The 67,753-nt window shown below is 59.4% G+C and overlaps 3 protein-coding genes across 5 annotated transcripts; 1 reads left to right on the top strand and 2 right to left on the bottom strand.

Moving 5' to 3' along the window:
• Positions 1 to 5,409: 5,409 nt before the first annotated feature.
• Positions 5,410 to 17,619, bottom strand: ADAM8 (ADAM metallopeptidase domain 8). The gene is made up of 24 exons (XM_059899214.1): positions 17,474 to 17,619; positions 16,259 to 16,362; positions 15,241 to 15,317; positions 15,004 to 15,082; positions 14,833 to 14,909; positions 14,486 to 14,669; positions 14,108 to 14,170; positions 13,948 to 14,016; positions 13,473 to 13,642; positions 13,293 to 13,374; positions 12,837 to 12,985; positions 12,530 to 12,707; positions 12,185 to 12,274; positions 11,908 to 12,097; positions 11,731 to 11,812; positions 11,262 to 11,424; positions 10,747 to 10,824; positions 10,039 to 10,123; positions 9,197 to 9,311; positions 8,467 to 8,653; positions 7,957 to 8,022; positions 7,723 to 7,773; positions 6,333 to 6,410; positions 5,410 to 5,955 (listed from the first exon to the last, which is right to left on the bottom strand). The coding sequence occupies exons 1-24, from the start codon at positions 17,517 to 17,519 to the stop codon at positions 5,905 to 5,907; spliced, it is 2,514 nt and encodes an 837-aa protein (XP_059755197.1). The 5' UTR covers positions 17,520 to 17,619; the 3' UTR covers positions 5,410 to 5,904.
• Positions 17,620 to 19,809: 2,190 nt separating this feature from the next.
• TUBGCP2 (tubulin gamma complex component 2) lies at positions 19,810 to 39,041 on the bottom strand. Its single transcript, XM_059900156.1, has 18 exons — positions 38,715 to 39,041; positions 36,730 to 36,899; positions 35,694 to 35,822; positions 34,793 to 34,969; positions 33,769 to 33,928; positions 30,155 to 30,362; positions 29,773 to 29,972; positions 29,332 to 29,521; positions 28,607 to 28,752; positions 26,993 to 27,173; positions 26,419 to 26,599; positions 24,219 to 24,391; positions 23,941 to 24,069; positions 23,550 to 23,670; positions 22,895 to 23,038; positions 22,644 to 22,772; positions 21,778 to 21,941; positions 19,810 to 20,064 (listed from the first exon to the last, which is right to left on the bottom strand). The coding sequence occupies exons 2-18, from the start codon at positions 36,877 to 36,879 to the stop codon at positions 19,929 to 19,931; spliced, it is 2,718 nt and encodes a 905-aa protein (XP_059756139.1). The 5' UTR covers positions 36,880 to 36,899; positions 38,715 to 39,041; the 3' UTR covers positions 19,810 to 19,928.
• Positions 38,805 to 42,506, top strand: ZNF511 (zinc finger protein 511). 3 transcript variants are annotated; one of them, XM_059900160.1, is made up of 6 exons: positions 38,805 to 39,023; positions 39,259 to 39,332; positions 39,621 to 39,837; positions 39,955 to 40,079; positions 41,232 to 41,381; positions 42,201 to 42,506. In XM_059900160.1, exons 1-6 carry the CDS (start codon positions 38,871 to 38,873, stop codon positions 42,217 to 42,219), a joined length of 738 nt encoding a protein of 245 aa, XP_059756143.1. In that variant the 5' UTR covers positions 38,805 to 38,870; the 3' UTR covers positions 42,220 to 42,506. The 3 variants fall into 3 exon arrangements, with proteins under 3 accessions (XP_059756143.1, XP_059756141.1, XP_059756140.1); XM_059900158.1 differs by having other exon boundaries at positions 38,806 to 39,023; positions 39,636 to 39,837; positions 42,172 to 42,506; XM_059900157.1 differs by having other exon boundaries at positions 38,806 to 39,023; positions 42,172 to 42,506.
• Positions 42,507 to 67,753: the final 25,247 nt, after the last annotated feature.

The raw sequence follows: 67,753 nt of genomic DNA, 5'->3' as shown, positions 1-67,753 counted from the left end.
ACCGGGGCTGGTCTCTGTTGCATGAGCTCTCCAACCGCTGGTCCTCCAGCTTCACCAGGTGCTCCAGCCTGGCCGCCTTCATCTCCCCGAAATGAGCCTGAGGGACCCAGGGTGATGGAGGGCAGGACACGAGAGGGAGGGGCTGGCTTCCCTCCCCCATCCCTTCCAGCCTACTCCTGGGTCCTGCCAGCCGTGGGCTGAGACCTCCGGGAGCCTCCCGGCCTATCCCCTCTGCAGCCCCTGCCTGGCCCCGGGCAGGTCCTTGGAGCACGCCCGCTGAGGTATGGTGCAGCGCCATGTGCAGGGGTCACTTCTGAAGGGAAACAGCCAAGAAAACGCTCCCGTGAAGACTGACGGTTGGGAGGGACCTCCCGGCGCCCATGCTCCGCTGTCCTGCCTCGAGTGCAGCCGCTGGCCCTCCCGAGCCTCCTTCCACGGGCGGCCACGGCGCAAGCCTCCCCTTACTGGGAACACAGAGCCCGCCTCGCTCAAGCAGGTGAGACAGAGAATAGATTTGGAAAAGCTCATCTGCCCCCAGATGCCGTGTCCAAGGACAGATGGCTCCAGCTGGCCGAGGCAGGGGGTCGGCATGTCAGCAGACAGACCCCTCCGAAGCCCCTGGGCAGGGTGCACCAGCAGAGACAGTGTGCTACCCCCCATGCGACCTGGCCACACCTCTCCCCAGTGACAAGCTGCGAAGGGCAGGGGCGTCCCGAGGCGGCACACCAATTGAGCGTGTCCAGTTCTAATTTCAGTCGACGCAGCAGGCTCCGGCCCGGCACACCCAGGCCCCTGGGCTGCTGCTTCTCCACGGCCCTTCCCCCACCTGCTTTATCTTACATCAGTGACAGTCACGGGAAGGGCACTTAACTGTGTCACCATCTTTTTTTTTTTTTTTTAAACTCAGTTGCTTGCTTCTTTTTTTTTTTTTAAAGCATTATTCATTTTAATTAATTAATTTATTTATTTATTTTTGGCTGTGTTGGGTCTTCGTTTCTGTGCGAGGGCTTTCTCTAGTTGCGGAGAGCGGGGGCCACTCTTCATCGCGGTGCACGGGCCTCTCACTATCGCGGCCTCTCTTGTTGCGGAGCACAGGCTCCAGACGCGCAGGCTCAGTAGTTGTGGCTCACGGGCCCAGTTGCTCCGCGGCATGTGGAATCCTCCCAGACCAGGGCTCGAACCCGTGTCCCCTGCATTGGCAGGCAGATTCTCAACCACTGCGCCACCAGGGAAGCCCTGTGTCACCATCTTAAATGGCAGGTGAACTGTTTTCCCCTCTGGGTTTCATAAAATAAAACACAGTTGGCAGTTGAACAATGCGGCGAGGAGTGGCGGCGGGATGTTAGGGGTGCCAAACCCCGCCTCGCCCCGCACAATCAATAACCCGCCTACAACTTTACCTTCAGTCCCGCACCCTGGGTCTGCGGCACAGACAGCGCAGCGCCGTGGTGCATATCTACTGAAAAACACACGCGCCGTTCAAACTCATGTTATTCAAGGGCCCACGGAGGCCAGGGCTCCCTGTGTCAGCCCAGTGGCCAGAGCCACGGCCATGGGCGCGAGGGCTGCAAGGGGCCTTGCTGAGACAGCAGCTTCGTTCCTACCACGGCTTCCTCTCTGCTGTCCAACACACGCAAACCACACAATGACGCCACTTTCCTGCTTCCTCAAGAAAACTGAGTCAAGATCCGCGCAGCCCTCAGGAACCGCGCTGTCATCACAATTCCTCAAAACCCCTCGGACCCTGACGCCTGACATGCTCGGCCTGCACGCCCGCCCCGCCCCCCCTGTCTTGGGCCCAAAGATGCAGCCTGTGCTCCCAGGGGGCTGGGGGAGCACGCAGTGGTCGCTGTGTGGCAGTGAAGGGACCTGAGCACGTCCTGAACCCAGGAATGCTGGAGACCCTTGGTGAGAGAGAGGGGAAAAGGCTGCGCCCTCAGAACCGGGCTGCGCCCCCAGAACCGGGCTGCGCCCCCAGAACCAGGTGTGCACCTTAGGGATGTGCCTTCTCTCCCTGACCCGGCCCCACGGCCCCTGGGCTGCTGTCCAGCACATCCGGTGGCAACGCCTGTGAGTCTGTAGCCCCTGGCTCGTGGGCCCCAGGTTTGATGACTGGTGAAGCTGGGTGGTCAGTCTGTGGGGATGGGGGCTTCTAGGTATCTTCGGAACGTCCTGTATTTAAATAATCAAACTAAACATGGGTCCCCGGTCAGGGGCCCCGCCTGCCCCCCACCGCCTCCCCGCACACCGTCCGAGCTGCTGGGAGGGGCGCCCAGGCCTGTACCTTGACTGCCTCCTGCAGAACGCCTGTTTCTCCTCCAGCAGCGCTGCAGCCCAGGGTCCAGGCGCTGCCGGGGCTCGCCAGCTGGGCCCCGACTGAAAAGCAAACCCAGGGCCCTCGGCCCGCGGGCCAGCGGAGGTGGGGCTGGGGGCGCAGAGGGCTCGACATGGGGCCCACCCTCTGTGTGCCCAGCAGCCCGTCTCCTCTGGAGCCCTCTGACTCCCAAGGGTCTCCGCCCCAGAGGGCGCTGAGGGGCTCGGCAGGCCTGCAAGATGAGCGGACCGCCAGCTCAGGGCCTAAGGCTGGGAGAGGGGCACACAGGGGCGCGGTGGGATGGGGGGCTGAGCCCACACCGACAGCACCACGGGGGCACAGTCGGGCCTAACGTGGTGCCCAGGCGCAGCCCTCGGTGCCCCTGAACGGCTTCCCCGTTTGGAGAGGCGACCATTGAACGACGGCCTCCCCGCACGGCCTGTGGACAGGGCCCAGGGGCGCCCACTTGTGTGTGTGGGGGTGTTGGCCATTACCAGCGTGTGCAGAGGCGGTGAGCCCCACCCATGGTCTGTCAGTGTCGCCACTGGAGGCTCCTGGGTCCTGCAGAGGGTTCAAACGTTGTGCAGGGAGACCGGCGGGAGGGGCTGACTCTGCTGGGTCTCCCAGTCAAAGACGGGGAGTGGGGAGGGGCTGACTGGCGGGGGCTGGGCCTGAGCACTTCTGAAAAGGGAAGCAGCCGGGTCAGGCTGGAAGGGGCCCTGGCCTGGGCCTGCACTGGCGGCGCAGCCAAGACTTCACTGCAGGCTGGGCCCCAGGGCCGTGGGGACCTGGGGCTGCATCCCCACTTATTTCCTGGTTTTACTCTCTCTTTGGCAGATAACGAGCCGACGTCCAAACACAGCAGGTTCCAAGGCTGTACGACGGTACCCGCATGTCCAGCCCTGCCGGGCGGGTCCTCGCCGGCCTCCACCTTATCCCTCACTGCACACAAGACCGGCTCGATGGCCCCAGGCGTGCTGGCCTCCACCTTGCCGATCTCCTCCTCCGAGACACAGAAACCCAGCTTGTGGAGGACTTTCCTGCAGAGGAAGCAGGGTGCAGCCCTCAGAGCAGAGCGCCCCGCGGAGCCGGGCAGCGGGGCTGGCTCGCCTCCGCGCAGAGGGGCCGGGACAGGGGCACCTGCTTGCCCCACCCCGGTACCCACAGAGACCCGTGGCCATCTCGTTCCCGGCCGCCCCATCAGGGGTCACAGGACACATGGTGCCCTGTGCCTTCAGGCCAGGCGAGTCCCAGCCTGGGCCACCACCTCCCCGATAAGTGTCCCAGGGACTCTGCGGAGGACTCATCCTCTTTCCCGAGTCTCCTCTGTTCTGGGCGGAAGTCCTTCTGGCTCACCTCCAAAGTGCTCAGAGCCTGACCTCTCACCACATCTGCCTGCAGCTGCCATCCTCTCGCCTCTGGGGGCGGGGTCAGCCCACCCCTCCTCCCCCTTCCCCAAAGCCCCCTCTCTCCTCAGAATAAGTCCTCGACCCTGCCACGGCAGTGACCCCCCCCCCAGGCAGTGTCCTCCGAGGACCCTTGGTGACACCCCCTCCCCACTGCAGCCCCACTCCGTTCACTGTCACTGGCTTACAGGTTCTGCCTCGTTGTCCCTCATGTGACTTGTCACAGCTGACACTGGTCCCATCTCTTCATTTATCTGTCTTCCCCACAGACGGACACCCCACGAAGGCAGGGGCCCATTTACTGCTGTGTCTGCTGGGCCTGAGCAGAGCCTGTCAGCCAGAGTTGTTGGCGGGCGGGTGGGTGGGTGAGAGGTGTGGTTAGCATGAGCTGGTCACGAGGTCAGAGGGCAAGGCTGGCGCCCCGGTGAGCGGGTCTCGAGCTGACCGGTGCCATCCTCTTGGCGGGGCGCCCCAAGGAGCCCCAGGTTGGACTGGACGGTGTCAGGGAGACCCACAGCAGGGACGCAGCCTGAAAAGTTGTCCCAGGGGCTGGGAGGGGCTGGGGCCAGCCTTGGAGAGTGAGGAGTGGGGCCCCAGCAGAAAGGGCAGAAGGCCCGCCACGAAGCCCTGCCTGTTGGGAATGCTCCAGTTGCTGAGCTGCTGGAGCGTGTTGCAGGTGGGGATGTAGCTGTGCATGTCCTCAAGCCGGGGGCGGAAGAGCTTCACAGTCTCGGCCAGCATCACTGGGGCAGAGCGGGCAGGGGCGCGAGGTGAGCTAAGAGTCCTTGGATGCCTTAAATCATCAGTCATCCAGGGCCTCCGAGGCGGATGAGGACAGAGAGAAGTCCTGGGGAGCAGCCGCAGGGTGTGGGCGCCCCAGGGGAGAGGGCTGTGAGAGCCGGCGGGGTCAGAGGAGCTGCTAGGAGACCCCCAGTCTGCCCCATCCTCCCCCGGGGAACGCGGGGTCCGGGGGCAGGAGGAATTCCCGTGGCCAGGTTGAACGTATAACCGGCCCCTCTCTTTGCCGCATTCCTCCTCCTTCTGGGGCCATCGAGGCAGCGCCCCTCCCACGTCCTGCCCACTCTTTCCAGAGGCCCCTCACGCCCTGCCTCTGGGGTCTTCTGCATTTTGCAGGGAGCCCGGGGAGCGGGGACACTTCCGGGGCCGCGGCCCTTGCCTGGCCGTGCCGACTACCGGCACGTCTCGCTGGCCGGGAGGGATGACCGCTGGGCTCTTCCCCTGAGCAGAGAGCGCCAGGACCCGGCTGACAGGCGGCGGCCCTGCGGCCTGGACCCCCGGCGGTCACCCCGGCCCCCGGCCCCCGTCGTGGCCGCCGCCCCGCCCTCACCGCCGTCGCTGAAGTCCCGGGCCAGGTGGCGCTCGCGGCGGCTGAGCGGCAGTGCGTCCAGCCAGGCGTAGAGGCCACGGAGGGCGCCGGGCAGCAGCGGCGGCCGGGGCGGGGGGCTCGGCCTGGCGGCGCCCACCGTGGAGCCGGGAGGGTGGTCGGGCCGTTGCCGGGAGACGGCGGCGGAAGGGCGGGGCCGTTGCCGGGAGACCGGAGCGGGGTCGGAAGGGGAGGGGCGCTGCTTAGTTTAGGCAGAGAAGGGCTTACGATAAAGTCTAAGAAGAAAATAAGGGGAAAGTTTGACCTTACCCATTTACAGTAGACTTTTATTTTAACAAGCGTTGGACCCTTAAATCTTATAAATTCCACATTGTTTCGCATGCAACATTTTCCACCGATCTCCCGTCATTTAGAATTTGATCAATAATTTAATTGTAGAATACAAAAATTTCATTAAAGTTTTCAGCCCTACTGAATGTGCATCTGAGGTTTCCAGAGACCCAGACAAGACACCAGTGGCAGTCTGGAGGCACACGTGGGTGAGAAGGCACTGGCCTGGCCCCCGTTCCTGAGGTCAGGACAGCAGCCGAGGGCCCAACCGCGGAGTCCTGGGCGGAGAGGGCCTGGGCTGTGACCGTGGGGTGAAGAGTGACCTTGGCCATGAGGAGTTGGCTCTTCCGCTAGGACTTTTCACAGTGGACCCAGCCCTCAGGGAGGGGGACGGAGGGCCTGGGGCCAGGCAGCTGGTCTGTCAGTGCTGGTGGCGAGGTCACATGACCACAGGCAACGTCCAGACAGGCGCACAGATGCCCCCCAGGGTGCTTTGAGCTCAGGCCCCATCACCTCCTCTGGTCGGGGGGTTTCAGAGCAACCTTTGGGCCAACAACTCCCTTGGAAAAGGAAGAAAGAACTGACATTAAAAACCATCTGCTACAAAGAGCACAGCTGAATCTAATTTCCTTTTACTTTTCTTAAAATTTGGATCCTCAGTTCATCCAACGATATGACTGGGCTCAGAGCTCAGAGCTGAGTGGAGACAGCCCGGGTATTAACCTGATGCTTTATCAAGAATAGACTTCTGTGCTTACACTAGTGGAGAAAAAGACACAGTAACAGCTGGAAGAAGCGGCAAGCACCGAAAAGTCCTCTGACAGGGTAGAGGGCGGATGTTATACCCTCTCAGGGCTGTGCCCCAGGCAGCCAGATGGGGAAAGACAGCTCGCTCTGCCCGGCGAGGTGGGCACTGCCCTGTGTGTGAGGGCCTCACCTGAGTGGGTCCAGGCTGGGCCCCTCCGGCCCGGGGCTTGACAGGTGGCATCGGTGGAGTGCAGGTTGGCTTGACGACCTGGAAGGAGGTAGACACAGCTGATGGCCAGCTGGACCAGGGCGCCAGCTTCCGAGCACCTTCTAGAAAGTTCCCTGGGTGCTCTGCTCTGCTGCAGACCGGACTGCACGTTTCTCTTCGCTGAGCTCTCTACAGAGAAGTGCCCCCAACCCCCTCCCCACCCACAGCTGCCACTGCCCCGGAATGAAACCGAAATGTGGCAGGGCCCCCATTCCTGGGCCCATCGGCTTATCTCACTGCCCCACCCTCTTCCCTCAACTCCCCCACCCTCTTCCCTCAACTCCTCCCTCCACCCTACCCCAACATTACCCAGGAAAAGCTCTTAAATTGCCAGAATGTGTGTCTTTGGAAGCTCTAAAGCGAAGGATCCACTACTAGAATTTGCATTTGTTTGCATCTCAGCTTTCCCCGGGGCCAGGGCTGGGATGGAGAAGGAAGACCTCCAGCAGGGGCCCTGCTCAGCCCAGGCAGCTCATTCCAGCGCCAGGGGGACGGGGTGGGCCCAGCACACTGAGAAGGGCCCTGCTGAGCAGAGAGGGAGAAGTCGCCTGCACTTTCCTCCCCCAGCACAAGTCCCTGGCTGCCACCATTTCCTTGGCCAGAAATCTCTCTGCCCAACCCCCCTTCCCTGTTTGGCCTGTCAAAACCCCTCCTAAGACTTTTTTACGGACTATTTTTGTAACTTCACTGTAACTCTAAAATTAATTCAAAATAAAAAGCAAAAAATAGAGAATCTCCGTTAAGCAAACGCCACAGTAATGGTTGTTGTAGGCGAGATCCACCCACGGAGGCACCGCGGGTCAGTTTAGAAAGTAACCAGCCGGGCATCGCTCCAAGTATCTCCACGACATTAACCGCTAAGGGAAGACGGGCCCTACAGAGATTTAGAGCCCTGCAGACACCACTGCAACCAAGTGATGACTCCACACCGCCCGGCGGACAGGCTGCCGCGGGGCCCCCCAGGCTCCTGGTGGGCGGAGAGAGGAGCCTGGGTCTCCCTGCCTCACAATTTGCCAGAGCAGGTGACCTCCCCGCCTGCCGGGAGGTGAGTGTGCCTGTCCAGAGGTGCGCAGGACCCGCGGCAGTACCCATGGGGCTCCCAGCAAAGGAGGGGACCCGCCAGGGCCAGACCTCAGGACAGGCGGGAGGGCCTCCCGAGCGAGCCCAAAGGCAGGGGGCTTGCTGGGGCTCCAGTGACTCACATTTGGGAGAGACCCTTCCCAAACCCCTGAAGCCTCAAACCAAAGGGAGCACCACGATGGAGCCCACGGCCCCGCACACCCCTGTGCCCCTCCCCCGGTGGTCCTCTCACCTGCTTGGCCTTCAGCACCGGGAGGGGCTTGGTGGGAGGAGCAGGTCTGAGCTGGTGGGAAGGGAGGAGCGGTCAGGACCCCAGTTCCCCTGGGTTCAGTTCATGTCGGCCCCCTGAGGGTGCAGTGGCCACCACCCTAGGGTCCCTGGCCCACCAAATCCAGCCCCAGACCCTCCGCCTCCCAGGATCTGCTTTATGCCACCGCGACGGCCCCTCTGCCAGCCCCCCACTCACCTGGCCCGGGGCCTGCCGGGTATACACAGGAACTGGGGACGGTGGGCTGGACATAGTGGCTGGAGGCTGCAGGAAGGTGGCCGTGAGCCTGGGTCTCAGGGCGGCCACCTCCAGGGAGCCCTGGCTTCGGAGCTGCCCCCAACCCAGCTGAGGACCCAAGGTTCCGGCCCCTCCCAGAGTGGGAAGAACAAAGCCCCGTGTGTGCAGAGGGGGCACCATCCTGCCCCACCGCTGGGCAGGGCCCTGAGTTACGCTCCCTTCCCACAGCCCTGGGGACGCACACAGGCGCCGCACGGCAGCGAGGGCGTCTGGGCCTCAAAACCGCCCCGAGGTGGACCTCGCAGAGGCCTCGAGCCTCAGCTTCAATTCTGTCACCAGCTCCACTCGTCCTAAAGCCTCGTTTTGCCTCTAAGTGGCGGTCGTGGTGGCCACTCTAAGCCCCAGGGGACCGCATCCTGGCCTGAGCTTTGGGGTGGCCTGGGGAGCCCGTCGGGGATGCCTGGTGCTTACAGCAGGGCGTGGCCACTTAGGGGTCACCGTGGAAGCCGTGGGTTTGGGGGGCTGGCTGGAGTGGGAGGAAAGGCCAGGCTCTGGGGGCCCCCTGGTGGGAGCCGGGTCCCTGCCCTTCACGGGTGTCCTGTGCCCCTCGTGGAACAGGGGGTTGGAGAGCCCCATGGCCGTCTTGGCTGCCACATTCCTGGGGAGAAATAAGATGGGTCAGTGCTTCCTGGCCTCAGGATTCAGCCCAGGGACTTGGGGCTCCTGGGCATGGGAACCCTGGCCTGGCCAGAGGCCCACTCAGCTGCAGCTGCCCCTCGGGATGTGCCAGTGACAGCCATGCGCAGAGGGAGAGGCGGCCTCACGTGTCCTGGCCCCATTGGCTCTGGGGTCCAGGTGGGCCCGCAGGAGGTACTTGGAGGCCACTGGGCAAGTGTGTCCTGCTGCGGCCAGCGTGGGGGTCGAGGTCCCCCCAGAGTGGGCACCGGGGACACCCAGAGCCCAGGGCAGGCTCAGAGCGCAGTGCCCACCGAGGGCGGTGGGCCGGCGCCCACTGGGGTGCGAGGGGGAGACGGGGTCCTCTCTGCGTTTCCACGTCACCAACCTGTCACCACAACCCGCACCTGCTCCCGTGTCAGTGAAGGCAGGGGGCCCAGAGCACATTCTCCCCCTCCAGCGGTGCAAGCAGGCGACTCACTCTGCACACACACGCTGACGCTCTGCAAGCCCAGAGCTCACGCACCTCCTTCGGACGGGGGTCTGGGCTTTGCGGTAGATGACCACGCCTGCCAGGGTCAGCGCCAGAGGCACCAGGAGCGCCACAGGCACCAGCACGCCCACCAGGAGGCTCCCGGAAGCTGTGGGGACACAAGAGGCCAGGTGCCACCAGGGCCGGACGTGCCTCGAGGCAGCAGGGGCTGGGAGGGTCCGCTGGCAGCTCAGCGCCCGTCCAGGCCAGCCTGGGGCCAAGGAGGGGCCTGAGGAAGGTGCCCCCTCCTTGGCCACGCCAACAACCCAGAGCCCTGGGCCCCCTGCGAAGGCCAGGGCCATCTGAGGACCCTTGGCCCTGAGAACCGGTACATGACGCCAGCGCTCTGGGCTCTCAGGGGACCGGTTGGAGGGCTTGGCAGTGGGTAGCCCCAGGCCCTCAGTGACGTGGGTGCAGCCAGGCCAGGCCCTGTAGGCCTGACCACTGGGGAGGAAGACACCTGTGGGGGTGGGAGGCCCCGAGGCTCCCGGGCCCAGGATGGGGCGGATCACCCGGCAAGGAGCTGGCGCTGTCCCACGTTGCTCCTGCAGCCCTCCCTCTGGGACGGGCCCCCCTCCTCCCATAGGGCCGAGGTGGGGACTCGGGATCCTGGTCCCCGCTCCAGACCTGTGGGGTCCGGATGCCGGGGGCTGCAAGGCCACATCTTCAACATGCCCCTCACGGTTTAGGGGCACACGGCCTCCTTCTCGGCCCCTCCCAGGTGGCCTGAGAAAAGGCAGGACACCCGCAGCCAGACCCCACTGGGCTTGTGAAGGTGTGTGAAGGTGCAGGGCGGGGCGCAGGGCGGGGCACAGGGCGGGGCGGGCCCTGCCTACCTGTGCGCACGTTAGGCAGCAGCTCTGCGCAGTAGGGCGGGGCCCAGCCCGGGTGGCAGTGGCACTGGTCCTTGTGGTTGCACACCTGGGGGACGACCAGGCGTCAGGGCCTCCAGACCCCAACCTGCCGCACTGCCCAGTGCCCACTGAGGCGCCGGCTGCTCTGCTGGGGCCCCTACTGACAGAGGACAAGCTAGGGGTCCAGGACCGCCACCACCCAGGTTTCGTCAGATGTGCTGATGGCAGCGGCCCCTCCCCAGGTGAGGGAGGAGGGCTCTGACGGGACGCTGCGGGCTTTCTGAGCAAAGCAGGCATCGCCGCAGGACGGGCAGGGTGACTTCGGGGCAGGCTGTCCTCCTGAGACGGGGGCACAGGAGGGCACTGCCCCAGGCCCCCCGGTTTCTGGCCCTCAGAGCTCTGACCTCCCCAACGTCATAGCACAGGTTACTAAGAGCTCAGAATAGGACACTTAACATCAGACCGGCCTGGCCCACGTGTCCACCGGCACCGTGACTACCCCGGGCTTCCGTGTCTACACGGGACGCCCAGATCTCTGTCAGTTCCAGCCTCGGGAAGCCCCAGCGGGCTCCTGGCACAGTCCCAGGGCACCAGCCTCTGCCCTCTGTTTGTCTGGGCTATCCTAAGCACGGCCTGCGCATCTTTCAAGCCCAAAGGGCTGGTGGCAGGCCATCCCCTGGGCCCACGTACCCCATGGTTGCTACACCGGGCAGAGCAGTTTCTGGATCTGTAGACACGGAGGTCCTGGCAGAAGCCTTTCCAGCAAACCTGGAGGGCAGTGGGGGTCTCCGTAGGCAGCCAGTCTAGACTCCTGCTTGAAGCACCCCCGCTCTCCACCATCAACCAGAGTGGACCCAAAACCTGCGTCTGGGCTTCGGAGGGGCAGGCCACAGCCTTCACACCCCCGGTGGCCTCGCCCGCAGCCCATCTGCTGGCCGGCCTTGGCCACGGGGAGAGGCACTGCCCGGCCAGCCCTCTGCTGCCACCGGGGCCACAGAGGACTGGCCCCGCCCATCCCCAGAGGGCTTGCAGGACAAATAGTCTTTAAACCCATTAACTGAGAAGGGTCTTCTCCCGCACCCCCCGTGCGCCTTCCGAGTTTCTACCCAGAACAGAGCCCTTCTCCAGCCGCCACCGCCCTGCTCTGGGCCCCGCCAGCTCGCCCTGGGGTCCAGCAGCCCGACCGAGAGGCACGTCCGGCCCACCTGCTCCTTGCCACACTTGGTGCCTTCTGGCACTGGCTCGTACGCGCTGCTGCTGTCCTGGACAAGAGCCTGGCAATCACCCGAGGAGGAGGTGAGGGTGCAGGAACTCCGCTCCGGGGGCTTCTGCCCCCACGCACAGAACAGAGTGCCACACCTGTTGACCCTGAGGACAGAGGGACGTGCGTGGAGCCAGCTCCACGGGGACTCCTGCTCGGTGCTCACAGCCGTGCTCAGCGCACCAGGAGCTGTGGGTGAGGCCCTGGGTCCACTCGCAGGGGTCCACAGCCCAGCCGCAGTGACCCACTCTCCCAAAGGGCAGCATGCTCTGGCCCGGGGGTCCTGCAGGGCCAGGTAGGCCCCCAGAGAGGCCCCTGACTCAGCTCCCGGACTCCTCTGTGCAGAGGACTCTCCTGGTGGAAACATTCCGTGCCCTGGACCCAGGGGAGTCGGGCCACGGGTGGACGCTCACCTGCCAAAGTCCAGGGGGATCCCGCTCCTGCAGCCTGCAGAGATGCTGTAGCTGTAGCACGTCTCCGTGGCAACCCGAGCGCCTGCGGGGCAGAAGCAGGTCAGCCCTCCGGCTCAGGACCGGCAGCCATCCTGGCAGGCCTGAGGGTCCCATGACCGGGGCCCAAGCCCGCCTCACCTGGCCCCCACAAGTCCCGGCACCTCTGGGCCAGCGTGGGGCAGGCCCCGTTGTAGCAGTAGCCCCCCGGGCAGGGCGTGCCGTTCTCCCAGAAGGCGTCCTCGGGACACACAGGCTGCCGGCCGTCGCAGTACTCTCTGAGGTCACACTGGTCCTTTGCAGGGCGGCACGGCTCTCCGGCCGGCTTCACCTGGTTCAGCAGAGCCAAGCTCACCGCGGGAACGGGAGGCCCCCAAACACCCACGCCTGCTGCTGTGCCCCAGAACCCCAGGCTCACCCTGCACTCGTGGCAGCAGGTGCCGTGGGCACACTCGGCCCCCTTGGCCAGCAGGCAGGTGCTGGCATTGCAGCAGCGGTTCTGACACTCCTGGGGGGCGGGGGCAACGGCGAAGGTCTGAGTGGGCTGCACGCTGGGCCGGCCCCAGGCCCTCCCCTCGGGTGGTCTGGTCACTCCCACCCATGAGCCCTGCCAGTCGTTTCGGTGCCAGAGGACAGGAGGTGTCGCTGTGCGAGCGCAGGGCGCCCGGGGGTCAGGAACGGTCGCCCCAGCCTGTGGATGGGGGCCGGCCCCCCACGTGGGCGGGCGGAACGCCGAGGGCGGCGGCGGGGCCCGGCCCTGCACCTGGGGGGCGCCGCAGTCGCACTGCTCCCCACGCTCCACGAACTGGTTCCCACACACGGGGCCGCCCACCAGCCGGGCGGGGTCCGGCACGTCCACCAGGCAAGCCGTCCAGGCCTTCTCCACGAATGTCTCCAGGTCAGCCCGGCTGCAGTGGCTGAACTTTCTGGGGAAGTTGGAGCTGTGGGGAAGGGAGTCCCTGTCATCAGAAGGGTGGGTGGGTGGGTGGGTGGGGGCCGGCCGCCCGCGCCCTGGGACACCCCTGCTCGGCGGGGGGCCGTCGGGCGGGCTGGCTGGGGCCGAGCCTCACCTGATGCTGGCTGCCATCACGCAGCCGCCGCCGGCCCGCGGCACCGGGCAGTAGCAGTCCTGGATGTTCTCGTCGTGGTCCATGCCCAGGTTGTGGCCCATCTCGTGGGCCATGGTGCTCGCCACGCCCATGGGGTTCGGGCTGTGGTCCTACAGGAGGGGCCATGTTGGCTGGGGCCACTCTGGTGGCCAGTCCCCCGCCCGCCCCCAGCAGGCTGAGGGGCTCGGCGGTGCCTCCTGCCAACATCACTTCTTCAAACCTAAAGCGTCAGTGCATCCTTCGGAAGAGGCAGCTGCTCAGGTGTCCGGGGGACAGCGTAGGGACCAGCAGGTGGACCTGAGTCCTGAGGTCCCCCCTCACAGGCCCCAGCTCAAGCTCCGATCCCCACTCCCTGCCCCCCACCCCCGGTGGCCAGCTCCAGCCTCTGTCCAGCAAACCCAGCTGGATCCTCCGCACCTGGTTCACAGCCCCCGAGTCCTGGGAGCACATGGCGGACACCTTGGCCAGTCCCACGGTGGTCCCTGCGAAGTTGACCCCGCTGGGAAGGAGAGCAGTGTCTGCACGTGGACACCTCGGAACCCGCCTCCCCTGGGGGCCCCCTCGTCCCGGCGACAGCGTGGCCCTCCGCCCACTCACGTGATGAACTGCGCGTTGTCGTGCAGGTGCCGCCCCGCCAGGTCTTGCACCCGCCAGGACAGGAAGTTGCTCAGTGTGGTGTCGGCCTGGGTGCTGACGTGAATCTTGTCCCCACCGTTCCACATCTCCAGGCCCACAAGCACCACGCGGAAATTGAGCTCCTGATAAAGCTGCCAGAGGATAGGGAGCCCCGAGGGTCAGGTTCCAAGGGTGAGGCCAGCGAAGGGCCAGAGGTCCCCCCAGCGTCCGCTGAGGTGGGACAGGTCACGAGGGCTGGCGCAGAGTCCTAGCCCCCCCATCACCTGGCGGATGGTTCTACCGGCAGCTGGGCGCCCCCCATGGCCAGCCCTCGCCTCCTCTCCCGGTGCCCCAACAGGCCTCTACAGCCAGGGTTTCTGTTGGGCTGGGTGTGTGCTGCCGCGGGGTCCCGGCAGCCCCTGCTGAGAGGAAGCCCCCAGGGCGAAGCGGCCCCCACCTTGTCCACGTGGTTGACCACCTCCAGCACCCGCCGGCGCACAGCCTCTCTGCTCCCCAACCGCTGGAACTGGAGGACAGCAGACCCTCAGCTGCGGCCTGTCGGCCCACCTGCACCGCCCCCGCCCCGCCCCCGCCCCGCCCCACCCCGCCCCAGGTACCTCTGTGCTGTCCGTGACCACGAACAGCTCCACGTAGCGGGTCTCTCGGGGCACTGGCCAGTTCTGAGGGGTGGGGACAAGAAGCCGGTCAGCCACCCAGCCACAGCCCGCCTGTCCTCAGCCCGTCTCTGCACACTGAGCAGCTCCGGGCCCCGGAGCTGGCCCCGCAGTGCTGGGGGAGCCTTGGTGGGAGCGGGGGGGGGGAGGGGCGCTCTGGCGCAGACTAAGGAGCTGGCTCTGCAGCCAGCGTGCAGCCAGGCCCAGGCCCACCCCAGCCACGGGGGTGGCAGGCAGCGCCCCCGCTTCGCTGGGCACCCAGGAGTCTGGGGATGCACGGGCCAAGCGGACGGGGAAGCAGCGGGCAGGGCCACCCCTCACCCGGGGCCTGAGGGCCGCCGAGACCCGCGGCCCCAGGACGGCCTCCAGGCTGCTGTCGTTGACCCCGCAGGTGCCGGCCTTCTGCTGCAGGTGCTGCGCCTGGTACAGCGCGTGTTGCCCCTCTTCCCCGCCCCCATCCAGGGGCTCGATCAGGTGGACGGTGGAGCCGGCCTGGAAGAAGCCCCTGAGGCAGAGCGAAGCCCATGGCTCTGAGTTAGTGAGGGACCCAGGGCAGCAGCTGCCCCCAGCCCACCCCTCTCTTCTTGGCCTCAGTTCACTTCGCTGGAGAGTGAGACAGCGCTGGGCCCTGACGTCCTGACGCACCCCGCCTGGTCGGCAGCACCCACCTGAGGCCGGCGCAGGTGCTGAGGCTGGCAGCGGAGCCCTGGTGCCCCTCCACGTTGCCCTGGTAGAAGCAGTGGTCCTGCGGGAGGAGGGCATGAGGGCTCCGCTCCCGGTGCCCGCACTCCCCGCACCGCCACCACTGGCCTTGGGGAGGGTCACTCGGGGGGCCATACCTGCCTCGGCAGCTGCTCTGTCACCTGGGCGCCATCGGCGGCCGTGTAGGTCTCCACATAGCCCGAGCCCACCAGGTCCCTGGAAGAGAGCCCCCGTGATGCTCTGGGCCCCGCCTGCCTGTCCCAGAAGCCACCTCTGGTGTGGAGGAGAGGCTGGGCCAGGGAGCTGGACGCCCAGGACACAGGTGTGCTGGGGGCAGGGGTGGGAGCAGGCTGCAGGCTTAGGCCCCTGCTCACCTGTTCTTCCGAAGGTGCAGGGTGAAGGTGTGCCCTCGGGCCCCCAGGACGTAGCTCACACTCTCCGGATACAGGCCCTGAGCCGGGAGAAAAGGGAGGGGTCCAGAGAGAGGGGCCCTGCCCCGGCCACGCCCACCTCAAACCTGGGGGTGGGTAGCACCTGGCCAGTAGGAGGAGGTGTGGCCTCAGGCCGTACCGGAGGCAGTGGGCAGGTGGGGAGCTCCACCCGGAACCACCGCCTCGGGTGCCTCAGGCCTCGGTTTCCTCACAAGTCCACACAGGGAAAAGGAGAATGCCCCTTACCAGGAAGCAAGGGGAGGGGGGACACAGCCCCTGACAGGCAGCCTTAGAACCCAGGCGGCAGAGGTGACCCGCCCCTGCGAGGCCCCACCCCTTCCAGCCCTGGGCCCGACTAGAGGGGTGCCCCCAGCCCGCAGCTGACCCCTAGGACACTGTGCCCTGTGCCCGCACCCCGAGGTCAGGACGGGGCTGTCCTCGACACGCACTTGGGCACGTCCATCCGCACACCCGCCCAGACGCAGGCGCACACGTTGCAGGTCTCAGAATGCCCCCAGGCGCCCCGGGGAATCCCAGCCCCAAACTCCCGAGGGGCGTAAGCTACGCCCCTGCTGGGCCATCCCCTCCGGTCTCAGAAGAGTCTGACTCATCGCTGGAGTGAAACTGGGGAGTGGCCGCGGCTGGCGGAGCTCCTGCCCAGCCGGCACCCCCCACCCCCTGAGGCGGGGCGGCTGTGGCCCTGCCCAAGGGTAGGCGGGACGGAAGAAGAAGGTGAGCCCTGGGGGGAGGAGGAAGGCGGCCCAGGCAGAGACGGCCCAGGTGGGTTGTGAGCTCCCCAGGGGTCTGCCCGAAAGCCCAGAAGCCCGCCTGGCCCTCAGCCCCAAAGGCGGCCCCTCACGACTCGCTGGGCACACGGGGAGCTATCACCCTGCTCACAGACAGACACGGGCTCTGAAGGGCCGGGGAGGGACCCCCAGGCCAGCCTCCTGCCCAGGCTTACCGAGTGGGAGGGCAGGGCTCGGCGGGTGCGGGGTGCTGGCAGGCGCCGGGGCCTCACCACCTCGTACTGCTCCACGTGGGGCAGGCTGGCCCTGGGGGCGGCCTCTGCAGGAGAGGGGGGTCAGCAGGCGCACAGGGCACCCTCCCGCCCTGGGGGTCCCTCCCCAGCCTGCTGTGCGCCGGCACCTCCCCTTGGGGAGTCACCCGGCAGCGTGGGGACCGCAGACGCCGAGGCCGGGCTCCCCAGCCCAAGCCGGGTTCCGCGTGGAAAAGGCCACAGGAGCCCCGCCGTGGGTGGCGTCGGGCAGACTTGTGCCTGCCCTTCCCGGAGCCCACCAGGCTGCCTCCCAGACCCTGGGGAGGCCCGGACGGCCCCTCCTCCTCTCAGGACGAGGACACACACCGGCCCTGGGCGGCGGGGGGGGGGGGGGGGGGGGCGGTGCGGGGCGACAGGTCTGCCCGTCCAGCGCTTAGAGCTGACATTTTTCATCCCAACTAATCACATGACTGCATCTAACGGGGAACTGGCAGCCCTCTTCCTCAGGGTTCACCCAGCCCAGATCTAGAAGCTGCCCCGTATCCAACAACAGACAGCAGAGACCCAGCCCAGGCCGAGTTGGAAACCTACTCCCCAGGTGACTCTTTTCTCCCTCTTTCAAGGTGTTAATGGTTGTGTCTCTGTAACCGCTATCTGGCAAACCTCCCGGAGTGAAGGCCGTGGGGAGGGCCTGCCCCGTAAGCGCCCTCTCCCCCGAACCCCAGGAGGCTCTCAGGAGCTAGGGTGGGGGCCAAGGCCAGCAGCACAGTCAGTCCCCCCAGAGGAGAGGCAGGTCCCCATGTGGCAAAACAACCCCCTGGGGTGCCCCCAACCCCTCGGCTCCAGGCCACTGCTCCTCGGTCCTCCCTTCCCTGCCAGGCTGGGGGGTCCCCGTGGAGGTGGGCAATCCCCCCGAGGCCCCGGAATGGAGCCGAAGCAGCCAGGCCCTCCACCCCGTTCTGTCCCAGCCGGTCCCCACCTCCAGCGCAGGAAACGCCCAGGTGGCCGTTTCCCCACGCACTTCCCTTTTGAAGTTTCCGTGTGTGCACCGCCCAGGGCCTCCCCGCCGACTGGCCACCTGTATGCCGCCGAACCCCCGAGACCAGCCCAGAGCCCCGCGCAGGGAGCGGGGGTCAGGCGCCCGGACCAGCCAGAGCCAGACGCCCAGCGCTCACTCACCCTGTAGCCACAGCGCAGCAAGCAGCAGGAGCCCGAGGCCGTGCATGGCGGGGGGTGCGGGCGGGGTGCGGATCCGAACCCACGGTTCCGGGGGGCCGGGGAGAAGGAGCTCCGTGCTCAGGCTGGCTCTGGTCCCGCCCTCGCCTCTGAGGCTCGTGCCCTCGCGCCCCGCCCTGCCCCAGCGACCAGCCCCCTGCCCGCAGCCAATCAGCCCCTCAGGGCTGGGAGGGGCCGGACCTGGGTACCTGAGGGTGCATCCCGCCCCCACCCCGCCTCCCCGGTCTCCTGGTCCCCTGGGGCTCCTGGACAGTGTCCCGTGTCCAGTGCTCAGCACACAGAAGTTCTGTCAACGTGGACTGAATTAAGCAGGGCAGGTGGACAGACTACCCTGGGCCACTCCTGCCACCGCATCCCCCAGGCAGGTGAAGAAACAGGCTGGGGCTGCCGGGGCCCCGCGGGGGTGGGGCTGGGAGTGGAGGCCCTGCTGCGTGTGAGGGTGTGAGGCGTGCGAAAGCTCCAGCAGCCCGTGGCCAGCCCTGCTCCCAGGCTCCTGAGGCCTCACTGGGGAGACTGGGCAAGGGGAGCACACAGCGGGGGCTGCTGGCCAGGTGCCGGGCAGCCGCCTGGCTCAGGGAGCAGACCCTGCTCTGTGGAGAGGGCGGATGTGGACGCCCAGTGGACAGCCCTGGGATGCGGTTGCTATGGGCCAAAGTCCGCAGCTGCCTGCCTGCTGCTGCCCCCGGCCCCCAGTTTCTACCCGCCCTGACCTGCCCTGCAGGCTGGGGCCGCCCCACTCTGGCCTGGTACCTGGGGACCCAGGCTTCTTGCAGCTGAGCCAGCCGGTGGCACCCCAGCCTCATTCTGGACGTGCCCCTGGGAAGGCAGGACATCAGAGCATGTCAAGGCCTCAGGTGAAAGGGTGTGGTGTCCACAGTGGGTCCAGACCAGAGGTCAAAGTTCAACGGACCATCATTTCCCCCAAAGTGAACAGCAGAAAAAGGAAAACAAAGCAGGAGGGGTTTGCACACTCTTTGGGGTATCTCGGGCGTGGGTGACAGAAGCCCCCAGGGCCACAGTGAGCAAGGGGCACAGGCAGCTTGTGTCCCTGAGCCCACACATGACCGTGTTTCACACAACGATGCGTGTGAACCACCCCAAATCCTCCTGGCCATCGTACTTCTCTTTTTTGGTATTGCGTGTTATCTGATAGCAGAAGTTCAAAGGCTACGTGTCCCTATTTGGGCAAAAACCCCAGCTGCTGGGACTACATTCTCTGCTGCCCAGACCTCAACAGGGAACTCGGCAACAGGGGCTCAGCCCTGGCACCCCCACCCCACCTACAGGACCAACGTGGGCCCACAGAGCCCCCCTACCACAGAGAACCCCTCCCCAAGCCCACTGGGTGCTCCCCTCTCGCCATCAACACCTGTAACCCGGAGGTGTCTCCTTCAGGAAAGCCCAATGCCCAGAGCCCAGGACAGGGATGCAGGGCTTCTGGGCCTCGGGCCAGGTGGGAGGGCCAGTGGGCGCCTCTGCCCAGAGCCTGTGTTGCAGAAGCCCGGACTGTGGCATTTTGGGGGCATCTGCACGCACTGCAGCTTAGAAGAGGAAGCAGTCTGTGGCTTGAGTCCAGGCCCCCAGCTCAGGGTGCCCCCTCCGCAGGGCAACAGCAGGGCTGGGAGCTGCCCGACCCCTGCCCCTAGGGGAACCCTGTCGTTCCTTATCTGCGGAGGTCGGCGGGGGGGGGGGGGACCTGGAGCAGGCGGTCAGAACTGAATTTTGAAAACGACACACGTGGAATTCTGCAGGAAGGGGTAGCGTGGCTGGGAGGGGAGCAGAGCAGCACAAAGGTATTCACCGCAGGCCACACCTTGGGGCTGGCCGTGCCACCCACTGCCCGTCGGGAGGGGCCGGACAAGGCTGGGCCTAACAGGACAGAGGTCACAGCGTCAGCCGCCAGTCCCAGGCAGCTCTTCCATCCTCAGTGGGCGTGTCGCTGACTCACCCCCCAAGCTGCTCCAGCTTCGGGACAAGGGGCTGTGCTGCCCCCTGCTGCCTGGACCAATCCCCTGCCTGCGGTGTGAGGGGTTCCTGCCGACCCCAGGGAGCCCAGCCCCACTTCACAGGGACGGGTGTGGACATCAGGCCCAGACCTCGCCCCCGCCTGGCACCTTGGTGACTGTCCTGATGTTGTTCAAAGGCCATGTGTTCTCACTTTGTCTGACTTGAAACCAAAAAACTCTTTAACGTGACTCTGCTCGCTTCAGGAAAGCGCGCAGACAAGCAGACCCTCTCTGGTCTGAGTGCACGAGCCCCGAGAAACGAGAGGAGCTGAGTGCAGACAATTCAACTTTATGTTTAAACAGGACACACAGCACAAGCGTTCTGGAAACATCTGGTGAGAAACCTCTGAACTCATCCACCTGAGGCTTCAGCTGTGGCAGGAGCGCTGGCCTCACTGCGCAGTGACGGCGACCCTGGGCGCTGGAGTTGGGGGCCCCCGCGGGCTGGGCACTGGGGGGGCCGCCTTCTGGCTCCTCTCTGCAGACAGGCGCTCCAGCCGCTCTGTGTAGAAGCCGTTGAAGTCGAGCCTGCAGGGGAAGTGGGCAGGGTCCCTGCAGACGCCTCCATGGCCACACCGGCGACCCCCTTACCACCCCACAGTGAAGAGCATGGGAGGCACTCAAGTCGCCAGCACACGCGCACGTGGACACACACATGGGCCCCAGGCTCCACCTGCCCCAGCAATACTGAGAATAAAGCTTAAAGACACAGGTGAGGGCTTCCCTGGTGGCGCAGTGGTTGAGAATCTGCCTGCTAATGCAGGGGACACGGGTTCGCGCCCTGGTCTGGGAGGATCCCACATGCCGCGGAGCAACTGGGCCCGTGAGCCACAATTACTGAGCCTGCGCGTCTGGAGCCTGTGCTCCGCAACAAGAGAGGCCACGATAGTGAGAGGCCAGCGCACCGCGATGAAGAGTGGCCCCCGCTTGCCGCAACTAGAGAAAGCCCTCGCACAGAAACGAAGACCCAACATAGCAATCAATCAATCAATCAATAAAAAAAAATAAATCTTTAAAAAAAAAAAAAAAAAAAGAATCCGCCTGCCAACGCAGGGGACACGGGTTCGAGCCCTGGCCTGGGAAGATCCCACATGCCGGGAAGCAACTAAGCCCGTGCGCCACAACTACTGAGCTTGCGCTCTAGAGCCCGCGAGCCACAACTACTGAAGCCTGTGCTCTGCAACAAGAGAAGCCACCGCAATGAGAAACCCGCGCACTGCAACGAAGAGTAGCCCCTGCTCGCCGCAACTAGAGAAAGCCTGCACACGGCAACGAGGACCCAACACAGCCACACAAAAAAAAGACACAGGTGAAGTGAGACAAATGTCTCCAGCCCCTGGATGTTGGGGCTCTCCGAACCCCGGAGCCCGGGACATTGGAACACCTGTGGGCAGAACAGGGCAGCCCAACGTTTGGCCGAGCCTGAGGCTACCCAACAGGAGGCTTCCCAGGGCAAGGATAGCCCCCTCCTCACCTGAACCCGCCCCCAAAGTGAGCAGGCCCGCCACGTCCCCTCTGAGGAGCAGGCAACCGCCAGCCCCAGGTCCACAGACCCCACCGACCGGCCCTCGGGCCCCGCGCACCCGTCCTCACCGTTTCTGCACAGTCCTCCCCACGGCCCCCCAGACTCCGCGGACTCCTGCTTGCGTCAGACCTGCACGCTCGCCACTCCCGGTGTCTCGGGAGGTGGACCCCAGGGGGGCACCAACGTGGCCCTCGAGGCGCGGCCGGCCCCACATGCCAACACGGCAGGCCAGGCGAGCGCTGCCTTGACCTTCCGTGCGTTCCCCGAGGTCTTCTGACCTGCCGCCAGTGGGAAGGCAGCGCCTCCTCACTGCTCACCTGGAGACAGTGCGACGGCCCGTAGCTGGGGGCCAAAGGGCCCTTCCAGCGTCCTGGGTCCTGGCTTGGGGCACAGCGGCCAGTGCAGCTGACCCAGGCCTGGCCCTCGGAACACAGACAAACGGGGAGGGGGCTGATGGGGCGGCCTGACGTGTGCTGGTCAACACGTGCACGCACGTGAGCACGCATGTGAGCACGCACGACGCACGTGCGAACACACACACGCACACCCTCACACGTGTGAAAGCCCAGATGCCATTCCTCCAGCAGGTGACCAGCAGCAGCACGAGGAGGCCAAGGGCGGCGCCTCGGCTGAGCAGCCGCGGCCTCGGTCACACCTGCTCCGAGCGGCGGGAGGGCGCGGCGGGGCAGGGAGCCGGCGGGGGGCGGGGCGCCCACCTGGAGATGACGCTGGCCATGCCATGCTCGCAGTCGCTGGTGCTGTAGATGCTCAGCCGGGCCAGGAGGTCGAGCAGGTGGGCTGAGAAGTTCTTATCGAACTTACTGATGGTGGCCTCGAAGCTGGAGGCCAGCTGCGGGGCGTCCACGTGCTCGGCCAGGCACTGCAAGACACGGCTGTAGTGACTCGGCCGCCCGCCAGCAGCTCAGCCCCCCTTCTTCTTTTTTTAAATAGAAAAATGTGTCTCGGGAATTCTTCACGTGATGAAAGGTAAAACGTTAGGCACTGTGAAAACCCCTGAGACGGCAGGACCTAGAGACGCTCCAGGTAGCCGGCCCTGCGGCCCCACCACACGGAACCAGGAAGGACGCGAACCTCAGGGTTTCCGTGTGTGGCTCAGATTTTCCAGCTCACACTGTTCTCTCTCGAGCGCCGCTCAGCAAGCGGGGAACCTGGGAGCGCCTGCCTGGGCTCACCCTGCCCCGCCGCACCCCACCCTACAGGACGCACACCTGCACCCGCCGAGATGCCTGGCCCTTCTAGTCACGGACAGACTTCAATCACAGCGACCGCAGGGCCCCAGCCCCACGCCCGCTGAGCCGCAGGCCCCTGCGGGGCGTCCCCACGGCTCAGCCTTACCACACGCCCCCTGAACGACGCAGCCTCGCTGTGGGAAGTCGGGAAGGGAGATTCTCCGTGGCTTGTATTTGGAACATAAACTTAAGAGTCTTTTTATCAATCAAAGGGAAGACAGGAATGGCAGGCTGTCGCAGGTGTGCTTTCTAAGCGCTGTGACCCTAACGCTGTGTCAAATCCCAGCGGGAGAAAGGAGGGTCTCGGGGACGCCCGCTCGGCCACCACCCACCTTGCGGGCAAGCTCCTTGCGGGCACGCTCCTCGGCCCGCTCGGCCTCCGTGGGCGGCCCCCGCATCGTGCCGTGCTCCAGGGTCAGGTGGCCCAGCTCGCTATCCAGTTTCATGCTCTGCGTGAATCTCTTGGGGGTCGGGAGGAAACGCTCATCAGCCACGACCAGCCCACTCGAGGAAACGCGGCCCCCACGTGGCTGGGGCGGCCTGCAGGACGGGCCCCCCGCCACCCAGAGCCCCGGCGGCGAACCTGCATGCAGTTGGTGAACATGACGCACACGGACATGAGCCTGGAGAAGACGCGCAGCAGCTCGGGGTTGGTCAGCATGCAGTCCTTCAGGCAGCTGTCCAGGAAGCTGGTGTGGTGGCCCAGCACGTCATCGATGTTGGAGGCCTGGGCGGGAGACACTGTGAGAGCCGCTCTGCTGAGACGACCGCGCCGAGGCCCTGCCTGGGCTGCTTTGTATGCTCTGTGTCGTTTCCATGTTTTAAACAATCCTGCGGTCTTTTGGGGGAAAACTTCAAAATATCGCTAAAAGAACACACTGAATGTGCCCTAAAAGGTCCAAGGTTTTCGTTTTGAAAGACAGAAAACAAGGAGGAAACACTGCCCCCTTGCACTTTCCGCTCCTGGAATTTGGTGACATGAACTTTTTGGCTGACGGCCCCCAGGGGCCCTGGGGTGGGCCTGGATGGGGCACTGACCCAGCGCCGAGGCCCCGAGGGAGCCGCACGCTCTTCCGGCAGCCTGAGCCTGGGCCACGCGGTGCTGCGTGCCCTGCCCTCCACTGCTAACGCGGCTCTGGCGGCATCGGGGGGGCCATCGGGGGAGCTGTAGGGTCTGTGCCCCACCTCCGCCTCCCTGACCTCTGACCAGGCGGCGTGACCAGCTGGGCTAAACTCACAGATCTCAGGCTCTTCTCCAGGACGTGCCAGGTCGGCTCCAGCACCTCGAACATCATGTAGTACTGGATGTTCTGGACGAAGTTGAGCATCCGCTGCCGCAGGGTGAAAGCGCCCGCGAACCTGCGCCAGGCGAAGGCGTCAGATACACAGGGCGCCCGCGGGCCCCCAGCACTGGCGATGTGCCGAGCACCCCTGGGCCTGCAGGCGCTCCCAGCCCTGGAGGAGCCGGGGCTCCACGAAGGGCTCTGGCCCAGACATGCCCCGCCATCCCACAGTCTGACGGCAGCATGGAACGTCAGAGGCACGGAGGCCGCCCACGGCAGCTCCTGGGTCCCCGTTTCCGGGGCGTGGAGGGGGCCGCGTGCGCCACGGGAGCCCCGGGGGACGTACCGCTTGGCCGAGTGCAGGGGGTACTGCTTGGCAGCCTTGTTGCTGACCCAAACGTTGCAGAGCTGCCGTTCCACGTGCTTGCAGTAGAACATGTGTCTGAAGAGCATCTGATAGCGGGTCAGGGCTTTCCTGCGAAGAAGGAACAAGGCGGATTCCGACGGACGCCTGGGGCTTGTTGCCGGCACCAGACGTCAAACGCGAGGCTCACGGGGTGGAGCGTGACCTGAGCAGCCAGTAACCCCCAGGGGCCTAAGCAGGCGCGAGAGCCTCATGCTTACCTGTTAATGATCAGAGACAGGGGCCACTTCACCACGTAGTCAAAGGAGAAGGCCTCCAGGCCGCTCAGCGTGAGTTCGGTGGGGTCAGCGTGGACCATCGCCTTCTCCTGCTTGGTCTCGATGGCGAGGACACGCAGAAGCTGGGTGATGAGGTCGTGAGGCATCAGGTCGATCTGGGGAAAGAGAAACAAAAAAGCATCAGGTCCCAACCCCGCCCCGCCCCTGCATCACGAAATGGAAAAGTGAGTCCAGGGCCGAGGAATCTCCTCCAGACACGGATTCTAAGTCTGGGAGGCTGGCTTAAAACACCAAACATCTACTGATAAACCTTAATTAAAAAACAAAACTGCTTTCAGTCGAAACAGAAAAAGAAGAGTACAGAGAAATTACTTTAAAAACATCCCTGATGGTATCAAGGAGAAACAAGGGCAAGTGGGAAACCCTGAATCCCGCGAGACTTAGCCCTTCTCCACCACCTGCACAGGCCAGGCGGAGGGAGCACGTGGTGAGGACAGCACAGTGGTTCTGGGCAGGGAATGCGGTCCACGCACTGCCTCATTCACACCCTTACAAGGTGCCACCTACGTGCCAGAGACGTGGGACAATTCCTGTCAACTGATGAGAAACTGAGAGGATAGAGAATGAATGACAGAACAAGGAAGGACAATGAAAGACAAACAAGGAAGGATGAAGAAATAAGCAGGAATCCACAGATGAGAACTCACATCACCTGCTGCAGAAGTGGACCCTGAATGGCTGTGCTCCCTCCCACCAGGGCCGTGGCCCGACTCAGCGGGCAGCCCGGGGCCCGGGGACTGAGCATCAGTGATGTCAGCCCAGTGGAGCACTGGCCATGTGCTTTGACCCAAGAATCTGACTTCCAGGATCTTATCCTATAAGAACGCTCCTGCACCTCACAAGAGACCCCAAAACATATGAAGTGCGAGCTGACAGAACTGAGAAGGGTCTACGGTGACAGTGGGAGGCCTGACACCCTGCTGTCAACAACAGAGACAACCGGGCAGGTCAGAGACAGGACGTTGAGCACAGAGAGCTGACTGACCCCCACGGGACACGGCCCCAGACAGCCAGTGCACACAGAACGCTCCCCAGGACAGACCATATGTGAGGCCACAAAGCAAGACTTATTAATAAGGTTAACAAAACTGACATCGTAACATGCCCTCTGATTACAACAGGATGAAGTTAGAAATCAGTAGTAGGATAAAATGAGAAAATTCACAAATAGCGAAAATTAAATATGCTCTTAAAAACAAATGGGTCAAGGAAGAATCACAAGAGAAATTCAAAAACATCTTGAGACGAAGGGAAATGAAAACACTAAAACCAAAACTGATGGGATGCAGTAAAAGCAGAGCTCAGAGAGAAACTCAGCAGCAAATGCCCGCGTTAAAAAAGAACAATCTCAAGTCAACAACCTAACTTTACAACTTAAGAAACTAGAAAAACAGCAAACTAAACCCGAAGTCAGCACAAAGAAGAAGATAATAAAGATTAGAGAAGAAATAAACAAAACACAGAACAGAGAAACAACAGAGAAAACTGATGAAACCAAGTTAGCTCTCTGAAAGATCAGCAAAATTGATAAGCTTTTAGTTATGTTTGACTAAAAAAAGAGAGAAGACTCATATTACTAAAATCAGAAATGGAAGTGGGGACATTACAGTCAACCTTACAGAAATAAACAGGATAATGAGAACTAATTCCTACACAAATTCCTGAGCACACACAAACTACCAAAACTGACTCAAGAAGAAACAGAAAATTGGAACAGACCTGTAACTGGAGAGGAGACGGAAGAAACGACCAAACCTTCACAACAAAGAAAGCTTCGCTGGTGAATTCTACCAAACACTCCAGGAAGAGCTGACACCAACCCTCTTGAAACTCTTCCAGAAATCCGGAGGAGGGAACCCTTCCAGATCAGTCTACGAGGCCAGAGATGCCACAGAAGACTAAAGCCAACATCCCTGCCAGACACGGATGCAGAGTCCCCCAGAGACCCCGACCCCCGGGTACAGCAGCCCATGGAGAGGCTCACACACCACGACCCTGAGATACGTCCCTAACAGAGCCAAGGAAAACCCTGTGAGCATTTCAACCGAGGCAGGAAAAGCACTCGTCAAGGGCTGGCTTCTGCTGTTTCTCTCTCCAAGGTCGCTGGGGGGCGCCTGCTCACCTTGAGGTCATCTTTGAAGGGGTCGGTGTTGGCGGTGCTCATGCGCAGGGCCAGCTCCAGCAGCGCCTCCAGGCGGGTGGGCGTGATGTCGTCCACCGGCTTCTTCAGCTCCTCCTCCGTGAGGTCCATGAAGTGCACAAAGAAGTCGCCCTGGTCCATCAGGAAGTAGCGCTTGATGGACCTGCGGGCAGGAGAGGCGAGAGGCCGTGGACACGAGGACAGCCCAGACCCGCAGAGTGCTCCCCACGAGGGGTGCTGGGGTGATGGGGGGAGCTGGGCGGAGACCGGGAGGAGGTTCCCATGCCCACGGGTGCCCCGAGTCCACGGGTGCCCACGCCAAGAAACACATTTACGGGGGGACCAGGGGTCGGCTCCAAATGTGCTGAAATGAACAGCGGGGTCACAGCACCGTGCAGGACATGCTGCCAGCAAGGCACTGGGGACTGCAGACAGGTCCCTGGGAGGGCAGGGGGCCAAGGAGGGGGCTGGCAGCCGCAAGGAGGGAGCTGTGCCACCACAGACGAGGGGACGCGGGCAAACACGGCCCCCTGTCGGCCTCTGGGGGCGGGCGCACCTCAGGCGGGCCACGAGCTCCTTCTCCTCCATGAGGAAGTCCAGCAGCACCTTGCTGGCGTAGTTGAAGGCCTTCTCGATCTGCTCCACGTACGCGCGCTCCTTCAGCGTGTAGATGACCTCTTTGGCCACAGGGCAGGTGACGTCATGGCCACACTCTCTGACCACATTCAGATACTTTCCTGGAAAGGGATGGAAAAAGTCAGATTACCACGCTTGCTGTATACGTGATAACTCACAGGCCTGAGCCGCAGACGTCGCAGCCCCAGTGCTGGCCAGAGGCTGGCAAGAGGGCCAACCAGCTGAGCACATCCCGGAACCCCCTCGCCCAGAGCAGAACAGCACAGCTGTCGCCACAAAGGGCCGCAACCTCCTGTGACTTTATACCTGCACTTGCCTCATCAAGGGCACAGGAATAACCTCAGAGAGCCTCACGAGAACCAGATCCTACACCACCTCCCGGCCCCTTCCCTCAGCCCAGAACTCAGAACCAAAGTGTGAGGCCCTGGCTGGAGCGTGTCTCCAGGTAACTCATCCCACATGTGTCTCTAAATCACGTTCCTGACCACAAGGAGATGACTAAAAACCCTGCCAGCCCAGTGGGGCACGTGTCCTTTACTGCTTTTCCTGTGCTAGCCTGTGATACTGAGAAATAAGACACAAACCTCTGGTCTTTGTTCTTGGCTCCTGGCACTGAGCTCCTAAAACCCCTGGGATTTTGTGGTTCACAAGCCCCTTTCACCCACACCTGAGTTTACACTCAAGAAGTGACTCCTGGCCATCCCTACAGAGCTTCAGGATGGGGGCTGGCGGCCAGAGGAACCAACCACGTGATGGGAGAGTGAAACCCTCAGCCCCGTCCCGATATCTGGGGAGGGGAGGGGCTGGAGGCTGAGTTAATTACCAACGGCCCGCGAGCCCATCAGCCGTGCCCTGTCCCGGAACCTGCATGAAAACCCTGGGGGTAGAGGTTTGGAGAGCTTCTGGGCTGGTGAACGTGTCCACCTGCCAGGAGGGTGGTGCCCGACACACCCCAGCTCCACGGGGACAGACTCTCCTGTGCTCGGGACCCTTCCACACCTGCCCCGTGGGCCTCCTCATCGGGCTGTTCATCTGCATCCTTTACAACGTCCTCTGTAACAGACCAGCGGTCTAGTTAAGTCAAGTGTTTTCCTGAGTCTGGGAGCTGTCATGGCAAACATCGAACCTGAGGAGGGGGTCGTGGGAACCCGATTCATGGCCACACTGGACGGAGTGCAGTGGCCTGAGGACCCGACACTTGTGACCGGCGCCTGGTGGGGGCGGCCTCGAGGGATGGAGCCCTGACCCTGTGGGGCGTGCACTGACCCTGGCACGTAATGCCAGAACTGAGTTAAATGGGGGGGGGGGGGGTGTCACCCAGCTGGTGTCCACAGGGAGCGGAGAACTGACTGCTGTGCGGAAACCCACACACCTGCGGTCAGAAGCGCTGGGAGCGGAAAACAGTCTTCCTTTAAGTGGCCGCAGAGCTTTAAGAATCACGAAAGGACGGTGAGTCAAGCTCAGGGGCGGGGACGGAGTGAGTCCACCCTGCGGGCGCCCGCCCCGCCCGGCCCCGCCCCTCCCCCTCAGTCACCTGTGCTGAGCGCCTTGCCCGCCATCTTCTGCAGGAAGGACGGGATCTGCCGCGGCACCACCGTGTAGCGCTGGTCCCAGTACTTGTCGTTGTAGTCCTCCTGGATCTTCTCCTTGCGCAGCTCGTGCTCCTCCACCATGAACTCGCTGAAAGGCACGGGCGCCGGTGACGGGCAGAGCTCGCCGCACAGGCCGCCCCCAACAACATGAGGCCACGGGGGCCACGGACGGCCTCGCCGCCCTTAATTCTCAGCCGCGAGCAGAGACGCACCCGCCGACCCCCTCTGGGGCGAAGTGCTCATTCCCCGGGCACAGAGGGGACTGAGGTCTGCAGAGCTGGACGGGACGCTGACTCCACTCTACTCCACCCGCCCCCCTACGGGAACCTCGCGTGTTCTTCCATCTCGAACGCGGGCAACAAGACGACGCTCCCGTCGGGGCCCATGTTCCTGTCACCGGCAGAGCCAGACACCCTGACGCCACCTACGCTTACTGTGGAAGGGCTTCCTCGCCAGGCCCTCATGCTAGATTTTGTCATCTGGGTCGTTAGTAAATTACGTCTAGACAACAGCTTCATTTTTTTTAAGGTTCCGACGTGTACAACAGATACACGTCAGCATAGAATTCTCCGCGAGCTGACGCGCTTCACGCTGTGCGCCGAACGTGGCGTCAGCTGAGAAGGGCCCGCAGGCCCCCACCCCACCCCGCTGCCTCCGCGGCCCCTACCTGTACGGGTCGTCGATGATGCCCCTGTAGATCCACTTCTCCAGGATCTCGAAGTAGGGCACGCTGGCGGCCGTGGTGAGGTACAGACACAGCTCCTGTGCCTGGCTGTCGCCCGTGTAGCTGAAGCTCCGGTCGTGCAGGAGGCTCAGGGTCGACCCCCCGACACACTCGCCTTTGTCCACTGAGGTGGCTGCCAGGGGAGAGGACGGCGCTCAGTGCCGAGGCGGCCACCGGGCCACGACGGGCTAGAGCCCCTCCTCAGGGGACAGGCCTTCCTTTTGGGATAAACTCCAACTATAAAGCTGTGGTTTTTGGAAGCTCCCGGAGTCTTCCTCCCGCAAACTAAGAAAACACAACGCTGCGCGGCTTTCGCCTCACAAAAGTCAGACTCGGAGGAGGAGTGCCCGGGCCCAGGGTGCCCCTCCCGCCAGGCCCGCGCACCCAGGGAAGCCAGGATGTCCGCGGTGCGCATGGCCGGCTGGAGGTGGAACCAGAGCTTCTGCAGGGACAGGAGGCCCTGCCTCTGCAGCTGCTCTAGCTGCGTAACCAGGATCAGGTACTCTTTCACCAGTGTTCTCATGGCGGCCGCCAAGGCGTGGTTCACCTGCCCGTACTCGAAGGAGGACTTTTCCTCGACAAACCTGCGAGGAAAGGCAGCCCTGAGCACCGGGCGGGTGAGAGCTGCGCCTCAGAAGGGATGGTCGGAGCCTCTTCCCCAACCCCAGAGGGCACCGTGGGCAACGCCTCCCTCCCTCTTCCAGGCCCAGGAGTGAGGCGGCGACTGTCCCCGCAAGGGGCTGAGTGCGCCCCTCTGGGCGCCTACCTGGTCACGGTGGAGTAGCTGGAGGCTGCCGGGAGGACCCTGCTCACCAGCTCCCGGATGGACAGGTCCAGGCTGGGGTCCACGAGGAAGGTGCGGCTCTGCCTCCCCGTGAGGGGCTGGGCGGTGACGTACCTGCCGTCCACACCCACCAGCACGTACAGCAGGTCCTCCACGACGGCCGCCTCCTGGGCGGCCAGGGGCAGTGTGCCTGTGGGCGCAGACGCCAGCTGGTCTCGCCTCCCCCAGACCCCCCGCCGCCGCCCCTGGCTGACTCCCTCCATTGCTGGCGGACACGAAAGCCAAGGCGATCCCTCGGCTTAACTGATCCCGTCGGGGCGCCAAAGGTGGAGATTACACAGCCTGGACCGGCCTATCGGAGCCTTAAAGCAAGTAAAACCCTCCACACAGAAATAACCCGCTTGCACTTAAAAGGACAAAGGCGGGAACGACAGAGCACTTCCGATACGTGTTGTGCTCGTAACACTCACTACAACCTGGTAAGCCTGCGTCACTCAGGGAGAGAAAGGTTTCCTCTGAACGCTCTAAAACGCTGATGATTTCTCTCTCACGGTGCGAGGTGGTTCCCTTCGACCCCGATGGACTCAGGACAGTCACAGGCCACGGACCAGGGCGGCCCCGCAAACGCTTCGCAGCCCCAGCAGCTCCCCACCGCTTGGTTCTCCGCCCAGGTGGCCCTGGGCGCCCTCCCGACACTGCTGGGCCAAAGGCAGAACTGGGAGGGAGGCGTCCAAGGGACCGCTGGCACCCTGTGGGCGCCCGTGTCAGCCCCAGGGCACCCAGAACCGGGGCCTGGCAGCTGGGGATGGGGCGCACCACACGCCCACGCTTACAGAAGCCCTGCTGGCCTTGCACGTCCGCGGGCGCACACCTGCCGGTGGAAGCAGGACGGGTCTGAGTCAGTGGCCCCCTGTCCAGGCACGGGTCACTCCGGACTCAGAGCCGCCCCTGAACTTCAGGTGGTTTTCCTCTATGGCTCTGGCAGGTCCGACTCCGACCTCAGGACCCCTGAGGGAGGCAGGTCCGGCTGCCTGACCCCCGAGTGCAGGGCTGCTAACCTCTGCACTGCTTACCGCCAGCCTTGGCGTCTCCCTGGCCACGGTCCGGCTGAGGCTCTCAGGGTGCAGGCCCCGGGTGGGCACCTTGGGACTTGGGGCAGACGCCACCCGGGCCCCAACCCCTCTCCCGCCAGCGTGGACAGCAGATTGTTGCGGGCTGCGTTACTGTGAGGCGGGCCGAGAGACTGCGTACAGGACCTTCGGGAGGCACGGCCAGCCTGAGGCCTAGCCCTGAGGGACACAGTGCAGGGGCTGGGCTGGGAGCCCGCGTGAGCCGCCGGGGTCTCCGCAACTCACCGGGGTGCAGGGCACAGGCCGGACATGCAAACCCGGCTCTGGGACGACGGAGACGAGCACTGGGGGCCGGGCAGGACAGGGCTCAGGTCTGTACCCTCGTGTAGGGCCACCGGCCACCAAGGTCAAGTTAAAGAAAACCAAAAATCCAATTCTCAGCCATGCCAGCCATTCAATGCCCACCAGCTGCGTGTGGCCGGTGCATGCACTGGACGAGACAGAAAGTTCTGTGGTCCGTGCTGAGACCCCAGCTGTTGGGAGTGGACAATTGCCCTCAGGCTGAAAGGACAGGTGGAGGTGGGGCTGGGGCCAGGCTGGCACAGCGGGAGGGACGCAAACCCCACGCGGCGAGGAGGAGACGCCGGGGAAGGTCGGAGCCCGTTGTGGACACGCTCAGCACACAGATCCTCCCGGAGTTCAGGAGAGCGGCGCCAGGGACAGAGCTGGGGTCACACCGGGGACGCTGGATTCCTTCAAACTGATGTGGTCACCCGGGAAGGGGACCTTTGACGAGAACCAGGAGCACGGGCCGAGGATGCGAGACGAGGTGGGGCGAGGGGTCCCCCGGGGGGCCGGGGGTGTGTGGCGCAGGACGGTGCCTGTGCTGCCCAAACGTCCAGAAAAGCGACCGCGTCTGCGAGACCTGCGCCCGAGGCTCGGGGCCCATCAGAGGCTGCTGCGCGGGAGCGCACACGCGGTTACAAGACACCTGCGCTCGTGACCTTGGGGACAAGGCCCCGGGTCAGGGCAGGCCTCGTGAGGGCGGGAGTCGCCACGCCGTCTGGCCGTGGACGGGCTGGCCCCGGTGAGCACACGGAGCTGGAGGCCGGCGCGAGGAGGGTCAGCCCGGCTGTGGGTGGGAGGCGGGCAAGTGGGTTGGGGGGGACCTGCCCCAACAGGGACTCAGACGGCAAGATGACTAGGGACGGCTGGTGGGGTGACACCGCGTGGCTGGTGGGGGTGTCCCGCAGGGCCGCTGCATGTCACCTACGGAGGCAGGTCCCTCCCGGGTGAGGCTCTCCCAGGGGGAGGCCAAGGCAGGGCCGAGGACGACCACGCTGACCACAGGCACCTGAACACAGATGGGGCCAGAGGGCCGTGGAGGCTGTGTCAGGGCCTGAGGCCCTGGGCCAGGGGGTGACAGAGGGCAGTAGGGTGACAAGAGGACTGCGGGATGGGCGTCAATCCGGCCTCCGGAGCGCATGAGGTGTGGCTGCAGAAGGGACACGGGCCAGGCTGCCCACCCGGACAGAGTCCTCCCCGGGAACGGCGCCACGCAAGGCAGCCTTGGAGCCGCCCCCATGCGAGGCCCGCCCGCTGCGGCCGGTGTGTGCGCGCCGCCACACAGGAAACCTGCACGCAAAACCCTGCACGTCGAACACCGTAAGCGCGTCCTGCCCTGGAGAGCCAGCGCCTGGTCGCGCCTCCCCCGAAGGCGCCTCCTGCGGGCCTGGAGCCTCCGTGGCTTCTAACTGGCCCAAGCCTGCAAACGCAACACGGAGACGCCACGACCGCGGGGAAGAGGCTCCCTCAGCGGTTCTGCTGCCAGAGTCCTCCAGGTTCTGCCGCACGTGCAGCGGAGCCCGAGGCGTCCCATCTGCCTGCCCAGCCAGCCCCTGGGAACGCCAGGCCCCAGGCCTGCAGCACCGGGGCCCCCGCCTGCCCTGCTTCTCACCCTTGGACGTGGCCCCGGGGCCCAGGCTCCTCTGATGGCCACAGAGCGGGCGTGGCCACGCTCCCCTCCCCAGGCGGGCTCTGTGAGCGCCTCTCTGTGAGCACCGAGTGTTCCCTGCTGCCCCTGCTTCCCATGTGCCCCGGGAGCCAGAGGGCAAGACGGTAGTCAAACCCACATCCCCAGATGCCCCATAGTCCATCTGAATGCGACACACAAAGGCCTGTGCGGCCAAGGCCATGTCACCCGTGCAGCAGAATCTGCAGCAGCATGACTCACTGTTGGGAAGGCCGACCCGGTGATCCCGCTGTCCCAGGGCTGCCCAAGCCCCGGGACGCAGGCGCTCCTGAAAGCCAGGCAAGAGCCAGCCCAGACACTGGCACATCACCACCCACTGCTGACCGGGGATGGGAACATGAAGGACGGTGTCCGGCGGGCACTGCTCCTTGCCACGTGGCCAAGGGCAGCAGAGGGCCCGGGTGATGGCACAACACCGGCCCGCCGTCTCCGCAGGGCTCAGCCCTCCCTGCCGCGGCGAGGCCCCGGCGGTCAGAAGTCAGCGCGTCACCTACCGATGGGCACAGCCACGTCCATGCTCGCGCCTGAGCCTGTCAGGAAGTCCCCGAGCAGCATGGGCCTCTCGTACACCCACGCTGGGAAGACAGGGAGGCGCTGGCCCAAGTTTTTTTTGTTCTGCTTGTCTCGAAGCATCTTTCTCGTGAGTTCTAGAGACTGGTGGGGGGGGGTTTTTAAAAACAAAAAAGAAAGATACGCTTTCAGTACAAACACTTAAAACTGACACATCCGCAGTATGAAAAACCAGATCACTGAGCACACGTGTGGAACTGAAACACACGTGTCTGAGCCCATCGCAGTGCAAGGGGCCGGGGACAAGGCAGACGGAGCCCAGCCCCTCATCAGGGTCTGGTCTGCACGGGGCCCACGGGTAAAGCAGGCCCACTCTCCAGACCTCTGGGCACAGCTCACCGCTTTTCCCGGTGGCACGAGGTCTAGACCCGAGCTGCCAGGTGAAAGGAAGGCCCAGTGAGAGCTGGCCGGAGAAGGGGCGCCCCTACCCGAGCCCCTCGGGGCTGAAGGACAGAGGGGGATGGCCACTCTGGCTCGGGCAGGGAGCCGTGGTCCCCACGGGCGCCCAGCTTTCAGAAGCACTGGCAGGGGGGCGAGGGGCCGTCGAGGAGAGGGGCAGTGGCGGGAGGACCACATGAGGTGGGGACACAGGACGTGCCCAACCCACACTGGCCTGCAGCTCAGACCTCAGGATGCAGCTCTGAGGGGCTCGAGAGCCAGAGGCAAGACTGTGGGAGGACAGAAGGACGGCAGGAGACCAGGGCTGGACACAAAGTCAAAGGCAAGAAAAGCGGCAGATGAGGGAGATGTAGTATCACCTCAAACCAATTGCCCAGCGTCCATGAGGGGAGCCGGGACTTGCACTGGCCAAGCCTACAGAATGGGCGGGCAGCAGGCGCTGACCCCCAGGTGAGTCAGAACCCCCCGCCCGGGGCCCGGAGCTCCTGTCCCAGAGCCAGGTCCCCACCGGGCCAGAATCCACACTCAGACGCCTCTGCCACATGGTACCTGCTGCCACGTGGGGCCCGTGGCCACGCTGCCTAGCTGCTTCCTCAGCTCCTCCAGCTCCTGCATGGAGATCTTGGAGGCTGCGGCGGGGGCGCCGAAGCTGGCAGTGCTGCTGGCTGCGGCGCCGGCCGCGAGCTCTGCTCTCTCCTTGGCATTCTGCTGTAAATACTGCAGGGTCTGGAAGCACACGGCCCCGGTGTCACGCGGGCCTCACGCTCGTGCCCTCCCCCGGGCCCCGCCGACCCGCCCCACTGCCCCCAGCTGCAGCCTCCACGCGGAGGCCGAGAGCAGGGGCCCCGCTCGCCCTGGAGCTGCAGCCTTTTCTCCCGACGCTGCCCGCCACGAGGTGCCACGCCCCCAGATCACGGGAGGTCGGGATCCCAAACCCTGCTCCCAGTGGCTCGGCCTTTTCTCCACACGAGACCGGCCTCCCTTGCTGCTCGAGACCACGTCCCTTTATCTGTCCCGGCGAGGTGGCCACCATGCGCCCGGCCACACGCTTCCCCGCTGAACGGACCCTGGGCCTCGTGATGCGAGAGGAAGCGCCGACCAGCCCTGGATGCCCTGGGCCACGGCTCCTCAGGCAGCACGCACTTCCCTCAGTATCACAAGTAACACACGCTCAGTTTAAAACAGACAAGAACACGGCCTGGACAACGAAGGACAAAGGCCCTCAGCCCCAGAGGTCACTGTTAACGCTCCTCGTGTTGATCACCACCGCGCGTTACTTCCGTTCAGGCACGCGTACCTCAGTGCTACAGGTGTGAGGCCGGGGGGGTTAACGAGGGGCCGCCCAGGCGAGGACAGATCTCGGGGGCCAGGCGGGACACCCGTCCGTCCATCCCCCCAGACGCAGAGAGGCTCTCTTCCTCACATAGCCACCCCCGAGCCCGGCACCCACCTCCCTGTCCTCCGTGAGCTTCGACAGCAGGTACACCAGGGGGTCAAGGTTCCTCATGTTCTTAGATTTCAGTTCATCATATTTCTTCAGAAAGTCTTCAGGAGTACGAGAAAATTCTGCTATTTTAACCTCAAAAGCACAGACAGAATGATTTAGAGACGATAACTAGGAACTTTAAAAAGCCTTGCAAAAACTAAACCCAAAAAAACAGAGTGAAATTAGGTAGATGGAATAGTCATGTGTCTCTGAACTAAAATGAAAAAAACTCATCAAAATGCTTTGTTAAACTTACCCATATTCTCTAATGTGGTTTCTCCCATGTTAGGCTTCCTAAGCCTTAGGTCAGAGAATAACCACTTACGTTTTTCCTAGTAGTTTATGCATTCATTCCATACACTTAACTCTTCTCCCTCTGGAATTCATTATTACACACACGTTCAGGGGCTATGTTTTCTCACTGATTAAAATGCTCCCCTTAAAATAAATTAGACATAACTACGTGTCCTAAACTCTCTATTCTGCTCAGTAAGTTTTCTGAATTATCCTTGTGCCATCATTAGGCTGTTAAAATAAATGAAGCCTCATAATGTGTTTTTAAAATAGATTTCAAAATTGTCTTTTACTGAAAACTTCTAATTTTGAATTTTACATTATTTGAATTTAAAAAAATCCACTTTGAAGGGATTTCAATGTGGCTAAGGCCAGGAGCTTCCTCTTTCACCCAGAGGAGAATCTGTCACGATGTGAACAGAAATCAGGACCATCTGGGCCTCCCTCCTCATGGGGCGCAGGGAGGGCGTGGCTAAGAGTCTGGGTTCCCAGGTCAGGCTGCCAGTCCAACACTCTCCCCGAGCCTTCATTTACTCATCTGTGCAACGGGTGATGGGGAGGAGCCAACGGAAGCAGACTTGAGCAGAAAACATGGTCCATGAAAAGCACCTGACAAGTGCTGTCTGCCAGCGTACTGGCACCGCTGTGGCTGCTCGGCAGGGAGGTGAACTCTGTGCCCAGTGCAGCACCGGGGACAGGCACTCACTTTGGCACTGTGTGCTGACACAGTGGTTGTGACATACGGGGTCCTGTTCCTCTGCAGCAGGTCGATGTAGACCTCGGCCCCGTCCCCTCCGTGCACTCGCAGAAGGCTGAGCAGCTCATTGACGTCGTGGTGAATCCGAAATTCACTCATGACTTTGGCTCTGTGTTCTCCTAAAGGTAAAAGGAGAGCCATTTATAAAACAAGAGGCTATAAATTAAAAAGTTTTAAAGCAATTGAATTGGCCAATGTCAGGTCTTTGAGAAGCCAAATTGTCACAGGGCCCATCCTGGCCTGAAGGTTCCCCGTGAAGACACCACCACAGCCTGCTCCGACCAGCACGTGGGGCCCCTTCCTGGGGAGACTCCTCCTCGCCCTCCTCGCCCGCCGCTGGGGTCTGTCATTCTCCCTGGGCGCTGTCTCAGTAGGCAGCTCCCATGGGAATCAGTGCTGAGCCCCATCAGCTCCAGCCAGGTTCCAGGCTCACTCCTCAGCTCGGGGGGGCTGGCACGTGCACACAGACTGGACGTAGCCCTAAGGCCCAGGCCCCCCTTCCTCCTGGGTGACCTCAACCACACGTGGCCCTGGGCCAGCAGGGAGCTGCTCCCCTCAGGTGGCAGACAGCACTTTCTAGTCCCAGCTGTGCAGATACAGTGGTCCCAGCCCTTCAGGGACCCTGATCTATACAGGGAGCTCTGCACAGGCCTAAGCCACCGCCCCTCGCGGCCTCACCTGTGAGGCCTACACCTGCAGCTCCAGTTGCCTCCAGCTGTGTGTTCTCTGTGCACCCTGGTAACCAGGACACTGCCTTTTCTCGCCCAGGCTGGGCTTTGCTAAGACTGCTACACATCTCCTATGTACTTGAGCTGGGTGGGCTTCCCCTTCAGCTCAATCTGCCCTGTCGATCAGATGTCCTAGGGTCTCCCCACTGGATCTCATTTTTGGTCAAAACCATAAATGAGATCCCACCAAGAAGACAGTGGTAGCCTGCAAGAGGACTTCTATGCAGACGTCCCCAAAGGGACAGTAGTGGCCTGCAGGAGGACTTCTGTTCTCCCACTGATGATTGGTCCAATTAGCCATTATTATTAAGAGTAAGACAGACAAACACGGCCAATTAGTCATAGATTCAACAAATAAACATGAGCAAACTTTACATGCTTCACATAAGCGTTTCAACGTGCCTACGCAGGGTTCATAATTTGGGATCACGAACTACCAAAGACTGCTGGAAATTACAGGCAAAGTCATTTCTGTCTGTGATTTTTCTGAGGAAAGGGTCCTTCAACAGATTCTCAAAGGCTGCGACTCTAAAAAGGTTAGAACGGCTGTGTCAACAGCTCCAGTGAAGACAAGCCATGAGTTAACAGCAGGTGGGGAAGGCTCGGCACACACGCCCACAACGTGGATATTAATTTGTACCTCTACATCCAGAGACTCTAATCCTGAGTGATGGAAAACAAGTTCCCCACATACAAATATCACAGTCACCTACATAAACGTCAAATACCGGCCAGAGGCAGGGTGTCTCCAAACACGAAAGCGGAACAGTAAGTGTGAGCTGGTGTGGAACTCGCCAGCATGCATACATTCTACACCAGGAGGGCTCACAGTGATCACAGTCATGGGCACGGGGCCTGGGTTGCAGGGTCCCAGGCAGCCTGAACCCTGACTTGGTGCTTCCAGGCTGTAGGGCCCTGGACAAGGAGCCTGTCCTCTGTAAGCTTCCTCTGAAAAGGGGTGAGTACTAAATCCTGCCCACGAAGCTGTTGTGGAGATTAACTACAGCACCTAAGGGCCTGCACTGTTGTTATCAGAAAAGTAGAAACAAACGGGACGGGAGGGAGGAGGGAGGGAGGAAGCCTCTACAGCCGGGAGCCTGCGCTGCTCGGGGTCGGGAAAGGGACCCGAACCATCGGCGGGACGCGCGAGGCCAGCTCCGCATAGAAGCCGCCCCCAGGCTCAGGCCCCTCCGCCCCGGGACTCACCGCAGGAGAGCGCCCGGCCCGAGCCCGCCGAGCCCGCCAAGCCCGCAGGGCAGCCCCGCCGGCGGCGGAAGTGGCGCTCTACGTCACGTCCGGCCCCGCCCCGGCCGGCTCGCGGACGGTGGCCGACAGGCCGTGGCGCCGCTGGCGCTCAGGGCGATGCAGCTGCCACCCGCGCTGCACGCACGCCTGGCGGGGGCACCCGGGTCGGCCGAGCCTCTACCCGTGGAGCGGGACCCCGCGGCCGGGACCACGCCCTTCAGCTTCGCGCCGCGCCTGGTGCGCTTCCCACGGGAGCACGACTTCTTCGAGGTGCGTGAGCGGAGGAAGGAGAGAGTGGTTGTGGGTGGGGGTGGAGCCGGCGCCCTGGGGGCAGGGCTTGGATGGGGCGGGGGAAGTGCTCGGGGCGGGGCCTGGGTGGGCCGGGCCTGGGTGGGGCGGGGGCAGACTCCCGGTGGGCGGGGCTGAGGCTCTGGGTGGGGCCGGGGTCCTAGGGGCGGGGCCCGGGGTGGAGCCGGGTCTGAACCCACGACGCTGTCTCCCGCAGGACGGGGACGTGCAGCGGCACCTCTACCTCCAGGATGTGCTCACGCAGGTGGGCGGGGCGCCCGAGAGGCCCAGGTGAGTGCTGTGGCCCAGCAAGGGGCGCTTCTTGCCCTCTCCTGGTCCCTCCCTGTGCCCGCCCCGCCCCTGGTGCCCGCCCCGCCCCTTTGCTTGTAGCACCACCGAAGCCTGCGAAGCCTGCGTGTCTGGCCTCAGCACCGCCTAGCTTGTCTGTAAAAATGTAATTGTTACGAAAGTAGGATTTGGGCTTGCAAGAGAAAATCCGAAGCTTTATCAGTCCACTTAAAGGGGAGTGGTGACAGGGAGCCTGACGTTCTGTCCGCCGCGGAATGGCGTCCCCACCAGGCGTCCTTCCGCCAGGGTGCCCGAGTTCACCTGTCAGGTGGCCGGCTGCTGCCAGGTGTTCGACGCCCTGGAGGACTACGAGCACCACTACCACGCTCTGCACAGAAACGTCTGCTCTTTCTGCAAGCGGGCCTTCCCTTCCGGCCACCTGCTGGACACCCACATCCTCGAGTGGCATGACTCCCTCTTCCAGATTCTGGCCGAGCGGCAAGACATGGTGGGTGACGGCTCGCCCGCTCCCAAGGGCAGTCATCACGGGGGCTCGTCCCTGAGCCGTGTGCCTCGTGGTGCCAGAGCCTGGGGTCAGGGTGGGGTGATGCTGTTTCCGTTTCAGTATCAGTGCCTGGTGGAGGGCTGCACAGAGAAGTTCAGAACCAGCAGAGACCGGAAGGAGCACCTGGTGATGCGTCATCTCTACCCTGCGGACTTCCGCTTCGATAAACCGAGGAGGAGCAGAGGGTGCGTGGCGGTGCGCCGCGAAGCCACCTCCCGAGCCTAGAAAGCCTTTGCGCACGTAGACTTTGAGGGTGCAGATGCCCTCGTTCAGCATCCCTGCCGTAGACTTTGAGGGTGCAGATGCCCTCGTTCAGCATCCGTTACATTTAGGTGCAGGTTACAGAAGCCCCGAGAAGTCGGGAGTCGTTAACCGAGAGGGGTTAAGCAGATGGGGTGGTTCTGTGTGTGGCCCCCCCGGCTGCAGGGAGGACAGGAAGGGGAGAACCTGTCTTCCCGGGTCTGTGCTGGGAGTGGCGGGGGTACCATCTCGGGGTCTGCCGGGCGTGCAGGAACACCACCGCGTCCCTCTGCATTCACGCTTCACCTCAACCCCGCTCATCACCTCCCTTCCAGCCTCATGTGGGCCTTGGGGAATTTGTCCCAGGCCGTGAGTCCCTCACCTCACGTGGGGCCGTCTGGTTTTTCCCTTGTCCCGTCAGTATATGTTTACTAACTTGACGACACAGCCCCGTGTTACATGGTACTGTTCAGAACACACTGTGGGAAGTACCTCTGGGAGTAGCCCGTAAGTGCGTGTTACGTTACTTTGCCTTTTCATTAACTGATTTCTTCAGGTGAAGCTTCATCACCATCTAAAAGTTGCATTGACTGAAGTCGTTTCAGACTAAATTGTTGTCCCCAGACAGGACTTTGCTGTTGACAGTAGAATAATCTGGAGAACCGACTTCAGTATGGGAGATTTTTATAAGGCCTTGAGTATAAGGTAACTCCTTCCTTTCCGAGGAATCATTTGAAGGAGAAGAAACCTACGATGCTGGATTGAGACACTGGCGTTAAGGAAACGCTCAGTATCGTACGGTTGCTTTTAGTAAACTTCTCGGTAACTGTGATGGAGAGACGTTTGGTACCGTTGGTAGTCATTTACCACGTGACACCATAAAAATACTATTTTTAAAAGACGGAGTGTGATTATCATACCTAAATTCATAGAATGTGGCTTACGTCACATGAACATTCACTTCTCCACGTTCCGGTAGCCTGAAAATTACTCTCTGATAAAACAGTCATAAGATAGCTTTGCGAATTCAGTCCTGGGGGAAGCTGGGGCTGCAGGCACTGACACCTGGGAGTGCCCTCACCACCTGTCTTCCCCAGCCCAGCCGTGCCCGGTGCCGCTGAGCAGGTGTTGGCAGAAGCCCTGGGGGATGACCGGGCACCGTCGGAAGGCGACGCCATGGAAGTCTGCTCTGAACACGTGGAGCCCTCGCCAGAACCCGCGGGAGAGAGGCGGGCCTACAGCCACAGGTCAGTACCTGGGCACCTTTCTGAAGCAGGTTCTGAATCTGTGTTTCTCCTGGAGAATTCCGGGTTTGACCCTGGGCCGGCCCAGTTCTCGCTGAGAGAAACCGCCGCTGGGTTGGAGCGCTGGCTTCAGCGGGAGGTGAAAGCCAGCCATCCTGCTGCCCTCGGACGATCTGGAGCCCCCGCAGCACGGGGCCGCAAAGCACTGCCCCCCTCGACCGTGGCCTAAGCTGGGATGGAGAGACCCAGGGTGTGATTGCTCGAGTTACAACCTACGAGTCTGTCTTTCTAGTATTAACTGTGCTTTCGTCGGGGATAAAGTTGATTTCAAATCTAATTTGGGGGTAAATGTTGGAGAAATGGAAAAAATCGCCAGTAAATTCAAACCGACAGGGAGATGAACTCGTGTCCTTCAGCTGCCCTCGCGCAGTTGCCCAGAATTTGGCCTGAGAGTGAGTCCCAGGTGCCACCTGGAGGGCGGGTCACGGGGAGCCTGAGCTGGAGCCCGGACACATTCTCCTGGGTGGGTGGTTGGCGGCAGGTGGTCGGCGGCAGGTGGTCAGTGGCGGGGAGCGTCTCCCACCGGAAGCAGGTTTGGAGCAGCTGGCCTGCTGCAGCCGGGGAGGGGAGAGTCCGGGCGAGAGCGAGCGGACACCCTGCACGGTCCGTGGGGGAAGAGGGAGTGTCCAGAGCAAGAATCAGACCCCCGCAAGCCCACGAGACTGCCAGCATGAATTGGGTTGTTTGTGAGCAAAAGCGTAGCAGTTTAGCGTGAAGGTGTCTTTCATTTCAGGATACCATCTACCATCTGTTTTGGTCAAGGTGCCTCACGAGGATTTAAAAGCGCCAAGAAGAGAAATAAGCACCAGTAACGGCGGTTCCTCTGCGGCCCTGCGGCGGTGTTGCCGGGCTTTTCCTCTCGCCCCGCGGGGGCCCCAGGACCCTGGCCCGTGCCGCCCTCCGTGTCGCGTGCCCGTGACCGACTGAACGAGGCCGGTGGCTATGTGGGAAGCCGTGGGGGAGCCGCGGATTCCGGGAAGGGCCCCCTCGTGCGGTGACTGGGGTGTGGGGAGCGGCCCCCGCCCCCCAACGTCCTTGTGAAACATGTGGAGTAAATGGTTATCATTAGCGGTCTCTGGTCGGAGTTCTGTGTTGGGGGGAGGGAGGTCAGCAGCAATTACTGGCGAGGACTTTGTTCTCAGCGGCCACGTCTCAGAGGGGGTGACTGGCTTGCGCAGCTCATCGGGGCTGCAAGGGAGATGCCCGTGGTCCTCGCACCCGCGCTCGGCAAGGTGAGCAGAAGCCTCGGGTGGGGCTGGGGAGCCGGGAGGGACCCGGGCCGGGGCGGGCGGAGCACAGACATAGGCGGGCGGCTGGCTTGCCTCCGATTTGATGGCAGCAGGGCCCCCGGGCTGGACCTGGGGAGTGGGGACCCACCAGCCAGCTGTCCCCCTGCGTGCCCGGTGCGGCCGTGCCCGCCCGAGGCCCCGCTCGGCCCATCTCGCCCGGCCTGCTCCCACTCTGGGCTCCGGTCTGGTGGGGGCAGCGGGTGCTGGCCTGCGACCGCCCCGCCAAGCCCTGTGCACCGCTCTGCAGACACAGGTCGGGGCTGGTGGTTGTCAGTTTGAAGTTGTTCTTTGGAAGATTACTTGTCTCCTCTTTGTCTGTTGTGGTTCCACTAAGATGTCAGGGGAAGGTACTCATCGCCCTACCTGCTCATTGTTGAATGTTTTGAATCTGGGTTTTATCTCTTCAAATATTGTCTTTACCCCAATCTCTGTTCCTTCTCCTTCTAAAACCCCAACCAAATGTACGGCAGACACCCTCCCTCTGTCTTCTAACAGCCCTTCCGTATTTCCCATTCCTTATCTGCCTTTGCTACATTCTGGATAATTTCTTAAGATCCACTTTTCAGTTCACTAATTTTCTGATCAGCTGTATCATATGGGCTGTTGAACTCATTCAGTGTTTAATTTCCATAGTTACGATTTTCAATTCTTTAAGTTCTATGTTGTTCTAATTTGCTGGACTTTATAGCTTTTGTTTATCACGTTTTCAACTCATTCTTCTCTTTTTTAACATGTTAAACTTATTGTACATTCTCTGGTTGATAATATCAATGTTTGAAGACTCTGTGGGTCTGATTCTTCTGTCCATTTTTTCTGTTGACTCACTCATGGTGCCTTGTTTCCTGGTGAATTCTGTGATTTTTGGCTGTGAGTTTGTATTTCTTGGAACTTTACCTCTGGAGTTTCTCTGACATGTCTGGGTTCTTAATGAAAAAATTAGTATTTGCTTCTGCCACGTGACTGGGGAGCTATGATCTAGGACCACTTTAACTTTAAAATAAATTATTAGAAAAAAAAGAGGGACTTCCCTGGTGGTCCAGTGGTAAAGAATCCGCCTTCCAATGCAGGGGATTTGGGTTCAATCCCTGGTCGGGGAACTAAAATCCCACATGCTGTGGGGCAACTAAGCCCACATGCCACAACTGCTGAGCTTGAGCACCACAAACCACGGAGCCCACACGCCCTGGAGCCCATGCGCCTTAACTAGAGAGGAAAAAAAAAAAAAAAAACCCACACCACAACTAGAGAAAAGCCTGCGCATCACAACGAAGAGCCTGCACCTCTACGAAAAGATCCTGCATGCCTCAATGAAGATCCCGCATGCCGCAACTAAGACCCGAAACAGCCAAAAAAATAAAGAAAATCAAATTTAAAATAAAAAAAAAGGGCTTCCCTGGTGGCACAGTGGTTAAGAATCCGCCTGCCAATGCAGGGGACACGGGTTTGAGCCCTGGCCTGGGAAGATCCCACATGCCACGGTGCAACTAACCCTGTGCGCTGCAACTACTGAGCCTGCGCTCTAGAGCCCGGGAGTCACAGCTACTGAGCCCGCGTGCCACAACTACTGAAGCCTGTGCGCCTAGAGCCCATGCTCCTCAACAAGAGAAGCCACCGCAATGAGAAGCCCACGCACCACAACACACAGTAGCCCTCGCTCACTGCAACTAGAGAAAGCCTGCACGCAGCAATGAAGACCCAACGCAGCCAAAAATAAGTAAATAAAATAAATTTATAAAATAATAAATAAATAAAAAATCATTAGGTATGAGTTTTCACCCCCAATTCACTTTTCCGCAAATGCCTTTTCTGTGTTGTCCTTCCACAACCTTAGCCAAAGCAGAGCATCTGAGTGACAGAAACACACCCCCTTATTTCACTCATAGCAAGAGAAAGAGAAATAAAAACACACAGACCCTTTCTTACACATCCAGTTGACAAAACCCAAAGGTTTGATGGCACACCCTGTTGCAGGGGGTGGGGGGACACGCATCTCATACTCTCACACGTTGTCAGTGGGGTGCTGAATGCTGCAGCCACCTACGAAGTGGAGTTTACCAATGCCTAACAAAATCACTTCTGCACTTACTTACCCTTTGACCTAGCAGTCCTACTTCTGGGGATATATCCTGAACTCACATTAGCAAAAATTCAAAATATCTACCCTAAAGGTATTTCACTATTCAGTGAAATTTTTAATAGCCAATTACTGAGAACAACTCAAATGTCCCAAGTACCAAATGATCTGAGTAGTGTTGAGAACTGAAATTTTTTGGCTTGGGAAAAAGAAGATACAGGTTTAGGATCATTGAAGTTAATAAAAACCCCATAGTCCTGAATTTGAAGTATTGCTATAAGCCCATAATGTATATACCGTATTTATTAAATCAATAACTTCACTGAAAGCCTGGACTAGTTGTTTGGAATCAAGGAAGTTACTGAGGAGCGCCAAGCTGGGCGTCAGGAGCCACCGTACAAAGGTCCTGCTGGCCGAGAACTGGGCAGCTTGAGTGGCACTGAGAACAGTAGCTACCATTGAATGAAACACATGAAATATACTTAAATCCATGAGTTCATGATCATTCTTTAAAAGCAAAACCTCATTGACTACCTTTGGGAGGATATCAGGAATTGACATCTTTTGAAAACTGCTAAATCAAGGGAAAGTCAAGGACTTCTCCTACCTTTCCTGAAAGAACTACACCTCTGGGTAACGAGGTGTTGATGTCAGCATCTGCGGACATTACGAAAAGGGTGAACCAGACACTGGCTGTTTCCTGATAGACATTCACCACACAACCTATTACATAGTCTTGCCAAAACATCAAGGCAGAGCCTGAGGTAAGGGGTTGCATGGAGGTGGTTTATTTTGAGAGATGATCCTGAGGGACAGGAGTGGGGGGCTGGGAGGGTGAAACAAGGAAAGAGGGAAAGCCCACCCTAGGGGGGCATTATTGGAATGGTCCCCACTGTGGGCAATTGAGGCTCTGTCCCACTGGAGACCCGAGAGCAGAGGATTCGTCCACCGGCGTCCCCACGGGCATGAACTCGCTCCCTCACACTTCCAGGTCTGCAGTGTGAAGGGTCAGTGTGGTCAGAGAAGCTGCAGGGCGGGGAGCCTCAGAGCGGCCGGTGGGAGATGCTGTCGGCAGGCCCAGGCATCTTGGGAGGAGTGCTCCCAAGGAGGAGTTGCTCATTTCTCAGCTGGCCGGAGAGATGTGAGGCGGGCACAGAGGCACCGGGGCCCTGGTCAAGCTTCCAGACACAGAACACGTGAACCACACCCAGGACGCAGGGAGCAAGACCCAGACACCAAATCCCCAAGACACACGCCAGTCAGCGGCAGTGTGTGGACCTTAGTGAGATCCAGGTTCAAATAAACAAACTGAAAAAACCAAACCAAGACTACCTGCGGGTTAACTTACATGAAGGCAGCGTGAGGCGCTCCACAACCCATTCCCAATGAAACTGGTGAAAACTATAACAACAAAAACAAAAAAACAACAATACCTACAACCTCTGGGAATGGTCCTACAGGCAAACAGCAAATAGAGAAGCATCTATCCAAGAAAATCTATGAAAATTTGGTAAGAAAGGAGAGTGGGGTATCTGACCCAAGACCACTCCCTCCTCCCCACTCAGCTCGGGGACGCAGGGACCCTGCGCCAGAGGCTGCAGTTGAGAACACAAGACTTCCTGTCCCCTGGCTCCGCGTGGAAGGGCTTCCTTCCCTGAGCAGCAGGCCTAGGTGTTTCTATCTGCCCAGTGCCTGCTGCTGAGGCTAGGTGCGGGTGAGGCTGGTTGAGAGCAGGGGCTCCCTCCTGCCCAGCCCAGCTCTTGGAGTGGAGGCTCTACCTTGGCACCACTGAGGGTGCTGAGGCCCTGCTCACCTTCCCTGGCTGTGGGGCAGTGGTTCTCACCAGGAGAGGCGGCTGAGAGGACACCAGGCTGGTGCCCCTCTCGTGGAGCTCCTGGAGGGGGCGTCACACAGAAGTTTGCCCTTGTCCTCACCCCAGTTCCAGAGCCACGGCTCAGAGATTGGGGGGATGGGGGGGGTGTGATGAGCAAGTCGGAAAAACAGATCACTCCTAATTTCTTCCCAAAGGAACTGACTCTGTTTGCAACAGACTGTGGAGAAGTTCAAGCCCAAGTTCTCAAGAACAGTGAGGTAGTGGTGGGCACTCAGGAGGAGGGTCAAGATACAGGCTAAGTTGGAGGCTGGTTCACAGGAGGGAAACAAGTGATAAGAAAAGCGGGGTGGGGTGGAAACAAACATGAAACGCTGACTCAGAAAAGACTGTGTCAGAGAACTTGATTGGATTACTTTGTAGAGGAATTTATGCCCAGGGGATTGTTGAAAACAGTAGAGCAATCAGCTGGCAATTACAGGAGTTTAACAGCTGGGTGTGGTCCCAGGTGACTGTGGACCTACCCAGAGGTGCACCTCCCTCAGGACATCAGAGGCTTAACACTGTGGGTGTGGGCGTGGGGCGGCAGATAGTCTTCACGGAAATAACCCAGCCAGTCACCAAAACAATGAACAAGCAAATAATAATAAGCCCCAGAGGAGGGGGACCAGTACCCAGAGTTGCTACAACATACTATCTATAATGTCCAATCTCCAACAAAAAATTATGAGGCATGCAAAGAAACAGGAATGTATAACCCATATATCTGCAAAAGCAAGCAACAGAAACTGCCTGTGAGCATTACAGGATGTCAAATCTATCAGAAAAGACTTCAAAGTAGCCATTATAAGCATGTTATAAACATGTTCACAGGACTAAAGGAAACTATGATTAAAGAATGAAAAGAAGGGTTGATGACAATGTCTCATCTAATAGAGACTATCGATAAAGAGATAGAAATTATTTTTTTAAAAAAGAAAATGGAAATTCTGGAGTTGAAAAGTACAAAAACTGAAAAATTCTAAAAACTCACTAGAGGGACCCAACAGTAGAGCTGAACTAGCAGAAGAAAGAATAATGAACTTGAAGACAGATTGATTGAGATTATGTAAGCCAAAAAACATCGAGAAAAATAATGAAGAAACATGAGGAGAGCCTCAGTGAAACTTGAGACACCATTAAGAACACCAACATGCATGTAATGGGAGTACCAGGGGGAGAAGACAGAGAAAAGAGCAAAAACATTTGAAGAAATAATGGCTGAAAGCTTCCCAAATTTATTGAAAAACAAATAACCTATACATCCAGGAATCTCAATGAATTCCAAGTAGGATAAATGCAAAGGGCGTCCAGGCACATCATAATAAAAGTAGCAGCTGACGTCTCATCAGAAATAACAAACGCCAGAAAGAAGTGAGATAACATATTCAAAGTGCTCTTATACTATTAAAAAACTGTCAAGGGGACTTCCCTGGCAGTCCAGTGGTTAAGACTCCACAGTTCCAATGCAGGGAGCGTGGGTCATCCCTGGTTGGGGAACTAAGGTCCCACGTGCCTTGAGGCGCAGCCAAAAAAAAAAGAAAAAAAAATTTGTCAAGAATCCTACATCCAGTGATCAGAATGAAAGTGGAGGCATCACCACATACCATACAGATATAAAAAAGACTATGAAGGAATATTATGAAACAACTGTATCCCAACAAATTAGATAACTTAGATGAAACGGGCACATTCCTAGAAAGACACAGAATCATAAACTGACTCGAGAAGAAACAGACGATCTGAATAGACCTATAACAGCTGAAAAGATTAAATTAGTTAAAAAAAAAACACACAAAAAAACTACCCCTAAAGAAAAGTTTAGGACCAGATAGTTTCACCAATTCTACCAAATAGTTAAAGAAGAATTAATACAAATTTTTCAAAAACATCCTAAAAACAGAAGAGGAGGGAACACTTTCCAACTCCTTTTATAGTCCAGTATTAGTGTGTTACCAGAACCAAAGACATCACAAGGGAGGCATAGTCCAATATCTGTTGTGACTATGATGCAAAAATCCTCAACAAACTTTAGCAAACCAAATCCAGCAACATATAAAAAGAATTATACACCATGGGACTTCCCTGGTGGTGCAGTGGTTAAGACTCCATGCTCCCAATGCAGGGGGCCCAGGTTTGATCCCTGGTTAGGGAACTAGATCCCACATGCTGCAACTAAGAGTTCACATGCCACAACTAAGGAGCCCACGTGCCGAAACTAAGGAGCCTGGGAGCCGCAACTAAGAGGAGCCTGCCTGCTGCAACTAAGACCCGGTGCAACCAAATAAATAAATAAATATTAAAAAAAAAAAAAAAGAATTATACACCATGACTAAGTGGGATTTATCCCAGGAATGCTAGGTTGGTTTAACATCAGAAAAACATTTAGTATAATACATCATATCAATAGAATAAAAAACAAAAACCACACGATCATCTCAATTGATGCAGAAAAGTCATTTGACAAAATCCAACTAAGGACAGAAGGGAACTTCTTTAATCTGATAATGGCATCTATGGTAACCCCACAGCTCACATCATACTCAATGGTGAAAGACTGGATGCTTTCAGGAACAAGGCAAGGATACCTGTCTGGCCACTTCTTTCCAACATTGTACTGGAGGTTCTGGCCAGAGTAATTAGGCAAAAAAGAAAAAGAAAAGAAAGAAAGAAAGAAAGAAAAAGCATCCAGATTGTAAAGGAAGAAGTAAAACTATTTCTATTCACAGATGACATGATATTGTATGTAGAAAATCCTAAGGAGCTCACTGAAAAATGATTAGAACTGATAAAAGAACTCAGCAAGGTTGCAGGATAAAAGATCAATGTACAAAATCAATTATCTTTCTATACCCTTGCAATGAACAATCCAAAAATTGACTTAAGAAAACAATTCCAATTGCAATAGCATCAAAAAGAATAAAATGCTTAGGAATAAATTTAACAAAAAAAAAGGCAAAACTTATACCCTGAAAGCGATAGAACATTGTTCAAAGAAATTGAAGAGGATCTAAATAATTGTAAAAACATCTCACGCTCATGACTGGAAGACTTAACATTGTTAAAATGTCAATATTTCCTGAAACAGTCCCTAATCTGCAGATTCAATGCAATCTCTATTGGAATCCCAGTGGACGTCTTTGTGGAAACTGACAACCTAATTCTAATATGGAATTGCAAGGAACCCAGAATAGCCAAAACATTCAGAAGAACAAAATAGGAAGGTTTCAAAACTTACTACAAAGCAACAGTAGTCAAGACACTGTGGTGCTGGCAGGAGGATAGATATATAGATCAATGGAATAGACTGAGGGTCCAGAAATAAACCCATACCCCTATGGTCAAGTAATATTTGACAGCATAAAAAGACCATCCAATGGGGAAAGAGTAGTCTTTTCAACAAATGGTGTGGGATAACTGGATAACCACACGAGAAAGAATCTAGTTGGACCCTTACCTCACAAAATATTCAAGAATTATCTCAAAATGCATCAAAGACCTAAATGTAGGAGACAAAACTATAAAACACTTAGGAAAAAAACAGAGTGACTCTTCATGATCTTGGATTTGGCAAAGGATTCTTAGGTATGACACCAAAAGCATGAGCAACAAAATTAAAAATATATAAATTGGATATCATCAAAATTAAAATAGTTTGTGCTTCAAATGACACAATCAAGAAAGTGGAAAGACAACCCACATAATGGAAGAAAATATTTGCAAATCCTGTATCTGATGAGGATTTAATATCCTGAATGTATAAAGAACTCCTACAACTCAACACAAAAGACAACCCAACTAAAAAATGGGCAAAGGACTTAAATAGATGTTTCTCTGAAGAAGATATATAAATGGCCAATGAGCACATGAGAAGATAGTCAGTATCCCTAGCCATCAGGGAAACACAAATTAAAGCCTGAGACTTCACACCCACTACGCTGGCTGGAATCAAAATGTCAGATAATAGCAAGTGTTGGAAAGAATATGGAGAAATCGAACTTTGCACTATAATTTACCACATTAACAGATTGAATGGGGGAATCAACTGATCATCTCAATATATGCAGAAAAAGCATTTGATAAAGTACAATATTCACTGATGATAAAACGTCCTATTAACTAGTTGCAGAAGGAAATGTAGGTCACCTGGAAAACGTATTTTGAAAACCCCCCTGCACATATCATGCTTATGGTGAAATGTTAAAAGTATTTCCTTTAAAAAGCAAGGATAAGACAAAATGCCCCTTCTGGAAACTTCTAGCCACACTCACGCTGCAGGCTCTAGCCAGCCCAGTAAGACAGGAGAAAGAGGTAAGAGACGGGTACCACTGCGCTTTGTTTCAGTTCCATTTAACAGAAAACCCAAACAATTGCTTACACGGGTAGGAACGCAATCCTCTCTGGCCCCTGAGGCCTCCCCAGCCTCCTGCAGGGTCCGGGGGCGCTGCCTCTGGGCCTCTGAGTGCAGCATTCACCGCCCCAAGTTGTGGAAACAGGGGCTCGCTGAGGGTAGGGGTGAGTACATGGTTCCTCGTTCTACAGATTTTCAAAGTCAACCTGGAAGAACGGTAACACCCCTTGGATGCGTAAAGGAACAATGCAGCTGTTTGGTGTGGTTTTTAAAAACACGTGCTTCATAACATGCTGAGACATTTCCTGCTCACATTTTACTGCCTCTGAAATTTAGCATCTTATCATCATGGCCATGTCAGTTAACTTGCTATATGGTTATTTTTCTTAATGGTCTAATCAATGGAAATACAGCATAATGTATAGAATATCAGCAATAGCAAACACTGTGTATATTTAGTTAATGAGGCAACACTTTTTTAAAAGTCAAATGAAAGTACCAGAGCTTCAGGCCATCTGGATAGCATTATGCATTATCACACCAGGGAAACACAGTGCAGTACAATGATTCAGAAATACTTCCTGAGGGCGTGCACAGATTTAGGACCAGCGAGGCCAGCAGAGAACCCTGCCCTGTGCCTGCCCCTGGCTGTGTCCATGAAGCATGGCATCTCTGGCGATGCAGAAATGGCATTTTTCTTAACATGCCAATCATTTTACCTTTACAGTCTGTTGGGAGGAAGTACTGCCTAAGTAGTGTTTTCTTGTTATGAAATGTTTTAAACGCACAAAAGCAAATGTAAAATCACACGTCTGGGCTTCCCTGGTGGCGCAGTGGTTAAAAATCCGCCTGCCAATGCAGGGGACATGGGCTCGAGCCCTGGTCCGGGAAGATCCCACATGCCGCGGAGCAACTAAGCCCGTGCGCCACGACTACTGAGCCTGCGCTCTAGAGCCCGCGAGCCACAACTACTGAGCCCGCGAGCCACACTACTGAAGCCCGTGCGCCTAGAGCCCATGCTCCGTATGGAGCCCATGCTCCATAATGAGAAGCCTGCGCACCGCAACGAAGAGTAGCCCCTGCTCGCCGCAACTAGAGAAAGCCGCGCACAGCAACGAGGACCCAATGCAGCCAAAAATAAATAATAAATAAATAAATACATTTATAAAAATAAAAAATAAAATTAAAAAAATCACACGTCCTGGCAAGGACAGTAGATACCACAGCCCCACAACCCAGCTTAAGAAGCACCCAGTGTTTACTTTTAGTTAGGAGTCCCATGAGAGGGCCTCTACCCTCCCGGCAACTGCTTCTTTATGATCGTTCAAAACCTATGGTCAGATTGCGGGAGTCCCTCCCCCAGAAGTACTGAAGCAGGACTGACCTGGCCCAACCCTCTGAGCGGTCCACAGGCGCAAGACCTGTGGCCTGGGGTCCATGCCTGGGGTGGGCCAAGAGCAGCATCCCCAGACACAGAGTAGGCAAGGTTGGTTCGGGGGCCAGCAGGGGCCCTAGAGCTGACTGGGTGCCAGGAAGGGACCCTGGGGTCCAGCCTGATCCCCACCCAGGAACCAGAGGTGACCCTGACGTGGGAGCCTCAGGGCAGTCTTCCTGAGACCCAGGCTTGCTGGGTGGGTCACTGTCTAGGGTCCTCCATGGTCCCACCTTCCCCACTCTGGCACTACCGGGGTCACCACAGTCCACACCTTTGCATAACTTGGCCCACTCCTTGTCCCCAGATCAGGTGGCCCCTGCACCTCCAGAGAGGCGTGGTCTGCCCTGAACTGCTCTCCTGTCCCCCTGTCCAGGTGGTCTCCCAAGGGCAGGGCTGCTGTCCCCAAATCCAGCAGCCGGGCATGAGGCAGGTGGCTGGGAACCAGCGGGGTTGGGGGGAGCAGGACTCTGGAGTTCGGACCCCTCCATGCAGGGTCCTGATGGGTGAATCCTCCCGCGTTGGCTCCGGCCAGCTTGGGCAGCCTCAAGGCCTTGGAGACACAGTGGCCGAGGAGATGGCCGGCAGTGTCCCCCGGCCCCAAGACCTGGCCCAGGGCGTTCAGGGGCCCGAGTTGTCTATGAGAAGGTGGCCAGGCAGTAGAGGTCCACAATGCTCCTGCCCTGGCCGGGAGCCTGGTCTAGGACAACGGAAAAGTCCTGGTCTTGAGAAGTTTGCTTCAGCCTTTCCCAGCAAGGGCACCCAGCTGGTGGGCTCTGGGCCTCCACAGAGCCTCCCTCACCCTCCAGTGGTCTGGGGGCCAAGCCCTGAGCCAGACAAAGGATGGTCGAGCGGCTCCGTGGGGTCCTGAGAGGAGAGGCGCCCTGGGGAGGTGTCTTGGTCAGAACTGGTTACGCAGACCCGTAGCAAGTTGATGCAGCCGATTCCTCTGCCAGCCCCGGGCTGCCCAGCGCTCTGGGGTGTGGAGAAGAGGATCAAAGTATTGACGGGCCTTAAAAAGTTGCAGATGTGCTCCTGCAGGTGCCTGGGCACACACAGAAGGCGGGTGGTCGCTCTCAGGGCCCCTGGGCCCCTCGTCCAGCTCCCTTGGTGCAGTGGCCCCCACCTGCCTTCTCTGGCACTTTCCAGACCACAGGCGGGTCTGGCCCCTTGAAAATCGTGACTGAAGCTGGGTTCTGAGCTTAAGCAGCACAGGTTCAGGACTCGCTGGCCCACAACCCAGGAGGGAATGGACGCGTCTGGCCTCCTCCCCCTTCCCATCACCAGGCCTTCATTCTTAGCAGCTGCACTTCAAGAACTGCGTTAGTTTCTCTTTCAAATTCATCCTGAGTTTGCATTTTTCCAGGAAACCGAGGGAGAATGATGGTTAGGACATGCAAATTAATGCAGTAATATCCTTGCTTCCCGTGGAGCGGCACCTCCGCTGCCTGCCCAGTAAAAGTCAGTGCTTCCCCTTCGCAGGCGGCAGGACCCCAGCCCTGCAGTGATTACAGGGAGAGAAGGGCCTGGAATTGGCCTCTCGCGTGGTCACTGCGTGTCCCTACGCCCACGCGGCCGAGGCGGTCTGCCACCCAGGTGACCCCTCCAGCCCTGCGGGTGAGGGAGGGGAGGTGAGCTAACCCCAAGATCGCCTGCCACGGCCCCAGCCCTGAGTCGGAGGATTGGGGGCGGCAGGGCAGACCCTCGGAGAGGGGAGAGGGTCGGACCGTCCTCTTGCTTGGCGCCTGGGTGCCCGATTCCTACGTTATGTCAGCACGTTGTCAAAGGCAGCAGAAGGCTGAGCGGCAGGTCCCCGGCCGCCGGCAATCCGGGCGAGTCGGTAGGACGTAGCTGGCCGCTGGCGCCGCCGGTCCTGCGGCGGGTGCGCTGCGATTCCTTCTCTTTCCGCCGGACCACGCCGACCGCTGTCCCGCTCCAGCTCCGTCCCCGCGGAAGCCAAGCGACGGCGCCAGGCCCGCGGTGCGGTCCGCGCTCCACCGAGTCCGCGGTTCCGAGGCCGCGGGGCCCACGCGTGGACGCCCCGCGCGCACTCACCACACACACCCTCGCGCACATGATGCCACAGAGACAGCACTTCGCCTCGGACGTTCTCTAGTAAAATAAATAAATAAATAAAGGAACGCGGGAAAAATTCCCTACAATAAGCGTGAAAGTTTCCACTCGCTCACAACGCTGAGAAACCTAGTTAGTGAAAGTAGTTGGTAAGTTTCTCTTTAGCAATTCCGGCACCAAACTGTTCCTGTCGTTTCTTTGTTCCGAATCAGTTTCCTGCCGCCGCAGCCAGAAACAATCTACTAAGTTCTTCGGAGCCGCCGCGGTTACCGAGACAGGTCCACAGAGTAAACCTCAGAATACTTTATTGGCTGCTTTGTACACATCGTAAAGCCCTATTTTGTCCATTTCGAGGACACTATAAAACTATTTTCACTGTCTTTCAGGCAAGTTTGCACTAACATAACTTTTTAAAAACAGTTTTTAAATATCCGTAAGATACCCACAGATAGTCTTGCGGCATCCATTTTAACACAGTATTAACAACAACAAAAACAAAAACCTGAAAAACGAGACAAGAAGAGAACCCCGAGACGCCCGCTGCGCACCAGGAGCAAGGACCCGGCCGGGGCGCCGCTCGCTCGCGGGGACCCGTCTCCGGCCCTGGGACGGGGCGGCCCCGGTGGCGGAACACAACACCCCCCACCCCTCCGCGCGCGGGCCCTTCCTCCCCAGCGGACCCCCAGGGCACACGGCCTCGCAGCCCTAGGACAGGTAATACATGCCGTAGGCGGCCACGGGCGAGGCGAGGAGTCCCGGCACCTGCGCCGCGCCGCCGTACACGGCCGGGGAGCCGTGAAGGTGGGCGCCCAGAGGGAAGGGCAGGGCGAACGAGGGCAGCAGCGGCTTGGCCGCCAGCTTCAGCTTCTCCAGCTCGGCCTCCTGCAGTCGCTTGGCCTTGGCCCGGCGGTTCTGAAACCAGATCTTGACCTGCGTCTCGGAGAGGCTCAGGCTGCTGGAGAACTCGGCGCGCTCCGCGATGGGCAGGTACTGCTTCTGGCGGAACTTGCCCTCCAGCGCCAGCAGCTGCGCGGTGGTGAAGGGCGTCCGCGGCTTGCGGTTGTTCTTGTGTTTCCTGAGGGCGCAGGGTGGAGGGCTGGGGGCGCCTGGGGGGAAAGAGCACAAAGCGGGCGCTCAAACGCCAGCAGTGCGCGCCAAGGACGGTTCCGGATGCGTGTCCCGGCTTCGTGACCGCGGGCCTCAGTGGAGACAAGATCCCCCCAAACCTCCGGGGTAATAGAAGCGAGGCACCGGGGACACGGCGCGCGGAGAGGGGGGCCGTTGTGGACTCGGGCTCTCCTCCCCAGATCGGTGGCCCTGCGTCCCTCGGGAGGAGGGGAACTCTGCCCACTTGGAGAAGCGAAAAACTTGGGCGGGAAGCCGCCTCAAGAACTGAGCGGTGAGCGCAGAGGCCAAGCAGAAGTCAACGATCGCGGGGAGTGCTCGGCCAGAGAGACTCCGAGGCAAGAAGCCCCGGGTCTTGGGTTGCGGGCTCCACCCCAGGGTAGAGCAGAAGCCTGTTTGGCGTGGGACCGGGGAGCCGCCGTGGGGTTCGCGCGCGCGGGAGGGGTCGGGTGGGCTCTTGTGGGCTGGTTTCTTTCTCTGCACACAGGCCGGCGCGTTAGTGGCTGGTTACTTTCCAAAGTTAGGAGAGACAGCGTCCTTCCCGCCCTAGTCCTCCGACCCCGGGCCGGGCGGGCTCCTCTCGCAGCCCAGGACCGTGCGACAGGGCACTTACGTGGGGAGGACAAGGGGGCGGCCGCCGGGACCCAGGCCCGGGGTTCCGCGGCGCCACGCGGCCTCTCCTCCCGGGGTTCCGCGGGCTCCGCGCCCAGCCAGTGCTCTGCCTGCAGCAGCGACTCGACGCTGAAGGGCAACGGGCCGGGCCCCGCACGGTCCCCGCTGCACGTCCTGAGCCCAGCAGGGTTCATGCCGAGCGACGCCGGGGCCATGCGCTGGCCGGCGGGCGCGGGGCTGGCGGGGGCTCCACGGCGACCCGCCCTCAGAGCCCTGTAAAAAGGCGGCGCCCCTTTCATGCCCAGCTCTCCAATCGCCGCTGTCGCTGCCGCGTGGGCCCAGGCGTCCATTGGTTTCGCTGACCCGGGAGGGCGGGACGGCCGACTGGGACTCGTGCGCCCCAGCCCCGGCCTGCCTGGCGCACGCCTGTCGGTTTCCCAGAGCCCGGCTGTCCTCTCCCGGGGCGCTGCGGCCCGGCTGGGAGGTGGCTGGTACACCCGGGCAGCACGAGGAGCTGGCCCCAGCCTCCCCACTCGCAGGAGCCCACAGTGGGCGCGACCTGGTTGAGCCGCGGTCCGGGCACAGGTCGGGACCGCGCGCGGACCCTGAGACGCGGAGAGCTCGGCGCCATGAGAGGCGGCGCCGGCGCCTCCCGTAGTGTCGTCCCTCTGTCGCTGGCCGGCTGCTCTTCCCGCTGCGCCCAGCCCGGAGCCTGAACCCTCGGCGCGTGCCTGCTGTGGCCCAGGCGTCCCTCCGAACCCTGGGGGCTGCTTTTGACTGACGCTGCGCCCGGACTGAGGACCCTGCTTCTGTCGCCTTGTGGTCGGGCCTCAGGTGCCCTGACCTTAATGGCTTTTCAGGCACCCGTAGCTGCCGAGCGCTCTCCCTGGCGTCCCACGGCCTGGCCCCAGGAGCGGCCGGCGGGGCACGTCGAAGGTCCCCGGGCAGGGCCCGGAGCCGCGGAGAAGGCGGAGGGGCCGACCTCTCACCCGCCTGCGACGCAGGGCTTGGGGCACAGGCAGGGCGCCTCGGGCCGCCGGGGCGCGAGGTCAGTCGCTGGGTGTCGGATTCACCGTCAGCCTCTCCCGCTCCGCACTTGCTCGGCCGAATCGTCCGGAGTCGCGGGACCTGGGACCTGGGAAAAGCCCCGCGGTGCGGGCTTCCGACCGACGCGGCCAGACGGGGCCGGGCTGTCCCCGGGGCCCCCGCGGCTCTGGCGGAGAGGGATCCCTGACCCGGCTCGTAGAAGGTGGAGCCAAGGCCCGACAGAGATTTGCACTTACTCGGATTATTTTTCCAAAACTGAACCAATCTTTGGTTTAAAAACCTTCTGGGGTGCTGCAGACGAGGCACCGCTCTGCAGCCTCTCCCGGAACGGAAGAAACCCCGACTGCGTTTTAGAATAAATCATGAGATTGGTTTGCAGGTAACGCCTTTATGTCCGATTAATATCCCAGAACACGGAAACAGCAACCTAAATCCGTACATGTTTATTTTTGAAAAACCAAAGTTGTTTAATGAAATCTAGCTTTGGGTGACACTTTATCCAGTTCAGCTAGAGAAATTCAATTAGAAAGTTTCTCTCCATGCAAATTTAGAAGCATGACTGAAAGGGGCCCTCAGACCCCTCCAGGCCAGGCCTGCGTCTGTGGCTAGATCAGTTCTTTCTGCATTCCAAGATGGATTGCCCCTTTCTAATGTAATAAAGATGTTCTGAGTTGATTGAAGATAATTGCATCATTAGAGCACTTTCTTTGAAGGCCTCTCTCCTGATAGTTTATCTTTAGCAGGCCACTTACAGGAGCGTTTGAAAAAGAATTTTAATGAGGATGACAGCCAGCTGCCTCCGCCTGCCCCATGTCCACTCAGGACACTCCGGAGGTGGCCTCTGGGTGGATGAAGTGGGGGCCTGGCTGCGGCCTGGTTAGCCTGGGGGTGGGATGGGGCCATGGGGCCAGGCACATGGGCCGACCTTCAGGACCGGCTCCCTGAGGGTGTTGGACTGGTGTCTCTAGTTCCCAGCAAGGCTGGGCCAGTGCTGACCAGGCCCCTGACTGGCACTGGCTCCAGCAGGGGGGGTAGAGGAAGGAGGGAGGGAGGATGTGGGGCTGGGGGAGAGCCCTTGGGCTTAGATATCAAAACCCAGACCCCAACACTGAGCACAAACAGGCCTCCAGCACAGTGTCATCTCCAGCCCCGCTGGGCCCTGGGATGGGAGGTGGGGCAGGGGATGGTGGCGGTGAGAAGGAAGGGATCCCACTTCTGTCAACGTGGGGGCTTTGGGCGCAGAAACCTGGACCCCGTGTGTAGGGGAGCCTGGGCACCGTCTCTGGCCACCAGGAGGGATGAAGACGCCTGCAGGGACCCGGCTTCCCAGCGGCCCAGGAGCAGGCCAGCCAGGCATGTTGTGTGGACAGGAGCCCACCCCCCCCCGTCCCAGGTGAGCCCCTGAAGTGACGGCAAAGCCCCAAAGACTGCCCCCACTCAATCCACCCTGGGGCAGACACTGTCCCCAGTTCAAGTGGCATTGTTCCTGCCGTTTGCTCTGAGCCGTGAGGGGACAGGAGGTCAAGCAAAGGCCCAGACACTTTTATTTCCTGTGTTCCTGTGCCTCCTTTTGGTGCTGAATTCATGCGGAATGAACACATCCTTAGCTTCCAGAAATGAGTGACGAGGACGGACACGGGGGGATTGGAAGCCCTGAGGGGCCTCCTCAGTGGAGTCAGTGTAGCGAGATGATTCTTGAGAACGGATTTTGTGTTGTAGGATTTATCCGGGCAAGTTTGGTACTGGGCGGGACTCAAACAGCAATGCTCTCCCTCCTCTTAAAACCTGGTGGAGGGGAGGGTTTGATGCTGCGGAGGTGAGGTCACGTCGAGCTCACGCCGACGGTGCCGCAGGATTGAAGGCGATACCACGTTACTGAAGAAAGCGATTGTCCCCTTCTGTATGTGGATGGTGGCCATCCCGTGCTGGATGCGGTCTCCACGGTAGTAGCGCAGTTTGCACACAAGGGACCATGACTGGCCCATCTCCTGGGTCTTGCTCCAGGGCGGGACCACCCACTCCTCAGGGCCCCTTCCAAAGGGCCGCACTTCCCAGACAGTGTAATCTCCAGGGGAAACCATGTTAGAAACCATCGATTTGTGCCTCATCCTCTGTGTCATTGCTGTCATTGCTGAGGCCCCAGAGAGCCTCCTATTCATCCTGAAAGGCCGGGGCCACTCCCTTCCGCAAAGGCATCTGTGTTGGAGCCTTTGAATTTTTCCTTCTCAACTTATTGGAAAATTGCTCCAAACACAAGTGGTACTTTACCCATGACTCTGGCCAGAGGGGGACTAGGTGACATGAGCTCCAGCAGCTAGTGGGTGTGCTAAAGGAGAGGCGGGTGGGACGTGAGGTCCCCCAGGTGGGACGTGAGGTCACCTCCCCAGGTGGATGCTTTGGCGTCACTCAGGAGAGGACCTGTTCCCAGTCAGATGAGGCCCATGAGATGGGAAAGGCTCAGATGAAAGTGGGAGCTGAGGAGAGAAGGCCCTGGGACTCATCCTGCGACCCCATCACTTCATAGTGTCTCCCCACGTCTTTTTCTTTGGCCTCACCTTGCAGCATGTGGGATCTTATTTCCCTGACAAGGGATTGAATCCGCGCCCCCTGCAGTGGAAGCGTGGAGTCTTAACCACTGGACCGCCAGGGAAGTCCCTCCCCACATCACTTCTTTTCTCCTGTTCACCTCTATCTTCTCTGCCAATTTACTTTCACGTTTACTCTTTACATCCAGGGCTTTGAAACTTTGCCAAACCTCCTGATGGGGGAAATCAGAGGAGAAGCGCATCTTTATTGAGTGACCCCTCTGTCCAGAGCAATAGGTGCCTATAGTTTTGTCCGGTACAGAATGACCCACCCCCCCAGGAGGTCTGCAGCCTAGTCCCTGGGACCTGGCAATATGTCAGTGTACGTGGCAAAGGTGGGATTGAGATTGTTCATCAGCTGCCCTTGGGATGGACCATCCTGGCGCATCCAGGTAGACCCAATCTAATCATGAGGGTCCTCGAGGGCCCAGAGACGTGGCAGCGTGGGAAGGAATGAGCTAGACATAGCTGGCTTTGGTGGGCGGCCTCCAAGGCCTGGGGTCCCCCAGAGCCTCCAGCACGACCAGCGCAGGCCGCTGACACTTGATTTAGCCCAGGGAGACCCACTTGGGCTTCTGGCCCCAGAACTGTCCAGCAGTAAATCTGGGCTGTTTGCAGTCAGTTGTTACGGCAACAGTAGGGAGCTGGTCTCCCCTCTGAGGCACCTCTTATCACCCCTGCTTTTGTGGGAGAGGAAACAGGCTCAGAGAGACAGACGACTTGGCAGTGGGGGTCAGACAGGGTGGGCCCAGCCCTGAGTGACTGTCAAGTCCGTGCTCTGCCTGGGGTGGTGGGCCTAGCGCTCTCCATGGGTCAGAGGCAGCAGGGAGCCAGGGCTCCATGGCACCTGGGACCTTTGCTCTGGTGCCAGCTCTCCCAGAGCCCAGGCCCCCCGGCGCATCCTGGAGCCTCCTTGCTGCCTCCCTCGCCCTGCCTGCCCAGCCCATCTCCAAGCCCCCAGGTGGGATGTGCTCAAGTCGCCTCTGCTGGCAGAGCTGAGAGTCAGACTGCCTGTGTGCGGTGGGGGTGTCGCTCTCTCCTGGGGGAACTGGCTGTTGGGCGTCTGACTGCAGAGACCAGGCAGAGCTGGGTGCCTCGGTGGGCACAGGACAGAAGTGGGCCAGTGAAGCCACCGTGTGCAGAAACAGTGGGGCCCTAAGGAAGGGCTCACCGTGCAGCCCCAGGTGCGGGCCAGAGTGTAGGACGGCTGGAAGAATCCATGAAGCTCCGCAGAGAGGATGCTATTTTGGAATTATTGAGTTGTAAATATTTACTTTATTTTGAGGATTAACAACTTTTCTTTGGAGATGCTTGAAAAACAGGCGGCAGATGCGGGGGGGAAACGACACCATGCAGGAGAAGACAGGAATGAGTGTAGGATGGTTTTAGAAACAGGAGGAACCAAGCAGCCACTCCAAGCTTGATGCCCCTCGGCTCCAAGGCCCCAGACGGGACAGTAATTAGACCCAGGGCTTCTGGCCTGTGCTCTAGAGCAGGCTGGACACGTAGGACCATGCCTCGGAAGTGAACTAAGAAGCCCACAAGTGTCCCCTGGTGCCAGCTCTTTGGGCAGCCTGAGGCTTACCAATGCCACTGATATCTAGCAACCAGCTCTCAGATTCATTGCCTTTATTGTTTCCTGGTTTCTATTTCATTGATTTCTACTGTGATCTTTGTTGTTTCCTTTCTTCTACTTAGTTTGGGTTGTGTTTGCTCTACTTTTTCAGGTTTCTTAATGTGGAAGCTGTCATTGATCTTTTAAACCTTTCTTCTTTTCTAATATAGCCCTCAGTGCTATGAATTTTCCCCTAAGTACTGCTTTGGTGCATCCTACAATTTTGATATGTTTTCAATCTTAGTTCAAAATAGTAATTCCCTTTTGATTTCTTCTTTCACCCAGGGTCACTCAGTGTGTTACTAAGTTTCCAAGTATTTCAGGATTTTTTGGGGATGTTTCTGTATTGGTTTTCATTTTACATTCATTTGGTAGAACACACTTTGACATGTGTCCTTTTACATTTATTGAGACTTGTGTTACAGCCCCAAATATGGTCTATCTTGGTCAATGTCTTCTGTTGTCCCTGAAAAGAATATGAATTCTTCTGTTGCTGGGTGGGGTGGTCAATAAATATCAATTGGGTCAATTGGTTGATAAGCACCTACCTACTGTATTTATTGTTTGGTACTGTAGGGTTATAGGCTCATTTTCTGCCTACTTGTTCGGTCAATTATAGAGAAAGGAGTATTGAAAACTTCAATGGTAATTGTGAGTTTGTCTATTTCTCTTTGTGATTCTACCAGTTTTTACTTCACCTATTTTGAAGCTGTCTTATTAGGTCCACAAATGTTTAAGATTGTTACATGCTTTTGACAAGTTGACGCTTTTATCAATTTGAAATGATCTTCATTTCTGTAATTTCTTGGCTCTAAAGTCAACTTTATCTAATGTTAGTGTAGAGACTCCAGGTTTTTTTTGACTAGTGTTAGCATGGTTTTCACTTTTCCATGCTTTTACTTTCAACATAGTTGTGTATTTATCTTTAAAGAGTGCTTTGTGTAGGCTCTGTGCATGTGAGTTTGGCTCTTTTATCCACATTGACAGCCTCTGACTCTTAATTTGGTATTTAGACCAATTACATTTGGTGTACTTATTGATAGGTTAGGTTTATTTTTAATTTTTTTATAGCTTAATTACATTTTTTTGGGGGGGCTGTTTTGGGTCTTCATTGCTACATGCGGGCTTTTCTCTAGTTGTGGCGAGCACAGGTTACTCTTTGTTGTGGTGCGTGGGCTTCTCATTGCAGTAGCTTCTCCTGTTGCGGAGCATGGGCTCTAGGTGCATGGGCTTCAGTAGCTGCAGCACGTGGGCTCAGTAGTTGTGGCTCACAGGCTCTAGAGTGCAGGCTCAGTAGCTGTGGCGTGTGGGCTTAGTTGTTCCACGGCATGTGGGATCTTCCCAGACCAGGGATCGAACCCATATCCCCTGCATTGTCAGGCGTATTCTTAATCACTGCACCACCAGGGAAGTCCTGATAGGTTACGTTTAAATCTATCATCTTACTAATTATTTTATAACTTCCCATCTGTTCTTTGTTCTGTTTTTTTTTGGATCAATTGAATATTTTAAAAAGTATTCCAGCATATCTCCTTTGTTGGCTTATTAGCTATAACTTTTATTGTTATTATTATTATTATTTTTTGCTACTTTAGGGTTGACAGTATACATCTTCAGTTTACCACAACGTACCTCTAGTGATAGCATCCTGCTTTGTGTACAGTATAAGAACTTTACAGTAGTGTCTGGTATCTCCATTTCTCCCTTCTGACTCTTGTGCTATGGTTGTCATACCTTTTACTACTACGTGTTATAAACGTCACACTACATTCTGTTTAAACGGTCAGTTACCTTTTAAGGAGATTTAAATAACAAGAAAAAGCCTTTTCCATTCCTCCATGTAGTTGCAGTTATTGGTGCTCTTCGGTTTTTTGGTACATTCATATTTCCATTTGGTATCACTTTCCTACTGTGTAAGGGCTTTTTAAAATCTTTCTTGTAGTGCAACTGTAAGTTGGCAGGTTTTAGTATTTGAAGACATTGCTCCGCTGTCTTCTCACGTGCACTGTTCCCAGCGAGAGCTCTGCTATCGTCCTCATCTTTGCTCCCGTGCACACAAGATGTCTTCTCTCTCTGAGAGAAGATTTTGCCTTTATCATTGGTTTTGAGCAATTTGGCTATAACGGACCTTGATGTAATTTTATGTTTGTTTTGCTTGGTGTGTCATGTTTTTGGCACAAGGATTTATTACAAACATCTCTGCTTTGCAGAGTCACTGGAGGTCATGGGAAACTCCACCCTGGGGTGCGTGCGCTGAGTTCCTTGGGTGGGACCGCATCTGGCTCTCACCTGCACCGCTCAGAGGCCAGCCAGGCACGTGCTCCCTCCCACCTGCGCCCAGGCTGAGGGTCCATCCTGGGGGGTCAAGCGTCGTGGGCAGCCTCGTACAGGCCTTGACTTGAGAGGAGGGAAGGGGAAGCTGGAACAGAGAGAGACATTGGGGGCAGAGGCCAGGGCCACAGCGCTCAGAGGAGGGGCCCCAGGACCCATGGGGCCTGAGAGGCCATGGGACTCATGGGGGAGGGGCCCCAGGGTTCAGAGCAGTGAAACTGCTGTGGGTCTGCGACTGCTTCTCTTGGGAGTTAAACGGCCCACCCAGAGTCTCAGGGGAGAACCCTTTGTCAGGACCCTCTGACCGAGGAGGGGCTGGTGGAAAGGCAAAGGCCCCTGAGCAGCTGGAGGTCCTGTGTGGCTCGAGTGCAGGGAGTGAGGGGAACGTGGGCGCTGGGAGGGGAGGGCAGGTTCTGGGGCTGGGGTGTGGCTGGGGTCAGGGCTCTACTCGGGAAGCATGGAGGGACGGGCACCCTGGGGCCCATCTCGTCTCCGTGTCACCTGCCCGCCTACTGCGAGGACTCTGGGAAGTCCACGGAAAAGTTCACGTGGCACCTGGGCTGAGGGATGGTGACAGCCTGGGACCCCCAAGGCAGCCCCCACCCCTGGGAAGGGGAGGGAAGCAAAAGCGAGGTTCAAGGCCTCACTGCTTTTTTTGGTGCTGCAGGAAGAGCTGGCTTGGGGCCCCTCCCCTCCCTCCCCTGCTCTCCTGGGTGACAGGTGGTCCCGGGTCTGGGTGGGGATGGAGTGATGCGGCGGGTGGGGGCTGCCCAGGCCCACCCTAGGCAGCCTTTTGCTCTTCCCCCCGTGAGCCGTCCCACTGTGGAAGGGGCCTCTCACGAGCCGTGGGCACTGTGGACAGAAGTGCCGGTGAGGGACGCCGGCTTGTTGCATGGGTGGGGAAGGCCGCCAACCCGAACCCCATCCTAGGGATCCTCCTGGGCCCAGCCCCTCCCCCGGGAAGTTAGAGAGGGTCCTGTTCAGCTGGGCCACGTGCTCCCCTCCCAAAGGCCTTCTCCCTGCCCGGCCCTACGGCCCAGAGCGCGGCCCCCCTCTGAACGCCTGGCCAGGCCCCTTTAATCACGGCCTGGCACCGTCCAGCCAGGCAGGGCTCTCCCCAGGCGGAGGAGTGTTCTAAGGGCCTGAATAAACAGGTGGGGCATTTTGGGGACAACGGGCGGCCTGGTCTCCAGTCTCCAGGCGGCAGGGACCTGTGGAATCCTCCGGCTGCCGTGCTCTGCTCTGTGCAGCCGATGTGTTTTGTGCCATCGCCACCGCGCTTTGTGCCATCGCCATTGCGGGGTAATGAGCTGGAAAACACAGTTGCACCTCCCCGGCTGTGAAAATCGCTTCAGGGGTGGTGGAGTCAGCTTAGTTGCTGGGAGAACCCACAACTGATTTCCTTTGTCAGGAGGGCCCAGTGCACCCCGGCAGAGGCCACGGGCCGGGTCTGGGCCTCCTCCCGAGAAGACCCCAAGCAGCCCAGGCCTCAGAGGGGCTCTGAATACAGCCGGGGACCCCAGGAATGAGAAGGCTTGAAAAACAAACAAAACAGCAGACGCGTTTCTCCTGCCTCCCCCAATTTCCAGAGCCCTCCCCCGCTTTTGGACCGAGTACCAGACCCCTCCCCACATCGGGCGCCACGCCAGGAGGACGATGCAGGGGGCTCGGGACACGACCCCTCCCCCACCCCTTCCAGAGGAGGGCAGCAGGGCCAGCCCTGCCCGAGAGGCCCCCAGGGATCACGCTCGACCTTGCCTGTCTCTTGGCCAACTCCGCGTTCACGGCTGAACGTCCCAGGCGCGGGGGGCGTGCCGGGGGGACGGCAGGGAAGGTCTGAATCATCTCTGAGATGCAGGGTCATGAACGTGCAACCGATTTCTGAGCCTGCCGAGAGCGCCTGACATTTTGTGACGTTTTCTCCCATCTTTCAGGCTGACCCAGTGTTCGGCGTTAGATCTTTATGAGGTTGTTGAAGGCCAGCTTCTGTGGACGCCTTGAAAGACCGTGTTCTGGAACGCAGTCCATCCTCATGACGCGGGTGGGGCTGCAGGCCTCAGGGGGCCGGGCTGAGCCCTGGTGGGTGGCGGGCTGTGCTCAGGGGGTACCCCTCCCTCTGCTGCAGGGCGACTGGACGCTGGGCCACGTCACAGATGGGCCACCAAGAGCAGTCGACTCGGATCTTCACGAGGGTCGAGGACCTGTGGGTCATTTTCTACTTGGGCCTGGAATTCAGAGCCGAGACCCTGATTCCAGAACCTCATTCCGTGGTTTCCAGAAGCCCAGAGAAGCTGGAAGTGGTTTGAGGAAGGCCTGCAAATCCCAGGGGAGGGGCTGTCTCAGGGCAGTGAGCGGTGTTGAGGGGCTCCCCCCGCCTCCCCATCCCCGGCCTCCCGCCACTCCGGTGTCAGCAGGGTGGGCCTGTGTAGTGAGACACGCGGACCAGAGTGCAACCCCTCAAAATGGGGAGAAAAGAAACCCCTCAGCCTGGGACTGAGAGGTCTCCTTGTTGAATTCTCCTTGGTGCTCATACGTGGACTTTCAAAACCCGGTGGTTTCAAAACCAGAGCAGCCTTAACTTGGGTACCTTTCCTTTCCTTAAGAGGTTTTCTGTTTCCTTCTCCCTCCACAGCAAGGGAAGTTCTCCTTTGTCCCCAGTAACAAGCAGTATCAGAGTGTCATCACAGGCGGCAAGAAGCCTGGAGTTGGGGGCGGTGCCTGGGGGCCCCTGCTCGGAGCTGCCCACCCACCCACCTGCCCGCCAAGCCCCTCGCACTTGGGGCAGGTGGAATGTTCTAGCTGCCAAGGCCTGTGGGCGTGAGTTGGAGACGGTGCCCACATCTCAGACCCCCACCCACCCTGAGCTCCACCCTGCAGGCCCCGTGCTGCGCCGTCTCCGGTCACCCCACACTCCTGGCACTCAGAGCTGACCCACGGCAGAGGACAAGGGGCGTGTACTGAGTGCCAGTTTACAGGTGGGCCTTGGAGGGGGTGGGAAGGGGGGGTCAGGGGAGGTGAAGGGGCACTGGGAGTCGCATGCCCGGTTCTAGTCTTGGCTCTGCTGAAGGGCCGTGCCACTGACCTGGTATCTTAACCTCTCTGGGCCTCAGTTTCCTGGTCGGTCTCCCCCACATAAACCGAAGCAAACTTACAAAGAATTCCTTCAGTCATGGTCATCAAAGCCCCTGCCCACTGCCCTTACAGCCCCTCCGGTCAGCCAGGCACAGAGGCACCGGGGAAGGGCAGGTCGCCAGCAACAGAGGGCAGCAGGTGGCCTTAGGGAGAAGCAGGGGCTACTGAGATCTGCTGCTCAGGGGAGGGAAGGGGGGCCGTCCTGTCCTGGGTCTTCAGGGCCGATGGGGCCCACTCCAGCTGCCCGGGGCCTTGAGGTGGGAGGGTGCCCCTGGCTGTCCACTGAAGTGGGGGTCCTGCCAAAGTGCCCTCCGCCCTCCCCGATCCCCGTGCAGCAGGGACCACTCCCAAACAGGACGGGTGGGCCGCTCATCCTCTGAGCCTCTGCGGGAGGCTTCTGGGGGTTGTAATCCCACCTAATCCTGCTTCAGATCCCTGCGGGCAGGAGGAAGGCCACACACAGTGGCCTCGGCAGATCCTGGTCCTGGGGACAGGCCAGGGGAGTGGCCCCCTCCGGCCCTGAGACCCTCCCCTCGGGGTCTGTGTCCAGGACCTGCGTGCACAGGTAAGAAGCTGAAAGGCGGAGGTGCCGGCCTTGCCTGCCTCTCTGTGGCCTCCCCTCGGCCTGGGCGAGGCCACGCACAGAAGGCAGAGTCAGCTAGCCCGGTCCGGGTCCAGGGCCAAAGTAAACCAGAGCTGGGGCCTCCCCAGCACCTTGGATGGGAGCTACTGGGGACCTTAAAGGGTGCTCTGGCGTTTTTGTTCGCACTTAACATGGA

The sequence above is a fragment of the Balaenoptera ricei genome, chromosome 16 (assembly GCF_028023285.1).
Source record: "Balaenoptera ricei isolate mBalRic1 chromosome 16, mBalRic1.hap2, whole genome shotgun sequence".
NCBI classification, from domain to species: Eukaryota; Metazoa; Chordata; class Mammalia; order Artiodactyla; family Balaenopteridae; genus Balaenoptera; species Balaenoptera ricei.
The sequence above is the reverse complement of the archived record's forward strand: the minus strand, read 5'-3'. Positions and strand labels throughout refer to the sequence as shown.

Bases quoted from the DNA above. Each gene is read 5' to 3' on its own strand.
- ADAM8 (XM_059899214.1), bottom strand. From the start codon at position 17,519: ATGCACGGCCTCGGGCTCCTGCTGCTTGCTGCGCTGTGGCTACAGG. The intron at 12,275-12,529 runs GTGCAGGGCCGG...CCCGCCCCCCAG, and splicing joins GCGACTGCGGCGCCCCCCAG to GAGTGTCAGAACCGCTGCTG. The intron at 11,813-11,907 runs GTGAGGCGGGCT...TCTGCCCCGCAG, and splicing joins CCGGGACTTGTGGGGGCCAG to GCGCTCGGGTTGCCACGGAG.
- TUBGCP2 (XM_059900156.1), bottom strand. From the start codon at position 36,879: ATGAGTGAATTTCGGATTCACCACGACGTCAATGAGCTGCTCAGCCTT. The intron at 29,973-30,154 runs GTAGGCGCCCAG...CTTTCCTCGCAG, and splicing joins AGCTACTCCACCGTGACCAG to GTTTGTCGAGGAAAAGTCCT. The intron at 29,522-29,772 runs GTGCGCGGGCCT...CTCCCCTGGCAG, and splicing joins GGACATCCTGGCTTCCCTGG to CCACCTCAGTGGACAAAGGC.
- ZNF511 (XM_059900157.1), top strand. From the start codon at position 38,871: ATGCAGCTGCCACCCGCGCTGCACGCACGCCTGGCGGGGGCACCCGGG. The intron at 39,838-39,954 runs GTGGGTGACGGC...TTTCCGTTTCAG, and splicing joins TGGCCGAGCGGCAAGACATG to TATCAGTGCCTGGTGGAGGG. The intron at 41,382-42,171 runs GTCAGTACCTGG...CTTTCATTTCAG, and splicing joins AGGCGGGCCTACAGCCACAG to GATACCATCTACCATCTGTT.